General features: G+C 41.0%; 1 protein-coding gene across 1 annotated transcript; it reads left to right on the top strand.

The window, feature by feature from the left end:
* Positions 1-1,059: 1,059 nt before the first annotated feature.
* SDHAF3 (succinate dehydrogenase complex assembly factor 3) lies at positions 1,060-26,138 on the top strand. The gene is made up of 2 exons (XM_027450837.3): positions 1,060-1,293; positions 25,361-26,138. The coding sequence occupies exons 1-2, from the start codon at positions 1,123-1,125 to the stop codon at positions 25,562-25,564; spliced, it is 375 nt and encodes a 124-aa protein (XP_027306638.2). The 5' UTR covers positions 1,060-1,122; the 3' UTR covers positions 25,565-26,138.
* Positions 26,139-60,948: the final 34,810 nt, after the last annotated feature.

Raw genomic sequence — 60,948 nt, 5'->3', positions numbered from 1 at the left:
CAGTGAGGAAAACTGGATCTGTGAGAGCTTTCTGCTGCTTCAGCCACTTTTCAGTTAGTTACTGGAAACTTCAGTTTTCCTTCACTGAAGTGCCTGGGAGAATAAATAAACATCAAAAAATAGTAAGGAGTAATAGTTTGTAGTTCACTCTTTTCTGTATTGCTTGGACATAATGACCCGGGCTTTTGACAAGGCAGTATATTTTTATTACATTTCTCGGTATCCTGGGGAAAGCTTAATGCTCCCTGGGCCTATGGAAATGTTTCCTTTTTGTTTTGAAGAGTCAATTATTTGAGCGGCAGAAAGGAGCGTAACAGGACGGTGTGATTAGGCCGGACTGGTGTCACTGCTGTTGCTGCCTGATTTTCAACCCCTTTTTTTCTTTTGTCAAAATAGCTGTGACTGTTGAAGATTTTTCCACGTGGGTGGGTTGGATATGATGTTAAACAGCTGAAAAAACCTTATTGCGAGCTGCAGAGATGAAGCTTGCTCTGCATGTGGGAGGCAGCAGAAAGCGGGAGCTGGGAGATAACAGCGCGGCGGCATGAACCCTCAGCAGCCCCATGAAGGCAGGAGGGCTTCTTATCATAGCTCCCTTTGATACAAGCTTAATAGCACAGATAGATTGAAGCTGATGAAGTTTGGTTTTAGTGGACTGCTTTATTGCCTCTGAATTCTGCCCGGGTGTAAGACGCAGGTTTCTTCTGGTGGTAACAGAGCTCGAACATGAGGGAAGGGCTCAGAGCTGTGCCAGGCTGGGCATGAGGAGAAATGTCAGGGTGGGTGACCGTGAGGGTGGTCACACACCTGGACGGGCCTCCTGGAGAGGAGTGTGGTGGGTGCCCTGTGCCTGTGGGTGCCCAGTGCCTGTCAGCGCCATGGGGACGTTTGGGCGATGCCCTCGGCGACACGCTTCAGCTTGCGGTCAGCCCTGAAGGGACCGGGCGATCCTCGTGTGCCCCTTCCAGTGACTTCTGACACACCACATCCCCTCCACCCCTCCAGCCCCATTTATTCACCCGCCCTCCGCCCCCTTGCGACAGCGGCGCTTGCTCGGGCGGCCGGGCCCCGCCCGGTGGGAGGCCGGCAGCGGCTCCGCCTCACGGCCCGGCCGCCGCCGCCATGCCGGGAGGGCCGGGCGGCCCGCGGGGCCTCTACCGCCGGCTGCTGCGGCTGCACCGGGCGCTGCCGCCCGCCCTGCGGGAGCTGGGCGACCGCTACGTGAGGGAGGAGTTCAGGAGGCACAGGGCCGTGGGGCCGGCTGAGGCCCAGCGCTTCCTGCGGGAATGGGAGGCAAGTGCCTGAGGGGCGCCCCGTGGGCAGGGGGCGGCCCCGGGGGGCTGCGCTCCTCGTCCCGTGTGCTGTGCCCTCAGCTGTGTGCATATAAACGGATAGCCGGCTATATGTGTGGATTAACGTAGCAGCTGTGTGCATATAAACATATAACCAGCTATGTATGCACATACGTGTATAGCTGACGATATGTTTATAAGCATATGACCAGCTATATATGCATTATAAACGGCAGCCACGCAGCCGCACGTGTGATTTGCATATAATATGTTATTACAGATGTGTATGTGTAGCTCCATATGCAGCTAATGGTATAAATACAGTTAATATGTATGTGTAAATAGCTCCCACGTGAGCTTTCAGGTCATTTTTGAGCAATGTTCTTCGCTTTGCAGAGCAGTTCATAAGGAAGCAAGTCCTAAGTGAGCGCTGCCCCCCATGACCTGGATGGCAGTGATGGCAGGGCAGATAATGCACGAGTAATTGGGACAAGACAGGCAGATAATGCCCAAGTAATTGGGATGGGACAGGCTTCACGGGACAGGAGGGGGGCTCTCAAGGTGCTCCCCCCACGTTCCTCAGCTCTAGCAGGTGCTAGCGCACTAAGACCCCAATAGACCTCTCTTCTACTCCATCCTGGGAGCTGGTTGGAATGGGCATCGTGCAGGGCTTCAGACTGAGCAGCTGAAGAGTAACGGGGAGACACCTGGCCCAGCCATCTCTTCTGCTTTCAGCTACAGGGGTAGCTAAAATACAGGGGGCGAAGCAGCTCCGTTAGCCTTGCACTGGGGTGTCACGAGCAGGCAGGGAGAATGCTGCCTGGTTTTCTCTCCAGGGGAAATGAATAAATATATTTTAATTGCCTCTTGCCAACTGATAGATGCTGAAATCGGAAATTTTGTATCATTTTCTCAAATGGCTGACGCTATTATAATTCTCAGTTGCAGTTTATTTGATATTGCCAAAATGTTTCTGCATCATTGCCTCCAATTTTAATGAGCTAAAAAACCAAGTTGTACATTACTATTTTCAGTGCTAAAATCTTCTTTGAAATAGTTTTTTTTTTTTTTTAAAGGAAGACAATGTTTAAATTGAAAAAGCATTAGCCATTTCTGTGAATGTGTTTCTCAAAAGTATTTTAAAAGTAGGTTACAGGGAAAACTGGGAAAAAATAGATTACAAGGAACAGAAGTTGAATTTTGAAACCTGGCATGCAGTGCTATTAGTTATGATATGTTCAAAGAAAGGAAGCTAATTTAATAACTATTTTGAGTGTGTCAGCGTAAAGAACTTTACAAGTACGTCTCTCTTTTAGCAAGATGCTGGGAGATGCTAGCATGTAGTTAACGTGGCTCTTCTCATCTTTCCTTTAATCTTTTGTTTTGTTCTTGGATTTTTTTCTCCCTTAAATCATTATCTACTTCATGGGGGGAATCTGTAAATGAGACTTCCAGATTTTTGGCCTGTAGGAGTCTCTGCCTCTCACAACATGCTGTGGTTTGCAGTACCTTGAAGACTTGAACTAGGAAGCTGAGGAAGGTAGCCTGTAGAAGACTTGCTTTAGGTAAGAGAAAGATGCTCCACTTCATTTTGGAGTCCTCTTTCTGCCTTTCTTGGGCACCAGGACACTCTTTTTAAATTTTGATCAGAAATAGACTCAAGGCTCCAGAACAGTTCTTGCAAAACACAGCAGCGTACCTGTGAAGGCCTAGTTCTTGAAGGGTGTGTGTGTTGCTCACTCAGTGATGCTGAAGCTGTAACATGCTACTTCATATAGATGAACCATTTTTGTATTTCTTGTCTACATATCTATTTTTATTAAAAAAAAAGAAGAGTAAAGCACCACAAAAAAAAAAAACTTAAATCACTGCCACATTAATGCAAAATGTTTATATTTCATGTCCAGGGTTAACCATTTTTTTTGGGAAAAACAAAGTTACTGCTCAGATAACAGTATTTTGGCATATTGCATGCAAAGCTTTTTTTCTTTCTGATTAGCTTGTTCATTAAAGTACTCATGTACCTTAATGGATGCAGTTCAGTGCTATAAATATTCAACTTCAATGGGAAAAGTTCTTTCCTTACATCTCTTTTTTTGCGTGCATGCTATCTGGTACAAAGTGGCACGTTGTCTGATGTTACAGAAAAATAGTATTCAGGAATTTATGTAAGGATAGTGCATCCTAATGTATATTCTTCATAGGATAGACCAGAAGTTGTGGATAGGATGATTGCACTGACATTTCTTGACTTTGAATGAGGACTCCAATATGATGTGTAGTCTTAACAGGGGTACAGTCATTTTGAGTATATGTGCAGGGCACAGAAACACAAGTAGAATGTTAAAGAGAGATTTCTGAGATGAAGTTTAAACAGAAATGGAAAAAAAGAGGTGAAAAGACACCCAATTAATAATTGCCTTGGTGTGTGAATGATTCTAGAACAACTTGTCTATGCCCTAATGTTGCTGCAGTGTCAGTTTCCATTAAAGGAGATGAGAAAGGATCTCCTTGTTTCGAATGTAGAAAAAGTGAGGGATTTATTGTTCTGTCCCAGTTTGGGCAGGTCACAAATTACATTTTTTATGGGGAATCTAAACTGACCGGTTTGAAATTACAAAATGGGGAAACTGTTCTTTGAATATTCTTGGAATAGTTCTTAAATAAGACTGGTAGAAATAGTCTGCAGGTACATAAAAAGTTATAAAAATAATAGAACAATACAAAAATTGCATTTTTCCTGTCGTTGCTGTTAGATTAATGCTTTGCCTCTTGAAACCCGCTGAGAAGTAGGAAGGGGAGATGCAAAGAAAGCAAGCTTTGTTTTTCAGGAATCATGGTTGTTCAGGTAGATTGAAATTAAGTATATAAATTATTAATATACGTTCCTTTCTATTTTCTAAATATTTAATATTTTAATTAAAATAATTGGTACTCATTTACAGGAGGTGGCTGATATAATTAGATTGATAGTGATTATTACCTTGGAATGCTATTGAATTAATGTTGACAGATATGGTAAGTGAATTCATTCAAGTCGTCTAAATTGTGTGGTAGCTGATGAGAACGCGTACTTAAGAATAGGTAATATTAAGATAATATTGATTACTTCATTCCGGGTTACAAGTGATAATGGTGTAGAATATTCAGCTAAGTAATTCAGGTAATCATTTGTTTTACATCATTTAGGTTAATTCTTCTTTTGAGTTGGAAATAGGTCATTTCTTACTTACCTTGTTTAAAAAGTCTGACCCTGTAGGCTGGAAGGTCTGGACTTTCTTGAGATGAGCAGAATCATCCTGCAGAATTACATGACATTTTCTCACATCAGAGAGATTGAATAAATTGCCTTTGAAATGCTTTGGCCTCTCTTGACTCAGAAAGCCTTTTCATAAGCTTTCAAATTAACTGCGACTGATTTGGGAGCTGGCATCTGCTGTTGTACGCTTGGAAGGAAGGTGACCATTTTTCATTCCTGGTAACATGTCCAGGCATTGTATTGGCAAAATGAAGGTGGAACTGTATCTTTCCACCTGGGGAGCTGGTCGCTTAGCCTCTCAAGAATGGCTAATTTTTCTAGTCAGTATGATATCAGGTGTGATAAAAATAATTATCATTCATCAAATTTGTTTCCAACCTTGTCGCTTGCAGTGTTTGGTTTGCTTGGATGATTTGTGGCATGGACCCATAATGTCTCCCAGGACACAGCTGTCATGCTGCATCTCTTTCTGTTGGTGGTTGGGTATACTGAAAGTTTTGCATCTTAATTCTTTCAGCTGGTGTGATCCTCCCTCCCCATTTTTGATCTGTGTTAAGCCTCTGGCACTGAAAAATACGTTGAGAAGTTGAAAAGAGAATTTGAAGAGCAAATATCCGAAGCTGGGTGGGTGGACGAGGAAGCTGTGGCCAGTGCAGGAATCAGACAGGGATAGGAGTGGGACATGTGGGTTGCCTTTTCAGCAAATTTATAGGTTGCATAAGTCTGAAACTGCTGCTAACTTTCTGTATTCTGAGTTTCCGTGAAGTACATTATATAAGTGATCTTTTCTTTGCCTGACAAAGAAATACATTTTTTGGGGGAAGTGAAATATGACTTTAAGGTTTTTCCCATTTTATGACTTTAATAAAAACTGTGAAATAGGATTTAAGAGTAGTATTTCATTGTAACATTACCGGATACGTTGGAATTTGCTTTTAGTGACTTTTATGGCTATCTGGATGAAAACCTTCTTATTAAGAGTAAATTCCTACTGAGACTTACGTATTTAGCCCCCACTTAGGGTGTTCACTGGGTCTTAATTTGTAAGCGCAAAATTGGAGACAATTTCCTTGATTCTCTCTGATATTTCTCAAAAAGCAGGAAGGAACTTCTCACTTTTCTGAGAGCTGGGTAGTTATGGCTGATGTGGGATTTGGGTATGGCTGGACACAGGGAATCAGCCCTGCTCTGCCTTACTGCCAGGGGTGTCCTGCACTGGTGTCAGATGTGAAGCCTGCCTCTGTCTGATGGCCCTTGGGTGCAGCACCCATGATTTGGTGAGTGCCCTGAGCCAGCTTTCATGTGTAAAGCTCCCTTTGACCACAACCAAACCCAAAAATCCCTATAACAGAATTTCACGGTGAAGCATCCTTTTGATATCATGGCTTTAGTCTCATCCTTTCAGTGCTCCTTCCAGTACAGGTTTAGAAGCAGGAGTGGGGACCTGCTCCTCTTCCATGGAAGCTGCAGACAGCCTGGGAGCTGGACACAGCCAGAAGCAACATCTGAGCCACTGGGGTCTCATCAGACAGCCATGGCTGCCAGTCGCTTCAGGTTATACCCCTTGCGTACGCCAGTCACCTCAGGTTATAATAAATTAATTGTGAGGTAAATGCCACTGAAGTGATGGAACTTCATGGAAACACATGGTATGCAAGTAGTTCTATAAACTGCGGATGATTTTACCATTTATAAAGCATATAGCTTGCCTTTGATATTTAAAGAGTGTTATTTATTAAACCCAAACTGTACAGCAATTTTTATTAATTGTAACTTAGGCTGAAGAGTTGAAATTGCTGTCTAAGTAGATTGAATCGCTAACATGCATTTACAGTTCACTCCTTGAGAAATCAGCAAGGCACGTTTACGTTAATGCTTTCAGATTGAAGGTCATCAGAGGAAATTCTGTGTGTGCCTGCTCATGGACACTTTTAAAATGAACACAGCTTTGTGACAGTCAGCATGTGATTAGATTTCTAAATAAGAAACTAGCAATAATGTCAGACCCAGTAGAAACACAACCAGCAATGACATTTACAGAATTGCTGTTTTTAAAAAGTAATTCAGGTTTCCATCTAGTGGCTGTATAAAATTCTGTCCAAGCTATGCGAGGCACAGCATATGCATAGCCATGCTATGTAGCGTATCGTAGTACTTGTGTATGTGGTTAAAAATCAGGAAATAGCCTAAGGACAAAAATTACATGCATAATAGCACATAACTCTGAGGGTCTCCTTATTTTTAAAATAAAGTTGTCGTGGTCAGGAATCAGTGATTTTAGTGACGTGCACTCAGATCCCTGAGTAGTTTTTAATCTAACAGTTTATTTCATTGCTGTAAATTAACCTCATTCTGCTTTTTCAGTGTTCCTTGGCAGCCATTTCAAAAAGTTTAACTCAGTACAGGTCTACAGGAAAAAAAAAAGTCTTAAAAGTTGTCTGTAAGTTGTATGTGTACGAGTCTTGTTAGATTTCTTGTTTCCTCTATGACTTAAAAGGAGAGAAGAGGAGATGGGTATTCAGATTATTTTGTCCTCATTTTGCTCTTCTAGCAGGGTCTGTTTTTCTTACATAAGTGTTTTACAGTAGAATTAAAAAATCCTTATCAGTGTGGGCTTTCAGATGAAGATGATAACAGGACAATTGATCGACAAATGACTTTGTAGTGGGTCAAACAGACAAACTGGCTATAAATTGGAATTGCAAATTTATCAGGATTTCTGCTTGTTTGTATTTCACTGAGACCTTCCTTGCAGCATTTGTTTGGTACTTGTGTGAATATTGTCAGCTTGTAGTGTTTTGTAAGCATGGTAGGTGTTACTGTGTTTTCAATGCGTTTCCAATATCAACACTATAAACACTGCCAACTTTCCACAAGTGCTGTCAAGTACCATATTTTGTAATTACTGCAATAATATTATGAGTGCTGTAATTGCCTATACTGTATGGATGTGCTTTTCTGTTCCGTGTAGACACAAAATTGATATTTTTCTGTGAGTTAAAACGGAATCTGGAGCACATCTAAATAATTGTTGCAGAACTGTTTTTTTTTTTTTTACCTTTCAGCATCATACTGCACAAGTGATACACAAATTGGAGGATTTTTAAAGCCCCAGATTTGTATATAGCATGTCTGAATATACAGCTAATGTGTTTGAACCCATTAAAGGGTCAAGGCTCTTTTATACAGTTCACTAATAGTAGTGTGAGTTAATCAACTGTGTTTTTGCAAGAAGCTCAACCTCAAATTTCAACTTCATAATCTTGTATTTAGCACCGTTTTTATCTTTTATTTATTTGTTTATTTATTTTTTGCTGGCTTTCATGATGCTGAAAGCTTTGGCTGTTTTAACGCTGAAGCTGATTCTGTCTACAGTTATATATCTCCTAGTTGATATCCTAATGTTTATACTGCAACTCACTCCTTGGAATAAACTGAGCAGAAAAAATATCTTGAAATATTTTTATTTCCATACCTGTTAATTAAAAACTACGTTTTTTGAAGGCTGTGATTTGAAAATCTTACTTAAGTCTGACAAAATGTTGGACGTGCTGGTTTTTAAAGGTTAATTCCATAAGTAATGTTAATGGGATTTTTTTTTGTAATGAAATGATCATTATACTAGAAGTAAGTTGCAAGTAATCTTGCAAGTAGACTTAACTAAGTTTTGTATCTTAAGGCTTAGTGGTATGTGAGGAGCTTAATATGCTCTTGTTAATATGTTCCATTTTTTTGTTGTTATTCTTGCAAGGATGTTAGTGAACAACAGAGCAGAGTAACGTAAGAGACATCATGATGCCTTTTTTTTTTTTTTTTTTTCTCTTAACTAGGTAAAGCTGTAGAATACCTTCTAAGATTGATCTTGCACCCGTCTTCCAAGAATGACTAGCAACTGATCCATAAAATGTAGATGCTTATTCTCTTGCTACATGGGAATTCCTGAACAATATGAAATGGATACGCGAGTTTTATGCTTTTTTTTTTTTTTTTTTTCTTCCTGAATTATTCTGTTCTATAATTTAGAGGAAATGGGCAGATGATTAGGTCACTGCAGCGTTCTCTAATTTGTTTTCCCATTTTTCTGAGGCCTGGTAGGAGGGTGAGACTTGAGACATCTCCCCATCACCATTGTTTCTTTTGAGATGGCCTGACAGGAGGTATGGAACTGTGTTGGGGTATTAAAGTCTGCATGGAGTGAATCAGAGTAATTGGTTTATTTTCTGTAGACCACCAAATACCACTTAGCACATAAATGGTCTCTTGCCTTTTGCAGTTGCATAGCGGAATTGAATTTAAATATTAAATAAAAATATAATAAATATTTTAGTATTATATTTGCAGTTTTTCAGGGTTTGGCACTTTCAAGCTTCAGGCTGCAGTGCCCTTATAATGTAGTCAGCTGATTTTTGACTTTGTTGATACATCAGGAGTGAGTACCCTTCATAAGACTGCAGTTCTTGAGGTGTGCGCGTGATGGCAGCAAATACTCAAATTTATAAGGCGCGTTCCCATACCAGGAGCAAGTAGGGCTTTGAATCTTCTGATACAAAGTTGAATTTCCACAGATTCATTTCTTGTTAAAATGTGTTTTGAAATCTGTATTGTAATTCACTAAACTACTGCTGCAGATTTTGAGAAGGCTTTTTTATTTTAAAAATGTTCCGTGCTTTCCACCTGATGTAGCTATAATTGTCTCTTGTGGTGCTTTCTGGTTTTGACTTGCATTGGGGTAGTTTGCTTCCCCAGCAGCAAAAGCTGCTACCAACCTGAGTAGTTTGCAGTATTTAGTGACTCTCTGATCCCTTGTCACAGAAAAGGGGACCTATACCACCCTTTTATGCTTCAAAGTATTTGCCTGGCACGCTATCCTCTGGCTCCCTGTTGGTGCTGTAGTTTGCTTTTCTGGAGCCCGTGGTTGTTTTTTTTCTACTTGAGAAATGTCTTACCTCTCTGCAGTGATATCCCATGTAATGTGCTCCTACTCTCTGTTACTCTCCCTCTGGTCTCTCATTTTGGTAGGATTTTCACTCAGATTACTTTTCACAATTGGATTTGCAGTTGAGCCAAACCTGATACAGAAAACCAGCCTGACATAAGCACCCTGAGCTAGCCTGTATGCAAAAAAAAAATAAAAAAAAAAAATCCTCATCACCTTCTAGGAACTTAGTAGACTGCCAGCGTGTGACAGCGTAATACTTTTACAGGAGACATTGACGTGGTAAGAGTCCCTTTTTTCCTGGAGTTGGAAAGTTCTGGTAATTCTTTGAACTATTTTTTTACTCATCATTTTGTGACTGAATGGTCCACCATAATAGGTTTGCTTCTGTTGTTCCTCTTTAAGCCTTGACGGCACATTTATTACCTTAGATACTTACATTTTCCTGTACTCTTTAATAGATGTTTTTTTTTTGTACACTCTGTAGCATTTTGTTTATTTTATTCCCTTGCCAGTCAGTATTTCCAAATTCTCACCTCGTAATCTAGACCACTACTAGGTTCTCCAGCAGGTGTCCTCTGTAGGATAACCATCCTGTTCTTGGCCTGCGGATCTGGTGTCAGATGTCCTACTTCAGTGACATCAAAGCACACCTTTTCTTGCTCCCGGGGTGTCAGGAAGGAGATGGACTAACATTGTAGCTTCCTGAACTGGTTCCATCCGACTGATCTGGCAGCTGAGAAGAGTCATTAAAAATTCTCATCAGCCACAGTGGGCCACAGCATAGCGTGCCTGGAGGAGATGGAACCTCAGTATGTAGGCACAAATCTTTTTTAATTAGTCTAGTTTATTTAAAGGATCCACTGAGTGTTAAATTGATTATGTCTCTGGAAGTGTAGCCCATTATGGGTATGGTCTTCACCAAAAAAATCAACCAACCAACCAAAAAAACAACCTAACAACAAAAAAAAACCACCAAATTTTAGATTCTGTTGCAAAGTACATTGGTATTGCATGGTGTTTTTGAGAGTAGGATGTTTTATTCAAAAGGCAAATATAATAATATAATAATATAATAATATAATAATATATATATATATATATAAAATAGGAATATTTTATATATATATATATATATATATATATATATTCCTGCTTTCATTCCTGGGAATGGCTGAAACGTTTAAACTGAATATTGGACTTTTTTCTTGTCCATTCCAGAATGCATACAGGCACGTGTCAGTGAAACACCGTGATATTTTAGACCAAGGAGCTGTAGTCTGACACAGATAGAGGAACTGTGGCTTACAAGAAAAGTGTGGATCAGGTTTAGGCTGTGCTACAAGCACATTTGTATATTCTGGTTCATGTGGAAATGACTTATCTTGCTCTGTGTATGTACTTCATTTACAGGAGTTTAAGTTTGGTTTAACACTTAGAATTCAATATAAGGTGTACAGCAAAACACGATATCCAGTTGTTTTCTTGACCTCTTGAATTTTTAAATCCAGTTGATTGTTCTCAGTGAAGCATAGTGGCAAGGTTTCTAACACCCGTTGTGGTGAGTCATTGTAAGGATTTGAGAGCCGTGATGTGAAGAGTTCTAATTAAATTACAAATACGTATTATGTCCTTAGTGGTTTTACAAGGATGAGATCTTGTGTAGCTGTGTTTTTTTTTTTTTTTTCCACCGGTTCTGCTGCTAATTGACTAGTGAAAAGAAATTTCATGGGTAGTGTTAAGGGTGTCACTCTGGTTCATGGCAATTCCACCATCATTGCGTTATAACTGAAAGAAGTTATGTTGTTAAGAAGAAACATCCTGTCCTCAGTCAAGAAGGAAATGAAAGATACTTTGTGAATAATGTGAATGCTGATTTCTTTACTTTGTCCTTGGTGAATCTGATTTCTCTTGAGTGCCTGTCTGCCAGCAGATGCCACTCCAAAGCAGGAGACCAGTTTCCCAACATGGACCAGACAGAGGAAAGTAGTTGTGGTGGACCTTGTTTTTTCTTATCAAACTGTTGATGGCAGTTTGCCTGGTGCTGCCCTTGTTTTCCTTGATAAGAACAGCTTATGCTGTAAACAATTAAATATTTATCTTTTAGGAAGGAGCTGGTTAAAGTTTTGTTTCCTGCTGATGCATTAAATCCCGTGGCAGGGGAGATGGCAATACACAGAATAAGTTGCTTTTGGTCTTCAGTGTGGAGGTGTAGAGCACTGTTTTGGTTGAGTAGGTGGTGACCCAGGAGTCCTGGGAATCCAGAAGCATCTTTATGGAGGGGTTCTCTGTGGTACGAAGGTGCCTGTGCCAAGATTGCTGAAAACCTGTAGCAAGGCAGGTGACTTAGAAGCCCAAGTCTCAATGAATTTCAGCAGGACATGTCTGTATAAAACTTTAAGAGGCATATTGAAAAAAAAAAAACAGGCCAAGTTGTTAGTGTATCTGCCAAGAAAGTACTAGGAAGCAGTGCCCTAAAAATAAGGAATCCTAGGCGAGAGTACTTTTGCTCTTTCTGATTTTGGAAAGGGATTCTTCTTTGATAAGATGATGAAGGATTAAGTGAAAGGTCAGTATTGACAACTACAGGTCCTTCTACTGAGTGTATGTTGTCCGATTCTGGATGAACAGCTATGAAGATGTTTCATAAGAGATGGGGAGATCAGGAATAGTGTTTCTGAGGTACTCTGTGACCGATGTGTCCATCAAGCTGTAGAGGTTGGCTCTATATCAAAATTTAAGGTCTGAAATAGGATTTAACAAATTGATCGAGACAGGAATGGGACCACTGACTGTATTTAAAGTGATACTCTGCGATGCTTTGTGTGTGTGTAGTTTGAAAACCTATTCAAGGTTTTTTTATCAGCATTCATTTAATAATTACTTCACCAATAACCTGATTTCGTAAACGATAACATGGGCTTGGTTAGGGTTCTAAACCTTGCTCTTGAATTTGTTTAAGTTTTTCCAAATTTTCCATTCTGCATTTTGTTTAGTTCACGTTGTCTTCAGGACAAAGTTTTTTTTGTCTGACCTCATTTGGCATTAGAACCACCTTGCTTCTCCTTTTGAAGATACTTCCTGCAGCATGACCCAGTGTTGACTATTCCATGCTAGTGGGTGTTTTACACGCTGAATTTCCTAGATGTTAACTTATTCCTTCCTTTAAGGATTTCCCCCCTCTGTATTCGTGTGTTTGTGTGGTATATTTCAGGGGCTTGGCGCCTTATTTCTCTGAGTATTTCACAGTCATGGTCAGCAGCAAAGCATGTGGAAATCAGGCGATGATTTCAGTGGTATCTGATTGGTAAGTTCAGTCACAAAATATTGGCCAATTTTGTCTTCTCTTTCCCCGAGTTCACCATGGCAGAGCTGTCTGGCATTGAGGACACTGTGGGTCGCTCAGGCTGGAAGATGGCCGGGTCAGCGGTGATGCCAGGGTGGTGAGTGAAGTCCGAGGGACAAATGAAGTGCACCAGGTTGGTGGCTGCCAGGCAATTACTGCTGGTATGCAGCAGTACCTGGAGGAAGCTGATTTGTCTGAAGAGCTTTTAGGCTAGTAAGGAAAACAGTCTTGAAATTACTGTAGTTTTGTTACGTATGTTGGATAAAATAAGCACCTTTCCAGTGTGCTGTGGTTTCTGGCACTGCTGGCTGAAAGAGGGACAGAAGTTGGGATGGGATCTGTTAAGTGCTTCCTAGCCTTCTTGCTGTTTCATTTTAACTTTGCTAAATGGAATTGCTCCAAACTTCCAGTCTCAGTTAACGAATGTGTGCTTGACTCAATAATTTGCCTGTTTTGAAGACTGAGGGTACTTTTCGCAACAATGCCGCCTAGAGAGCAAACCTGAGGAATTTTGTTGTCATGTTGCCATTGGCACTTGGAAGATCCTGCTTCTGGTAAGGAATAAACAATTGGATAAGAGTTTGGGAAGGCCTTGGAAAGTAGCTTTAGTTTCCAATATAAAAAAAAAAAGTTTTAGTGAAATCTGTCATATTTATCCATTAACTGAAAAGAATATTCACATATTTAATGAGATTAATTGCACGTAATATTTAAGCACTTAACAGCAGGAAGTCATTTCTGCTTTTGCTTCATAGCATTCAAATCTTTGATAGAATTTTGAAATGTTTTAGTTTTGTGTGTGTGTGTGACACAACCTTGGTGTAATTTCATTCTGGTAAGATTACAATTTTACCTGTGTTTTCTTATCTGAAGAGTTTACTTTTGGAAATGCATGTTGTTGTGGTGCTTATAGTACTTGTTTTTTGACATACAAACCATACTATTATATCCATCCATGTGATTTTAGTTTGGTTTAGAGGACATGGAGAAGAGATTTGACTTAAAGCATAGTTTTCTGATGTTAGCTGGGAAAATTACTGAAGTTTCCGGAGTTTAGGCAAAATAAATTACAATGATAGCAATCAGAAAGCCGTAATTTAAATCAACATTCACAAAAAAGTAGTGCTGAAGTACAAGCATGAACTCGGTACTCTCAAGGTACGTGGTCACTGGCACACATCAGCATCCTTTGTGGGGCAGCTAATTGCTTGTTTGCAGTCCAAGAACAACGTCCCTAAGAGCTGAAATCGTGCTGTGTTAATTTTTGCTTAATCATTTGTTTAGTTTATGTGTAATGTGATGATGTAGATGTGTGTTGGCTGTGTGTTTCAATGATGTTTGGTATGCACTAGTATGTGACACTCCGTATTATGACACCAAAATCAGCCATACAAATTATGTGGGTTTTCAACATACAAACAATGAGGGTTACAGTGTTATTTTGAAGCACAGCTCTGATGAAAAATCTTTATGGCAGTTAGCAAGGACTTGGAAAACTGTTACACAGGATGCAAGTGCTGTCTTCATTGCTGTTAACTTCTTTTATTTTGTTTTCCATGTGTCGTTTGTGCACTTATTTGCACAAATTCAAACTTTCAGAGCACAGCAACAGGTATAGGTAGGATTAAATTAGGTGTACAAGTCTGTGTAGACTTTTTTTTTTGTTTGAAAATCAATTCCCTGATATCAGAGACCTGGTTCCAGTTAATGTCTTTCATGGCTTTACAGTTTGAGGATGCATTAGCTAAATTGGTATCTACCAGGGCTTCACTTGAACGCATTCAGTAGTCTAACAGAAAGCAAGCAACAGTGTGTAATGGGTTTAATTGCAGTATGGACGAGCACTTTGAACTTGTTGTATTTGGCTTTGTCTTTTCTTTTCACCTTCAGATGTTCCCAATCTGTTGGGTTAGGTGACTTCTCAAGCCCCTTGTGCTATTCAGCATATCCCATTTCCTGATTAAAGCTTTTGGTACAGCAAAGGATCAGTGCATGTTACCTAGTTATTTGCCAAAGATTTCCTTTCTCCTGAGTATTTTTTGTTTGTTTTCATTTGTGACTAGGTGCTTGTAGGCAGTGTTTGTGAAGGAAGATAAGATCCTAAAGCTATTTCAAATACATGTGATAATTTTGACAGCACTAGTGGCAGAACTTTCCTAGGGAAATTCAACACCCACCTGAGGAAATAAAACATTGTGGTGCTGGGTTCTGCGAAGAAAGGTGTTTTGCAAAGCTATTATTTTTAAAATCACTCCTATAGCAAGTATAACAAGCAGTTCAGTGAAGATGAGGAGATCTGTTTGGTGTTTTTTCTCATAAACGAATACAGTAGAATACAAATGATCCCACTGCTTTTCTGCCAAAGGAAAAAAAAGAAAAGGAAAATATGTACAAGGATATGCCTACAAACCTATATATTAGCTTTATAGGGATTTTACATTTCTATAGCTGAAATCATATTTAACTAAATAAAATGTTTGGGTTTTATAACCATGTCTCAAATTGGTCTCTCAAAACAGCATTGACAGTGTGTCTGTTCATTCACTCCGGCTGAAATTCAGAAGTTAGCCAGTCTTTGTCCTCACCCCAAAACAAGTTGTTGAAGTGCAATCTATTAAACCAAAAACAAAACAAAACAAAAGGCCTTAAAAGATGTGTTGTCGTTGGTTCTTCCACCCACTACTATCTCTCTTAAGCTTTATTTTAGGAGAGCTTGGCACTTTTTTTTTGGTAGGGCATTAGGCAAATCCTCCTGACCGAGCCTGTGTTGTTGTAGTGATGCGAAATGTTCTGATATGTACGTTCCTGAAGTTCATTTAGAGGTAAGCAGTGTGCAAAAGAAACATGAGAGCAATCGGTCTCCTAGGGTCTCTTTTTCATACCAGTGTTCTGTTTTGTTTTCGGTGTCACCCTGCTTTAGGACATCAAAAGTACATGTTAAGCCATGTTATGGAAAAAAAACGTAAGTTACCATCAGTGTGGTTCAAGGGTAAGCATCTCTGGTAGGTGATGTGTTATCCAAGATTACCTTGCTGGTGTCTGTAGGTAACTTGTTTGAGTTTTTTGTTAGGTCTAGGTCTTGGTCTAGCGCTGTAGGAATCCTGAAATTACAATGTGCTGAAATTACAAAGCAAACACATTTAGTTGTCCAAAATCCACCCTACAGAGTGGAGAGTGAGAACTACCTGCTTGTGAGCTTGAGATACGCATCAGACCTTCTTCTCCACTTTTTTCTTGATTAGTAAATAGAAATCATTGATGTATAAACAGATCAAAAATAATTCAAGTTTTTAATGTTAAAACAGCATTGAATTGCTTTAAGCAACTTTGGAGTAATTTTAAAGCCTTGCTAATATGGGTTAAGGTAATTCTTTAATATTGAGAAGTCTTGAAACACAAACTGGGACCTCTCACTATTTTAAATACTCTCTACCTGGTAGAAATCTCGAGGCAAGCTATTTATTCATATTATCACTGTATGACAACTAGAGATTTTTTTGTAGACTTACTATGTAGTCAGTTTGAAAACTCTTCTCTTCCAGGTCATCATACATAACAGAAAAAGGACATGTTTCCTAATACAGTACAAATAAAACAATGCAGCAGTTTGTCATTGACACTAATGATAAAAGTATCTTGGTATCAGTGTGGAGAGAAATTTGAAGGGATGCAGATGTGCCACACCGAAATGAGTAAATGCTAACACTTAACTCAGAGCAGGGGTAGTTTATCTCAGGAGTCTTTGACCCACAAATAGAACTAATACACCTCACTTCCCATTCTTGCTTTCTTATGTACAGGCAGCCCTTTCCTGCTCCAAACGTTAATACTTCTTCACCTGAAGCTGGAGAGCGTCGCGCTCAGCTGGGAAAGCACCAGAGAGCAGGACTAAGCCAGTGTGACCAATCTCTGCAGGGTGTATTTGCTTTCCTGAAATGTTGCCCTGATGTTTTCTTGACTTTAGTGTTTTCACATTCTTTTTATGGTCCTTTCCTTTAAATGATAGAAGCAAATTGCTTTGTTTTCCACTCGGACGGGATTTTGGCTAGGTAGGGGACAGCCTTTGGTTGCACAGAGGAAAGGAGGAATACCAAGTGCGTGAGAATTTTTAGGAATAAGCAGGCAGCCTGAATTTTTGTTGTGAAGGATTAAGGTTTAGTATGTGAGTGTTAATTTCAAAGTAAATACAACTCTGAATGATTTGACTTCCTTGATTTCCATACCTTTCTTACTCCCCACCCTGTTTTCCCTCTCATCTGATAATTCAAAGCAAGCTCCCTTTAATAGTAGAAAAGCCTTTTACAGTGGCAGAAACAAGAAAGAAGCAATAAGAGAAGATTTAGATGAGTTGAAGTATTTGTTGTATGAGAAATTACTGGAGAATGTGTTCAGGCTTGAATTTGATATATGTATTTGATTTTCAGAACAGTACAGAAATATTTTATGGAAGAAAAGTGCAGAATATTTTATGGAGTTTTTCAGAAGCACTTTTAAATCAGCTCTCCCTACAGTACTTTATTGAATTTTGAAACTTGTTCAACAGATCAGGAGTTAGACTGTAATCCTTGTGGGTCCCTTCCAACTTGGAATATTATTCTATGATTCCACGATAAGTGAATTTTCCTTTTTCCTTTTGTATGTAATCCTTCTGTCTTTTACTCTTCTGTGACAGCTCAGCCCGTACTTGCTGTAAAGTGAGAGATGCTATAAAAATCCTCCTAATCAGAGCCATTGGGTCGAGGGATAAATAGATAGTGGATTGCAGATGATTACAGAGGTTTTTTTCATTTTCCAGATTTGGGGCTCTGATGTAGTCGGTAGAGGTGCGTACTCATTTATAGCTACTCTTGAACACAGCCATAGCACACTTGCTTTCTTCAGTTAACTTCTCTGGCTACTTCTGAAGCAGTTCAGAGGTTGTATTGAAATCTGCAGACTGCGAGTTAAAAACCCTGGTAGGTTGCATAGATTTGCAGGCTTTAGAATTTCTTGACCTCAAGAAACCAGACAAAAAAAAAACAAAAACAAACAAACAAACAAAAAATCATCACTATCTTAGAATTATGTTTAGAAAGGCAACTTTTAATTTCTTTGGTCTTTTTGTCTGCAGCTTTATATCAGGAGACTTTCTGGCTGCATTATATCAACCTGTTTTAAGAAAAGCAAAACAGAGTAAATAATCTTTTATTGCAACTTTGAGAGCAGTATAGTTTAAAAAAAAAAAAACAAAGAAAAGAAAAAGTGCTGTGATTTGTTCTATTGTGTGGAAAGCGTAGAAGGTTTTGTAAACAGTTTTATTAATTTCATTAAATGGTGTTAAGTTTATGTATATACAAAATGTATTTCTGGTCTAAAATGTGGACGTCATTTAGCATCTTTTGTTGCTCAGCAGCAAGAACTTTAAAAGAATATGCCTCAGGTCTAGCAGAGACTAGTGAGTTAATCTTTTTGCCTTTTATTAAATATATGCTAATGGCATTTATCAGCCTTTTTTTACCAGAAGAATGAGTTTACAAATAAAACTATGTTGTAGTTGTCTTAAAGAATGTAACTTATATCAGTATGCATTTAATTTAATGTAAGTGCTGTATTAGTGCTATTTGAAAACAAGAAGGACTGAACTTTAACCAAATCATTGTGATTAACTACACGGAGTTATTTCCATAGAGTAGGATTTTAAAAATGACTAGACTGGATGTCCAACTTGTCGAAGTAGCACCCTTATAAGAACTCACCTGCATTTCCTAGTGGCAATGTATTTCTTATTCCTGAAAGCTTGTGTACGCAGGCTTTCTTTTATTGAAGGCTCTGTGAAGAGCACTCCTTGAAATGTGAGTGTACATTTCTGGTGAAGAAGCAGGTAGATAAACTTGAAGGACTCTGCTTTAAGTGCCACTGCAGGGTGGTGGTTCCAGCCAGGCTGGGCTTGTGTCTGTCCGTAGTTATCAGAGGGACCACGGCAGGGCTGGCCAAGGAAATGAGCCTCTGGGACAGACTTTGACTCAGGATTATCTGTTGCCAAATTTGCTTTGCTAAATTAGGAGAGAGACCGGTGTATTGCGTGGGAACAAGGAACATAAAAAATGTTCTGTTGAAACTGGGGATGCTCCTGTCTGTCCTGAGGAATGGATCTGACTTTTATGCTAATGACCTTCTGGTTTGCTTATTAAATAGCACCCATGTTTTTTTTACATAATTCGTTCAATCACATTATTTTTCTGCAGGTCCATTACAGTGAAAAATTCAGTGCACTTTCAGCAGGAAGGTTATTTGTGGTGTCATTGAAATCAGTAAAGATTTCCTATTTGCGGATTAAAATTTTGTTTATATCTGAGTTTTTCATCGTTAGTTTATTGAAAACTTTGGCTCTAATGAGTGTGCAAGACTATGAGCAATGGAAAAAATAAGAATGCTGAGTATCTTTTGTATGTGTCTGTATGACTGAAGTGCTTCACTGGGTATAAACGGAGTAGAAGAACATGCATGGTGAGTCTTTCAAGTGTCATCAGTTGGGATATGTAATCTTCTACGTGTTCTTGGTTAGTATCTAGCAGTCTAGAAGCTAATGTGGTTGTCTTGGAAACAGGCTTTATTTTCCTTTTGCAAATATCTAGATGTGAAATCATTGTCTTCCTTGAAAATCTGGAAGTTATACTTCTCAAAGAAATAAAAAAAAAAAATAAAATCAGGTGCTTGTCTCCTGTTTAAAGAATTGGTACAGAAGTCTGTAGGTGATGTTTGTATTGTGTGCTTTAATTGTAGTGTGATTATGTTGCTAAAACAGCCTTACTTTTTAAAAACCTAAGATGTCTCTACTCACTTGTTAAGCTGATGTTTGTCTTGGAATTACCTGCTGTAAACCACTCTGCCAGGATTTTCTAGGTCAATATTAAAATAGTAATATTACAGTATAACGGATGTATTGAGCAAGTTATGTTCCTAAAGTACGTGCTGAGACTATCATTTCAGGTCTTTTCCTTTGCCCTGCTTTAAATTAGCTGCATGTGATAAATCCTTGACTTTTCTGTGAGTTTGTAGCATGAGATCTGCCAGACAAAACATCAGGAGTAGAAAAAAGTGCACAGGACAGCTCTGTTTAATGAGCCTGAGAGCTGCCACGCGCAGCATTAAAAAATAAATCAAAATATAAACTGAGTCAGGGAATAACCATCTTTCAAATAGTTGAGGATTTATTAGGATTTGTTTAAAAATATGAAACCATGTTCTTGAAAGAAGTTTGACATTTCTGGCCTGTTGCTTATTTGTCCAGTCACAACAGCCTTAGGGCTTGTCATATGTAGCACTGTAATTTCATCGTAATTCTTACAGATAAGGTCTAGACTGAATAATTTGTTGTGTTTTGTCCTTCAGTTCAATGGCATTTTAACATATTTCTCTTCAAGTATTTTTCTCTCCTGTACCAATTTAAAAGCTTCTCAAACACTGGTTTATGCTTCAGAGAAGAGTTTTATTTCGGAAGCGAAATTTTTTTTTGGCTTAGTAGGAGCTTACAGTTTGAATTCTGCAGCCTGTCCAAGGAAAGAAGACCACTGAAGGAGCTTGGTGAGCTGTTGGAACCCATTCATGCGACCATCTCTTTTGGCTTACCTCCCATCTCTTGTTTCTGCTCCACTTCTTGTGCTGTATCTACATTGCAGCTTGAGCTCTTCTCAGAACTTAATTGGTCAATTCATTTTTTCTAAAGAGATGTTTTTTCCTGTCCAGTATGTGCTGAATTTTCCTCTCTCCTTCACTAGAATGAGCTCGAGCTTTCTATTTAAGGCCTGCGATGAAGCTTATTAATGTAAGTGGAATAGATCTCAAAGGCTGTGGTTGTGACCGGATGATGCAAAAAGCTTTTAGTGACCCAGATTTTGGCCCTGAGGCACAGTACTTACATCGGTATTGTACATCCAGAAAGAAATGATTAATCACAGCTTGTTTTCCCACAAGTGACAGTAGAGTAACTCTGATGAACTGTAACGGTGTTGCATTCCTTTTTTCTTTTGCCTGAATAGAATTGGTATACATGTACGTTTACCTTGATGGTCAAGCCACGGGCTTTCCGCTTTTACCTCAAATTATGATCTCCTAAGTCTTACATGTGAAAAGGATGTTAAAATTACATATTATTTAAGCTATAAGCAAAGCTGAGTTGGTCCTTGAACTTGTTTCACATTCCTCTCAACAAATGTCATTTCTTCCAGTTTAACATTAGTAAACTCTGTTGAAAAAAGAGTCTATTTATACCTTCCCGATCAAATATCAATTCTCCATGCTGATTACTAGGTATTGCATAGTTATGTTATCTGGATCCATTTTAGCTGAACATTTTTAATGTACTCCTTCCAAACTGCAAACAAGCAATCAGAAAAAACCCCACCCAACCCCAAGACAGTTCAGTATAGTTGCAGTGTGTGCATCGTTGTGTTGCTGTGTTCACCAGCCTTAACTTTTGGTTGATAATCACATATTCTAGCATCCTTCCCGAGTCTCCAGGGAAAACTTGGTGTTCTTAAAGTTCTTATGGCTTTTTTTTTTCCAGCTCAACTTTTAGGACACTTTTTTTCTGGCTGTTTCCAGTCGTTACAACTGTAACTTTGTACTGGAGAAAACTGTTTTATCCCTGTGCATCAGAAATGGTGACATGGTTTTTCATCCTCAGAAACTAAAATACCACGGAATTCAAAGTTCTGTAAAGATAAAAAGGAACTGCAATTTTTGTCATGTGCTTCATGGTGTTGCTGAATTCGAGCAGCAGAGGTCTATGTATGAATGCAGGGAGGGTAAGCATATTATTTAGGACCTGTGTGAAGACAGCACTTGAGGAACATCCACTTGCTTACCTGCTGCAGCCTGTGCTAGCCTCGGTGCTGTGTCAGGTCTGCAGCTCCGTCTGCTTCAGCCCAGCCCCACTGATGAAGGGCTGTGCTGGGGTTTTGGGACGTGGGAAACTCTTCCTGATTTGGAAATTGGAGAATCAGCTTGTTTCTAGTGCTTCATTTAAATGTGATTTTAGAGGCTTTACTTTAGCCTCTGAATGTAAGCACTGTCTGTGGCAATAGGACTGAAACATCTGGCCTCAAACCTTTTGGATGTTGCTGTTCTCCACGTTACGTGTGAAATCCCACAGCATCGCCCAGCAGGAGCAGTGTTAAGCCCATGCTGAACACTGGTGAACAGCTCCCTTTGCTAGGGGTTGCCTCTGGCCTGGTGTTACGAAGATAGTGGCTGCTCAGGTGGTTTAAATGCCTGACATTTCCAGAAGAAAGGGTTTCCCACCTTCAGTGAAGGCTTCCAGCCGGAGCTGGGCATCTGCCCACGACCATGCTGTGCCACAGGGGACCTGGGCTGCGCTGGGTACCCGCCTGCCTTCGCTCTGTGCCCTTCTCACAGCAATTACTGCTTTGAATCTCCACATAAAAAAACTCTGAATGCTGCAGGGAATATGTCACTTTCTGGTATCATTCAAATACAACTGAGTATTTTAAAAAGCAGGAGGAGGGCTTACTCACCACCTTTTCTAGTAGATTCTCACTTTGTATGAAGTCATCACGGCGTGTCCTTTACACAAAGACAGGTGATGTGAAGTTGTCTAATATATTGCTGTTAGAGGACGTGTAACTTAAAATAGCTGTTTATTCAGATCGACTAACTTATTTGAATGAGTAATTGTATTTGAATGAGTAACTGTATACAGTTTCTAAAAGTTTAATGGGATATTTTAAGTGGTTTTAAAGGGTGAAGTGTAGGTTGTTCCGGTTTTATGTGTACATGAGCGTATGAAAATCCATTGAAATAAGGCATTAAGCTGAGCTAATGTGTGGTAAATTTTTTCTGGGATTGCTATTACATTTCTAACTATATTTACAGCTTCAAGTAAAGTCATAGGAAAATGCTTTGGAATTTCATGAGGTATGTTCTCCATTTAAAATTCACTTCTGCGAAGGCTTTCTTTTACTGTTAATTTATTACTTTAACAGAATACAAAACAAAAACATTATTTTTTTAAAGTAAAAACACAGTAAATCACCTGCAGCAATCTGTGCATATAATCATGCATTCAGCATCTCTCTGTTAAGATAAGAACAGCTCGTTCCTTGCTGTGCTGTTCGTTCACATCCTCATTTCTTCATGCCACAGTCCTGTCAGCATGTGTTTGGTTTTGCTCCTAGCAGCAGAACGAGCATTTGAAATGCTGTGATTTTGAGTTAACTCACGGTGACCGATGAGGGTGGCCTGCCAGGCCATGCTTGTTTTTCGATGTCACCTTGGGAAATCAGTTTAAAATAAGCTGATACCATTTTTCAGTGCCTGGCTGAGATGTTAAACAAACAGGGCACAGAGCAGCTGCTTCCTACCTGGCCCCAGTAATGTTGTTGTTTGATCAGTGCTGTCATTAATTCGGCTGCAAGTGAAGATGGTTGTCTGGATGAAACAAAAACATCAGCTTTATACTTTAACTGCTTATCACGTAGAAGGGAGATTAAAAATCTTTAGACCTTTTTAAGAGAAAATCTGGCAGCCAAATGAACCATACCGGTAGTTACTGTGAATAGGCATATCCATCCTGAATGTTTCTATCTTAATGAAAGCCTTTCAGAGATTTTGGGAGTGGTTTAAGATGTAACATACTACATGCTATGCCTACCTTTGAGGAGGATGCTGAAGAAGATAGGAAAGACGATTGCCATTCTTCCCAATGCAAACAAACTCTTAACCCATTTAATTAATTAATTTACAATTAAATCACAAATTTCTATCAACATTTCCTATCAACATATCAGATCTACCAGCAGGTACTCGGCAAGATGGCAGTCTGCACCTGGCAGTCAGGAATGGGGCTGTTTTTGTGTGTGGATGTCACTTTTATTTTTGTATCTAATTCTTTCTAAACTTTGGAAACAGAAAGGCTTACACCGTTTCTGCAATGTGTGGTATTTTAAAACTTCTGATGTTGCCCGTCCCATGCCCTTTTGATGCATTTGTGCTTTCTGTGAAAGTTTATGAGTCAGAACACCGCTTATTCACTTCAGGAAATTAATTTATTTTCAGAAAGAAAGGTTATTGATTACAGCAAATACTTGCTTTCTGAGTTTGTGTAGCAAACACAAGCTTATATATTTAACAGTGGCATAGGATTTTAAAGCAGACTACAGGTTGGGCATCTGCCTTGCTTTGTTGCCTGCAAGGAGAGCTTCCATGTCCTCACGTGAGTCATGGCAGTGCAGGGACCTGGCTGCCTGCACCCTGTGCTGCTCATAACCTGCTCTCAGCCTGGGGCATTTGCTGTGAGGAGAGGGACTCCGAGTGTCTGTGACACGGATGGCCACATACCGTGGGATAAATAGTTGTCTTTTGAGTGAAACCAGCAGGAGAGGTTGACTTGACTTGGGCTTGATTCTGGTCTTCTTTGTTTCTGGTGGCAGTCATATACAAGGGATAAGTCATATACAAGGCAAAAACATGGGTTTTGCTTTGTCTTGATTTTTTTTTTTTCATATAAATGCCTGATAGGGTACAGCAGGTTCAGACAAGGTATCGTGACTACCAGAGCTTCTTACACAAACAAACAGACAACCAACCAACCTAAAAAAAAAATCCTAAGGTGCAGAAGTAGTCCCTGACTGTCACTCTGCCATCCATGCAAGGGAGAACAGCTCTGGTGCTGTGCTTGTACTAAGTGTGGCTCTGCTGTGTCTGCAGGCTGTTTTTTTTTGTTTTTTTTTTTTTTTCAGCTTATTTCTGAACTTCATCTGAATTAAAGTTCATGTGCAGTTAGAGAAACGGTGCATCTTATATACAGAAGTTGAATCTTAAATTACAGAACTATGTACCAGCAAATTTTGTAGTACCTTTCCACAGATCACTGATACCAGAAAAAACTATGAATTTCTCAGAGCACAATAATGTGTAAACATTGAAGCATCCCGAGATTTGTTTGTTCCTCAGCTGGATTCACAGACGGAGAAAATGAACTATGCTGTGTATTTGTTCTGCTTCCAGCCTTCCTGTAAAGGCGGAAAGATATTTTCATGGGGGCATCATTGCCTTTTGGTAACATGAGGTGAGAACCATTTTCTGTAATGAGCAAACAAAACCCCAGCATTTTTCAGGGTCCAGTTTTGAATTTTTGTTTTTTACACTTTAAATCGAAGTGAAACCGTAACTACTGTGGCTTTCTGGCATGTACAGAAATTTTGTTCAGCTAGAGAATGAGCGGGGAAGAAGAGCCAGGGGTGACAGGTCCAGACGGGAGCCACTTTGGAGTGCTGCAAAGCAGAGCCCATCATCAGGGGCAGTACTTTTATTATATATATTTTAAACTATCTACTTAAAATTGATCATAGATGTTAGAGATTTCTTAACTTTTCTTTCCAACAGAAAGTGTACTTTTTTTGTCATTTGGTGTAAATAGACTATTATAGGAGGTTATGTAAGAGTATGGTATTATGGTAAAACGGTATTTAAAAAGTTGACATCCTGCACTTGTCATTTTTGTGACCTTTGTGTTCTTTCTTTGTTAGAACTATGCAGCACTGATACGGCAACAAATTAATGAGGACAAACAAAATTCAAGAGAAAAGACTGTATTTGGCATCCAGCTCACAGAAGAAAAACTTAATGACTTCCGCGATGAGCAGATTGGGCAGCTGAAGGAACTGATGGATGAGGCTACCAAACCTCATAAAGAAATAACAGTTTCTAAAGACTCAGAACACAAAAGCTAAAAAGGTTTTAAAGATTCTTTTAATTCATATGGAAGCATTTTGCAACTTCCCTTTCCAGCTGGGCTAGAATGTGATTTTTGTGGAATGATGGATGCTGCTGTTGCTATAACTTAGCTGAAGCTGATGTCTCTGGCTTTTTGTGCAAGAATGACTGCTAAAATGGAATCATAACATTCCATTTTATGTTAATTGCAGGTTTTTTTTTTTTTTTTTCATTTTTTCTCCTAATGGAAGGTGGAGACTTAAAGAATTTGGTAACATTAAATTGAAATTTTAAAAAATAGAAAGTTTTATTTTTAATTTAAGCACCCATAGAACAAAACTTCTTTCCATTTGTACATCATCCTCTGCCATGATGGAAAAAATGCAACTAACATTTGTTTTCTGATGTGAATTCAGTAGACAACGAACAAAAGTGTGATGCTAAAGAGTGTTTATTTCAACAGAAAGAAATGAGCAGCATTAGAAACACATAGAGCTGTTGAAATTGAAAGTTGGTTTTCTTCTTGAGCTGTATTGTGAAATTTGCTTTAAAATAAAAGGTATGATTCATTATTAAATTGACTTGTAAGGAGTTGCTGGTTTATGAAGGAAATTATTTTTGAAAGCTATTATTCATATCTAAACTCTTTTTTTAAACACATTCATTAGTTGGTTGGTTTGTAGTTAGAGTTCAAATAATCTTTATAAGCTCTGCATCCAATATTATTATATTATATTATCATATATAATATATTATATTGACCAAATTTATGAAGTCCTCAATCACTAAAATCACCTGGTTCATAATAATGTATAACAGACATCATTTTTTTGGGGTAACGGGTAAGTCTTCATCAGGACAATGCATATCTATTGTAATACTCATATTATTGTAACTAAAAAAAATAACAAAAATCCTACTTTATCTGCTAAGAAGAAACAACCCCCTGTTCAAAAGACAGTTTTCATTTCATATTCCAAACCTAGTTTTATATTATTAGTTTTCTTCTATTTCTGGACCTTTCACTGTCTCCTTACCCGTGGAGAGTTCGAGACAACATAATTTCTTGCTTCATTGGGGATAACAGCTTTGACAAGTAAGCACATTTCCATCTGTCTCAAGTTGTAACAACATGCTGTTTGCCAAAGCTACACTCCTGGATCCCAACAGGGGGCAAATACGGTTAGCAGCCTGCTTCGGTTTCCTGTACCTCTCTTCCCAGTTCTGAAGCCTTTGCTGGGATTTTAGCTTGCAGGTGGCTCGTATCTATTAAAAGATCAATTGCACGACTCTTGTATAAGGTACGCTTACAGACTACATCTTCCTGTGGCAGCCTCAGCCTCTGCTGTTTTTGCTGTAGGAACATTCCCTAGCATAACGGACAGGCTGTAGAGTTCCTACTCCAAACAGAGATTAAAGAGGTGAGATGACACCCAGGCTGTAGGGCTGAGGCTCACAAGTCTCAGGTGTTGGTGTTTCAGGCAGATTCTTGGGGAGAAGTGCAGCTCCCTTCTGGCCTGCTGAGATCTTGCCCAGTAGCAAAGTGGGAAGATGATGGGATGTGTGTGCAGGAAGCTTGAAAATTGTCTCTGATACTGCCATTTACACATAACTGAAGCTTTTTTTTTTTTTTTTTTTAATATATCAAAGGCTGTAAGACTCTAATCCATCTCCAGAATTTAGGGCAGAAAGATATATTCTGTTGCACTTATCTTCAGGTTTACAGTAACTAGTAGTTTTCCACAGTAGATCTACTGAATTTTACTATCAGAAATAGTGTTCATGTGTTTGGCAACATAGTTTAGTTCTGTTCCTCGATTGCTAGTCCATGACCCTACTTTCATGTAAGTATCCAGACTTTCAGATTTCTTTGGAATACTGCAATAGGGAGGACCACGATTAACATTTAATGAAACCAGTTAGAAAATACAGAAATAGAAACTACAACTTTTGTATCTGCTAGGTACCTTTGTACCTAGATAATGCACGTTTCTAGAGGCTAAATTAATTTATAATGAAAATTGTTCTTTCGTATGAGAAATTTAAGCTTGTAATGAGATCTAAAGCGAGTTGATAAGGTAAACATCTGCAAGCTCACAGCCCCTTTTCTAATAAATCTGACAAGTTTTTTGTTTCATTCCCAATAGAAGCCAATATTTTGTACAGCATTTGTGTTTTTCTTGTTTCAAACGACTCTTAGAAAAGCCAGAATTTCATGAGGGAACAAAATGTTTTTTAAGATTGCTGGCTTTAAGACAGCCAATGCTAAGAGTAAGGCATGCTATGATCGAAGCAGCACTCAGACAAACACCAGGCATGGGTGGCCTGCCAAGCAACACCAAAGATTAGTGAAATTATTTGATTTGTGTGTATGTATTAATGGTTGTTAGTTGAGGCAGGCAATGGACATCTCATGATGTCCATAGAGAGTGACAAAGATGTTTTTTTTGTTTTTTTTTTTTTTTTAAGGCATAGGATATTTTTTGTGGGGAATTTAATTTTTTATTTGTGTAAATTATAAATTTGGGGAATTCTACACAATGGAAGGCAGCCGTCAAAATTACCCCCAAACTACTAGCAGCTTGTGGTTTTGAGTGGCAAAATACTTGCTTAGGAAAAAGCTATCAATCACCTTCTGAAAAATATAATTAAGTGTATTGAAAAAAGATGATGAAGAATAGTTACAGCCACATTAGAAATTAGTACAAAGTTTTAAGCTGTGCTGCATGTGTAGTGGGATGGATTGCTTTTATGCAGCTGAAGATTGAAAAGCTGCTAGCACTCTTTTAAAAGGCCATTCAACTTATCCCTTAAGGAAGATCCTTTGAATTTTGGTGATCTTAAAGTCATTGGCTCTCTTGAGCTAAAAGAGTGACAAAATTCATTGGTTAAGTTGGCTAAACCTTGTCTGTAGTAAGACGTGATGGCCTGGCAACTGGTAGGAGCTGGCAGGAGATGAAACTGAAGGGAAGGTTGTGAGAGCTGAGAAAGACACATGGGCTGAGGTCATGCCAACAGGCAAACAGTCTTGAGAAATAAGTCTTATTGAAAATTACCACACTTTTTATGTGCAAAATACAGCTATATATCTCAAAAAGAACAACAAAATAATGTCATTCCTCCAATGTTTTATTATTTCAGTGATGCAGGCTTATCCATTTATTAACTGGCTGCCCAGCAAGAATTGTTAAAACACGACTTTTCTTTCCTGAAAATAAATAAATAACATTGAAGAGAGAATTTATGAAGGAGTTACAGTTCTCAGCTACTTGGAGTTACTTTAATCTTCTTGAATTAGTAGTGGGCTTTCCATTTCTTCATCTTGGATATGTATTTATGAGAGGCTGTTTCTCCACGGATGATTTAGTGGCCAAGTTTTCACTGTCTTCTAAGTAACGATGTTGAACAGTGAGTGAAGGAGTAATAATTAGATCTTACCCTGCCTGTTGTAATCTAGTCTGTTTTTTACTCTATTAGCCAAGGTAATAGTGGAGGATCTCTCAAGCATGATGCTGCCTGTAACACGTCTTAGGGACTACAGTTTTAATGCCCATAGACATCCCAAGAACATAATTTTTAGCATATATTTGATGAATGGCTTGCTAGCTACTTCTTTCAGAGAAGCAACTATGAGATCTGCTCTTGACAGGAATGTGATTTAATACAGCTGGATCAGCTAGAGCAGATTGATCTCATCCCTGTGGCTTTTGAATATATCAGAGGGTGCAGGCTCCAGTTTGTGCCCAATTCAGTCACCTGCCCTAGCAATAGCTGTGTTTCTGGCTGGTTCTCCACAGATTCCTGAAAGCCCTCATACGTACCTTTCATTTAAAGGAATTCACACAGCAGACGTTGCCTTTCCCTTAAATACTTTCTACCCATTTCAGAAACTGAAAGTGGTTTGAGCCTCAAAACCTGATCCACCTCCTCCACATTCACGTCGCTGTGCTGGACCCAGCCCTGGCAGTGTTTGGTACCAAGCAGCCCCACGACGAGGAGTTCTGGTGCTGGAAATCCAGGAGTTTTGAACCACATCGGGAAGTTCTCAGTAAAGCCTGGCACAAATCAAATGATTTGACTTCTTCCAGTACACTGTGTATCCTTAGAGCGTTATACATTTCTCATGCCACCCCTGCATTTTTCAATGGGTGATGCGATTCACCGAATGTGTGCTTATAAAAGAAAGCAGTTTTCATTTCTCTGCTGGGTAAGGGGCTTTACACTTCTGGAATCGTCTTTCCATTTACATTCGCCCAACGATGGAATCTGGGTAACAGAAATACTTTCAAAGGTGCAGCCTCCCGAGGGAAAGTAACCCTTTTCATCATTAAAGTGCCAGAAAAGCTGCTGGTTTACACTGCTTCCAAACAATCCATTAGGATGAGTAATTTCAAATCGAGCCTTTTTTGACCAGGTGGTTTGTGTTTACTGCCACCAGAAGCTGACAATATTTTTACATGGCTGGTGTTAGAAGTGACAATAATGGCATTTGAAAAAGATCTTCCCATGTTCACGGATTACATACCTGCTGCAAAATCATGGCTTTGGTAGGAATTTATTCAGCATTTCAGTGGGTACAGCTCTGCCCTGGGAACAGCCTCAACAGTGCTGAGTTCTTCCAACTTTTCCAGTGATTTGTGCCTATTGATTAAAGCTCCTGAAGGTCACAGAATTGAAATTCATTTGGATGCAACCATTATACAAAAATAACACAAAGTATTTGTTCATCAAAATCAAGGTCATCAAAATCAAGGTGTAAGTCAACTTCTGAATGACCAAGAATTGAAATGAGATTTTGCTGCTTGTAGCAGTGTTACAAGTAAATGCCAGGTGTTTCAACAAGCCCCGTTAGGTGATAGATGATCCAGCCAAGCCCGTCCTTGTGCCTGGGGAGTTCACTCCGTTATCTGCTCCCTACCAATTTCAAAGCCAGTACTTGAGACTGTAAAACAAGAATCCCTTATTTAATAAGCTGACCTTGAGTTACTCAGTGTCTGCCAACGTGTTATAAATGCTGAGGAACATAGAAACAAGTGTGCGTTATTACTGTAAAGCCCTTAATAAGTAGTTTGTTGAAACACTGCCATTTGCAACACCATTTCCAGCAAAGCTGAGCCTTCTGTTTTATGCCAATTACACTTGTGGAGGGTTGAAGTGAAAGCTAAATTGGTAAATCCTCTTTTAAGAGAGCTAACATATTTAACTTTTTTAGTTTTCCGGAAGGTTACTATTTCTGTTTTGACTGGTAAAACATCCAGGACAGAATCTAAATGGTGGTACGCATTTATCATGGTAGATCAACAGCAAAAGTGGTAAAATATATACAGCCAAGTACGCTGTTGGGGTTGTAGAAAGGTAGGGTATCGCTTTGCTGTGGAGGAATAATGCACAGAACCTATAGCACAGAAAGTCCAACAAGGCAATGAAAGCTCCCTTTGCTCCAATGAACCATTGTACAGGAGACCCACATCAGAAATGGATGGTGAGGTGGAGGAACTGGTGAGTAACCCAAGTGGGTGACAGCCTGGGGCAGGACCTTCCACCAGGCTCTGCCAACCAGACTGAGATTTAACTTGCCCACGGCTCTGTCAGCACCTTAAAGTCTGTGGTATGTGTCCCTGTTCTGGGTTGAGAGGGCTGCTAAAAGAGCCTGAATTCTCTCTTGGTACTGCAGAAAAGCATAAGGAGCTGTAGACTGATCCCATTTATCACAGTCCACGTTTCCTTTTCAGAGAGGGGTTCTTTCCCAGGACATTCTTTCTACTGTTTGAGTGCAGATTAATGGGATCATGCTGTCTGTCATCAGTGCTGTTACCTTTGATTATGCTCCAGTAAGTTAAACATTTCAAAGCAGAAAAAAAAAAATGCTGTTTTTCAAAGATCTATTTAAAGCTGATTTGAGAATTTGTATTTCTTTCTACTGATTTTTCTAATGCAAGTGCATGCTACCAAGTGGTAGGAAAATGGATCTGACCTAAACATCTTTAAATGAGAATTTCTTAGCCTCCTAGGACAAATCTTGCAATCCTTTATCACTGAAAAACTTCATCAAGTTAAGATGATATTGTAAAGTACTCCCAAGGTGCTGCCGGATTTGTCCTTAAGGTACAGTAAAAAGGAAAACTCATTTGGGGATTTTGTTTAGAAACAAGGAAAGTCAACTCTTCTGTTGCATTCTTTCTTTTGAGTTAAACTATGCCATGCCTGTCAACTCAGCTATTCCAAGTTTGCATACTGGAAGATCAGCTTGAAAAATAAATTGACTTCATTTTCACATGCTTTGAAGTACAATAAAGTTTGTTTGGATGCATCTGTATTTCAGCCTGTTTTTGTTGTCCGCGTTGCACTGTTGATTGCTGGTGGGACTCTGCTCAGATTGTGTGAGACAGGAGATTAACACCTTTTATACAAATGGCTAGATGCCCTCATGACACACGACTAGCTCACACCCCGGGCAGGAACACAGTGTATGCAACTGCTGATCCTCAGCACCTTTTAAGGAAAAAAGATTTAGGAAGAACTGGTTTACAAACAGAAAGGTCTTCCAAGCACCTGTAGGTACTTTCCTGTAGAGAGGTGGGGCAGCCAGTGTAATGAAGACAATCCTTGCATGCTTGGATTGCAACAAGTCCTACGAGGAGCAGCTGAAGGAGCTGGGCTTGTTCAACCTGGAGAAGAGGAGGCTCAGGGGCGACCTTATCGCTCTCTACAGATACCTTAAAGGAGGCTGTAGTGAGGTGGGGGTTGGCCTGTTCTCCCACGTGCCTGGTGACAGGACGAGGGGGAACGGGCTAAAGTTGTGCCAGGGGAGTTTTAGGTTAGATGTTAGGAAGAGCTTCTTTACTGAAAGGGTTGTGAGGCATTGGAACAGGCTGCCCAGGGAGGTGGTGGAGTCACCATCCCTGGAAGTCTTCAAAAGACGTTTAGATGTAGAGCTTAGGGATATGGTTTAGTGGGGACTGTTCGTGTTAGGTTAGAGGTTGGACTCGATGATCTTGAGGTCTCTTCCAACCTAGAAATTCTGTGATTCTGTGATTCTTTCTCATCTCCATCACTTTGGGCAGCCCTTCCCATTGTTGCTGCAGAGGCTGGAGGTTGTGTAGTGTTGGCCACTGTTCTGGCCACCCCTCAGATCATGCACAGGTCATGATCAGATGCCTACAGATAGCTGTGTGATGCTTTATAACATTAAGACTTACACGTATTTTCTCTAGAATCCATTTTTAAAACAACTTGGCTATGAATTCTGGGACTTTACCTTCTAAATGGCTGTGGAAGAGTCTTCCCATGCTCGCCCACTACCTGAGGCAAAACCTACTGCAGAAACTACATGGCTGTGTAGTAAGGCACAAGTATATATCTGTTCCTTTTGGGTACATGATCAGTATGATACAATGGCAGTGCATGAAGTCTGTACCCTTCTGTATTGCAGATCAAAGTGTGAAGTGTGCCTGATCACGTTGCTACGCTAAGTAGATCATTGCAGTATTTGCTTAGGCACAGTTTCAAAAGCAGCTTGGAAACTTTAAAAAAAAAAAAAAAAAAAGACACATCTTAAGCACAACAGATTGCCCCTTCAGAAAATATTACATCTACACCACCGAGTGAGACCCTGCCAGACTAAAGCTATGTTGATGTCACGGGATCCAAAGCCTGGAGCAGAGGCACAAGACGTCGCTGACACAGTGATCAAAGAGGTTTCAGAGCAGCATGGAGAATCACCCCTTTTGGTTGACAAGTGTTGAAGTCCTTCTGCTGGAGGAACACACGGGAGGGCTGTGTGGCCCCATCCCTGACCTTTCAGATCCATGGCTGTCACCGTGACCCCATCACAGGACATACCTGAATCACCGTGCTGTCCCACCAGTCTGTGTGAGCCCAGAAGAAGCAATCCGCCAAATGAGGATGCTCCAGGATAAACAAATCATATGGAATTACTGTTTGGGTTTTCTCTAATTTTCATCTGCTCACACTGGCTCTGCAAAGTGTCGTAGGCTGTCCTGGACAGTGCTGTCCTCCTGGCTATTTGTAAACGTGTACTATAGCCACCATGCATCGAGGGCAGTCAGGCTGACCACGTCCTGCCTTTTGCGCTGACTGGCACTGATTTAAAGGACTCTCGGAGTGAAAAATAAACAGAATTGAGTGACAGGAATCACACTATAGGAATTTACTAATTTGAACCCTAGTCTCAAACTGCGATAGTGATTTTATAAGATATCGGTATAAAAGCTCACTTCTGAGCTCATTGTGTAGCTTAGTAAAATCTATGCAGTAAGGCAAAACAAACAAGGAATATTGACCTGGAATGCCAGGGGGTATTTGGAGTTGGAGGAAATCCTATAAAAGCTGACCACATGTTATTGACATCCTGTGATGTTCTCTCAAAGCCAATTTCCAGCAAGTCTTTCCTTCTGTTTCTTTTTTAGCTCTCATTGCCCTACTCTCCTATCAACTGGCAGTAAATTAAATTAGCCTTCCCCAAGCTGAGTCTGTTTTGCCCGTGTTGGTAACCAGTGAGTGATAGCCCTGTCTGTATGTTAACCCACGGGCGTTTTTCATCCTGTTTCTCCCCCTGTCCTGCTGAGGAGGGGGAGTGAGCAAGCGGCTGGGTGGGCATCAGCCAGGGTCACCAACCACACCTGGGCTACTAAGATAACCATAAAAAAGTTCCTGTAAGAACCTGAGGTGCTAGAAATCAGTGCCTGGGCTATACCGCAGAAAAAAAAAAAAAAGAAAAAGACTTAGACAGTGAATAATGTCACTGCTTGTTCCTAAAGAGAGCGTGCGAAACAAGATGCGTGCACAGTTCTGTGGCTGTGTCACAGGGACGCTGCGTGTGATTTGTAATCTCTTCGGGGTCTAACCACTGCCACATAGCCCCTTCTACTAAAGCAAACAGATCACCCTGTAATTGGCTATGATGTAATCACTTGTAAGAGCAAAACTTTGTTTCCTGATGAAAGGGAACCGGGGAGAGCTATAAAGATGAAATACCAGTGCTACCAGTGGGATTCAGCTGCTGTTCTGCAGTAGCTTGATATGATTAACAGGATGCTATACAGCGTATTTCTGCAGCATGGATGCTTTGGGAATGCAAGGCATGATGCTTAGCCATGATTAAAAGCTAAACCACATGCTCTGGCTTCCTTCTAAAGCAGATTTCATTGGGATGTCACACCCCTGTAGCACCTCCATGGCCCAAAGGGTGCATCCCCATATGGGAGAGGGGCCCCTTCCCATGTTGTGGGGAAGGGAACTCCTGGCACAGCACAGAAAGCCACTGGCAGAAATCACAGTGTTACCTGCTGGGGCTGAAGCTGCTCAGCCTGGACAGGCTTTGTCCTCAGACGGCTGAGGTTTGGACTGCAAAGGGTTTGCCTCTTCTCCACCTCCGTGATATACCCACAGTCAGCATTTATCTTCCCCTCGGGAAACCCTTTTGAAAGTACTCAGTGAAGGTGATCAGCTTGATGTGGTCAGGTCAGGTGTCACAGCATAACAGAGCCGCTCAGGATGGAAGGGACCTGGGGAGGTCTCCCCTCCAACCTCCTGCTCTGTACCCGGTCAGTCTTAAAAACCTCCCCAGATGGAGCCCCCACAACTTCTTCCACCCACATAATGAACATTTCTCGCTTTATACAGAACTGGAACCTCTCTGGTTAAATTTCTGTCTGTCATTTCTTGTCTTGCCACCACACACCACTGCAGAGAGCCTGCAAACCTTCTGCTCCATGGCACAGGGAGCCAGTGCCACACTGTCCTCTTTGGGACATTTGGGGAAGGCTGATCCCTCTCCCCTTCCCATATAGTGAGGGCTGAACCAGCACAGATTTAGAGTTTTCAAATTGATACAGTTTTACTACCATACCTGAAAATTCAGGAAACTCAGTGCCCAGCACACCACGTAAAAGATCACCTCCATCCAAATGAGCAGGGACCTCCAAGGGTTGTGTGTGTGTGTGTGTTTTTTTTTTTCCTGATATTTTTAACATAATGTAGAGGGCAACAGAACGGAGATTTTTTCTCACCTCTTTGTCCTGGGCTGCAAGTGAACCTTCTGGACTCTGCTGGTCCCAGGCTATGTTGAGACAAGCCTGCTGGCTCCTGCTGACTGGTGCTTTTCAGGGTGCACCTCCAGCTGTGTGACATCCCCAATCTGCCTCTTTCGGACAGCACAGAGGAATAGGATCAAGCCTGAGGAAGGGAGCTGGTCACTAGAGATGTAGTCTTTGTATAAAATCCCTTTGCCAGTGGGTGGGACTGACAACACCTCCTTTTTGGCTGCAGAGCAAAGATATTGTGATACTTCTGGTGTGCAACATACTTTGAAGCATTTAAAAGTGGCCATACGAACAATTTATAGTGCTTGGCATCTTCCTATGAAATATTTATAGAGGCAATATATTCCAGTGAAATATACTGCTGGCCCATGCAGCTTGGATGATAAAAAAGTCCATTGTAATCTGCAGAAAAGGAACTCATCAGCACCATGGAAATAAGATTTGTAACCAGCACCATCACTATCTGGAATCCAGGAAATAGGAAATCATTTTTCCTACAATAAATCCCTGGTGCAGTGAAGGCAATGGCAAAGTTCATCTGTGCATGTGGAGCTGGGCTGGTGTTGGTCGTGCCAGCGAGGAAAATGGGTCAGTGCTGCAGGGCCAGCCAAAGCAAGGGCAGTGGCTGATGGAGAAAAAAAGCAAAGCCATAGTCAAATAACTTCACAACCTTCCCTGGTGGGAGATAGAAATCACAAAATCCGTAAAATCCAGAGGCAGGAACAATATTTCATTTGTTTAAAGGAGCCTTTTCCATTCCCTGGTCACACAGATAAATGCTGGTGCAGAAGAATACACAAATGAATGAGTTCTCATCAAAAACAGAATCGAGCCATGAAGCTGTGTTCATTATAGTAGTGATTTTCTCTTTTCTCTGCAGAACAGGACTCCAAGGGATGCAAGATAGAAAGTCTCCGAATGAAAGTCCTCCTTGCCTATGGAGGTTTTATTTTTGTTCTTCCTCTGTGAGTTATTTTCCTTCCTTGAAAGTCAGTGCGCAGCCAGGAGCCCCTGGCACGCTCCCTCTTAGGGAAAGGCACAGGCTGCAGGCTCCAGGCTCTTGCCATAGGTAGGTTTCCTTAGTCTGGAGGTTTTTCAAAACATTTTAATGTAAACTGAAAATAAATCAAGCAGGTACATGTCAGAAGTCTCAAACAGTCAAGTTCACCCCGTTTCTGATGTAAATACCCAAGTTAGAAACCATTCATCATCTGGAGGGGACAGGTGGGCCCAGCTTCCTCCAGTGCCCTAAGTGTGGATCTGAGGCCAAGGGGCGGCCATCCCTTCGCCACCTTGCCAGGTCCTTCTGCTGCTGTAGGACACACACCTGTGGACCAACAGGGTTAAATTGCTACCAGGAGTCTTCAGAGGAGCCGATGAGACATGTAGGGAAGCTGAATGGCTGAAGGTCCTGACCAGACAAGATCTGGGGCAGCAGACACCTACTTCTGGTGAGCACCCTCATCTGTCTGCTGAGAGGTGAGGTGCCTCTGTCTCCTCGTTAGCCACCACCTTGTCCCCATTAACGTCTTTAGGAGGAGCTCTGAATCCTTTCCAAAGCCATTGCTGCTTTCCTTGAGCAACTCCTTTATCATACTAATTGTATAAGATTATAATCACTGGTAATTTTAACTAATTACTGAGGCAGTTGTTCCTTCTTTAATACTAAATTGATTCAGAGAGGGAGTTTCAATTGGAAGCCAAACCTATTACTCATGCTAAGCCCTCTGATGTGTTTACACTTTGCGTACTGAGGATTAACAGCAAGCTGGGAAACCTCCAGGGGCTTGCTCTTTTTAACCTTTGGGCACTTGCATTTTCTCTTGTCCCTGGGCCAAAATAAGAGATGTCACAGTGGCTTTCCTCCAGGAAAGGGATTTTGCTCAGCAAAGGGCTCCAGCACACCCAGAAAAGGACAACTTCTTATTTTTTTGTCGTATCAATCCCCTGCCCTCACCAGTCTGTGACAGCCAGCTCGCAGGTGGGGGGTTCTCGGGAGTCAGCACCTGGCATCATCAGTTTGTTCATCTCAAAGCAACACAAATGCAGAAAAATGTGTGGGGTTTTAGAAAAAGAAAGTCAGTTTTCCATTGTTCAGAATGCCCCTACATTTTAATTAGAAAAAGGAGAATGACTGCAAATCCTAAATACCTTGGCCATCTAGACTCATGCCACAGTGCATGCAACAGCAAGGTGTTTGCTGAGGGTGAGACATCCCATCCCATCCCATCCCATCCCATCCCATCCCATCCCATCCCATCCCATCCCATCCCATCCCATCCCATCCCATCCCATCCCATCCCATCCCATCCCATTTCCCTCATCTGCATTTTTGACAGGAGCCTGGACAAAAAAATTTAGTCTGGATTTCCAGCTTTGGGCAGATTAAATTGGTCTCTTGCCCTGTTGCAGGACTTCCTTCCTTATGCAGGTCGAGGGCAGCAGGCTGGAGGATGGAATACTTTGAGCATCTGGATTATCAAGGAATAAGGCTGTCATTTTCCTGCTGAGTGCAGAAAAGTCACCTCGTGGGTTGCCATTCTCCTGCTTTGTGGTATAACCTTAGCCTTGTTGAAACCAAACCTGTTTGGTGCCCTCACTGGTTGTCTGCATCTCAACCTTGTGTGGTTTGTGATGCTGGAAAACATCACCCTTTCCTCCTCCCAACTCACATCACAGTTTTCTCAATTGTTAATAACACAAAAGCATAAATGATGTTTCCTGCAAGCAGGCTGTTTACAAATAGGTGTGCAATAATTCCAGGATCATCCTTATTTCAGTGTAGCTTTATATGAATTTGTCTTCACATCTTTTGGACAGCTAATTCTTCTCTGAAACTGATATGGAAGCATGCAGTGATTCATCTCTGAAATAATAATCACTATACTGGCTGCACACAGTTTAATCTTCCAGCAAATAAAGAAGTGATTGAAACTTGCTATTATCAAACCAGATCAAGTTTGTTCAGAAGAAAAAAATCTGTTATTTTAGTACAAATTGGTATAATGAGCTGTCTCTGTGCTATTATCTCTGAGCATTAACTGGCTCTACTATGCAGGATAATACTCAGAATAATTATTACTTATCCACATGTACATACATTGAGTAATAAAATAATTAGACCTTTTAAAACAGAAGATAGAAAAGATTCCACTTACTGTAATTCTGACTTTCTGATTATAAGGTTGAAATAAATAATAGGTGATATTTTATCAGTGTGCCAAACCAGTAAGTGCTGTATTTGTAGATGTCAGTACAGACTGCACATAGGGTATACATTTTCTCAAACTCATGAATGAGCAGAGGTTTCAATAAGGATGTGGAGGATCTGAGCTCTTGAAATTCAGAGGTGGGCATGGGCTGCTGAGGGCAGCGGGCTCTGTCCACGGGCACGCTCCCAACCCCAAGGAGCTCCTCGTGGCCAGGAACCACGCTGGGCATGGGGCAGGTGTGGGACACTGCTGCAAAAGCTGACACCCTGGGGATCATTGGAGTCTCCTATCACATGGGTCCAAGCAAGGAGAGATTGACAGGGATTGCTTCAGGGGGTAATATTAAAGTGTTGCAATGGGGAGGTAACAGTACTGAGAGCTTCACCTGCATGGCGACTGCTCTTTATTTCTAAGAGCTGCATTTCTATATATCATCATTATATATAATTTCTCTATATTATCCTCTTTCCTTCACCCACACTCCCCAGTGAGCACCCTGACCGGAACCATACGTTTGTTCTTGGCCCATGATTCATTTTGCTTCATCTGCAGTCTCGAGAGAGCAGCGTTTGGACATGCACATACCCTGTGCACTGATCCTGAGGTATGGCAGTGGGTGTTATCCATTTCTTGAAGATAATTGTTTTAAGGGGGGTTGCTTGTTTGCCTGTTTCTTTCAGGACACCAGGAATAACCGAACCACATCAGATAACGAAGATAAGCCAATTCATCTCATGCTCCCTTGCAAATCCCAGACACTGGGTTAATCACTCAGATGATTAAGAGCTCGAAGCAGACTGGTGGAAGGTTTTAATTCTGTTTGTTGAGAGCTGTAAACATAATTGATTTACATTTCTCTCCAATAAGTTAATTTGAGAGAGTGTTCCCATTGTAAATAATATCAGATTCAAGGCTATATGCCTTACAAATCTCAGTGACTCCACTGGAGAAAATACAGTTCACTCCTTGCTGCAAAAGGATGAAAAGGATAAAGACTAATGACTGATAAATGTGGACTTCCTGGAAACAGAAAATTACCAAATCTGACAACTGCTATACATTAGCACTGTAACACAAGAAGCAACATGTTCCCTATTATCCTTGATAAGTTAATGGATCAGTGATGAAATTCAAATAAATAATAAAAAAAAAACTTTGAAAACAGTCACTCGGGACTGGGGACCAGGACTGCAGATCAGGGACCATATATTCTCCCACTCTCCCTGCCACTCATAACTATCCTGCCTCTTGACACACCTCTGGATTACACTCCTAAGGATTTCTTTAACATTAGAGAAAACCTCAAGTGCATTCTGAAGATATACCGAGGAGAACATGCTCGTCTGAACATCCCAAGGATTGTTGAAGCTTTGGAAGGCTGCCATAACTCTCCTGGAGGAGAAGAAAGGGAGAATGAACAAGTAGGAAAACACGTCTTCCCCTGACCCTACCTCAGAAACTATTTACAATGACACCTTTCACACTTTCTTCAGGTAGCTGGTCTATGGAGGGGTCAGGAGGAGATGGCCAACAATAATTTCTTTCAAGTTATCTCCTTGGAACTGTAACTTCTAGCAGTTTAAAGGCTTTTGATTTGTGTATTGTGAGAACAGCATTTCTTTTATGAAAAGCACATTCTCACAATTAACACTTTGCAAAAGTAATGATAACGCCACCAGTATCTACCCAAATCTGTTTCTTCTTACCACAAAGCAAGGTCTGAATTCACAGTAAGGCACCTTTTCCATACAGCCTGTTGTTCAATCTTACAAGGGGATGGGGAGCAGGATGTGGCCCTCACTATCCAAGAAGAAATGTTTGGCGACCTGCTACGGCACTTGGATGTGCACAAGTCAATGGGGTTGGGTGGGATCCACCCGAGGGTACTGAGAGAACTGGCAGAGGAGCTGGCCAAGCCCCTATCCATCATTTATCAGCAGTCCTGGCTATCAGGGGAGGTCCCAGCTGACTGGCGGCTAGCAAACGTGACGCCCATCTACAAGAAGGGCCGGAGGGCAGACCCGTGGAACTATGGGCCTGTCAGTTTGACCTCAGTACCAGGGAAGCTCATGGAGCAGATTGTCTTGAGAGTCATCACGTGGCACTTGCAGGGCAAGCAGGCGATCAGGCCCAGTCAGCATGGGTTTATGGAAGGTGGATGAGGGAAAGGCTGTGGATGTGGTCTACCTTGACTTCAGCAAGGCTTTTGACACCATCTCCCACAGCATTCTCCTCAAGAAACTGGCTGCTCTTGGCTTGGACTGGCGCACGCTTCATTGGATTAAAAACTGGCTGGATAGCTGGGCCCAAAGAGTTGTGGTGAATGGAGTCAAATCCAGTTGGAGGCCGGTCACTAGTGGCATTCCCCAGGGCTCGGTGCTGGGGCCGGTCCTCTTTAATATCTTCATCGATGATCTGGACGAGGGCATTGAGTGCACCCTCAGTAAGTTCACAGATGACACCAAGTTAGGTGCGTGTGTCAATCTGCTCAAGGGTAGGAAGGCTCTGCAGGAGGATCTGGATAGGCTGCACCGATGGGCTGAGGTCAACTGCATGAAGTTTAACAAGGCCAAGTGCCGGGTCCTGCACCTGGGGCGCAATAACCCCAAGCAGAGCTACAGGCTGGGAGAAGAATGGTTGGAAAGCTGCCAGGCAGAGAAGGACCTGGGAGTATTGGTGGATAGTCGGCTGAATATGAGCCATCAGTGTGCTCAGGTGGCCAAGAAGGCCAATGGCATCCTGGCTTGTATCAGAAACAGTGTGACCAGCAGGGCTAGGGAGGTGATCGTCTCCCTGTACTCGGCTCTGGTGAGGCCGCACCTCGAGTACTGTGTTCAGTTTTGGGCCCCTCGCTACAAGAAGGACATCGAGGTGCTCAAGTGAGTCCAGAGAAGGGCGATGAAGCTGGTGAGGGGTCTGGAGAACAAGTCCTACAAGGAGCAGCTGAGGGAGCTGGGTTTGTTCAGCCTGGAGAAAAGGAGGCTCAGGGGTGGCCTTATCACACTCTACAGGTACCTTAAAGGAAGCTGTATCGAGGTGGGGATTGGTCTATTTTCCCACGTGCCTGGTGACAGGACAAGGGGGAATGGGCTAAAGTTGTGCCAGGGGTGTTTTAGGTTGGGTGTTAGGAAGAACTTCTTTACCGAAAGGGTTGTTAGACATTGGAACAGGCTGCCCAGGGAAGTGGTGGAGTCACCATCCCTGGAGGTCTTTAAAAGACGTTTAGATGTAGAGCTTAGGGATATGGTTTAGTGGGGACTGTTAGTGTTAGGTCAGAGGTTGGACTCGATGATCTTGAGGTCTCTTTCAACCTAGAAATTCAATGATTCTGTGATTCTGTGAAATGGTTATGGTTACTCTAAAATAAATTGTGTGAAATAAAGCTGAAAGATAACTGTGCACAGGGGACCTTGCTCATAGCAAAGGCTGATATAGATATTTGCCTGCCCTGAAGCAGGTGGAAAGTCTTGATTTGTTTTGGTGAACTGCAATGCACAGGGTCCATGTTCAACTATGGTGACTCTGTCATTGATAAAAGGCTCACTAAATTAAAGTTTTATGGGAACAGATATTTCAGGAAATACGTCACTGACATAAAAGTGAAAAAAAACATATGCCAGGGAGTAAATTACTTGTAGCAGTTGCAGGCATATACATGTAATGGTCTCTGGAAAACTGATTTGTGGAGTCGGGTACTGGATATTGGAATGGAGCTGCTCAAGGACATCCTGTCTGTTACCTACAGTACTACATGCTGATTGTTTAAACAATATTTAGAAATCCTTTTTTTTTTTTTTTTCCTTACTATGACAAGAACAGAGGCCAAAAATATTAAAGCTTTTGCAACATAGCTATTCATGCCCACTGCCCAAACGTGTCTTTAGACAGGCAGCACTAACTGCATTTATTTTCTTATTGAAAGTCAGTAAATGAAGCCAAGCTGCCATTAGTTTTTAAGGTCATTATCTCTGAGCATTTCTGTTTTGAAGAACCTGGTATTAATTCTATTTTCCAGCACAATGACAATGGCTATGTCCTCCAAAAATGTATATATGTATCAAATTTGTTTTAAGGTAATTGCATTTTTCTCTAATCATGAGCTGAAGTAAGTAACCTGCAGGATGCAAGAAATGCTGTATATTTAATAAAGTCTGAAGGAATAAATAATAGGCCTTTTATGAGAGGTTACTCTTGAGTAAAGAACAGATATTAAAATGATTTCTTTATTTAATTTCTAAACAAATGGTAGCTATTGAAATTGGAACACATCCTTTTAACCTAATGCATTTCTATACTTTACAAACAGGACAGTGTTATGTTTTCTACTGCCAGAGAGTGCTATATAATTGATGTAAAAACAATATGAAAGAGGCTTTAATAAAAAAAAAGAATGATTTGATATAACCTGGGTCTTATTAATACAGTCTTTCTGGTATTTTGTGACTGTTATACCTGCACCCAACCTCTTCAACTCAGATTTTCATGGGAAATGGTGATTTATGTGATTATGAGAAACAATACTGCTTTAGTCTTTAAGAGACATCTACCTTTAGTATGGCTCCAGGCAAGATTTACAGACATGAACAGGATACTGCTATGTATTAGGATCCTTAATTGCACATCCTTAAGCTGATATCAATAAGCACTGGATATTAATCACTGGAAATTGCAATTTTCTGACAATAAGATCTCATTCAGATAGACCCACTGAATTAAGTGGGATTAAAACCTGTGCTTCATGTTAAAAATGCGTTTACATCTGAATAGGTATGGATTGCAGCCTAACCATGTAACTATTTTATAGCCTTTCTTTCACCAGCCTGGACAAGCTTCCACTGCACTGGTATGCATGAAGTCAGTTGTTCTGAACCAGCAATTTTCCAGATCATTAGACACTGACCAGGCATCAATTTGAGTCTTTAAGAAGATTTATTTTTAAAGATCTTTCAAAGCAGCAAATTCAACTGCCTTTAAAAATAATGTAAGAAGCAGTTAAATTATATTGGAAAGCCTAATTTACAGTCTGTGGGAATTACTTACATTGCAAACTTAGAGGTGTGAACAAGTTTTTAAGCAGATCATTTAAGCAGATTTACAGGCATTTTTCACTTTTGTCCCCTATACTGTGACAAGAAGCTTTTCTTCTAGCGAGGCACAAGAAGCTTGATGAAAACAGGACTGCCTTTAGGGAGAAAGCCCTTATAGACCAGGACTCACAGGAAGGATGTCTGTAATTATTACTTTGCAAGGTATAGACCAGCAGAGAGAAAAAATCAAATAGTAACACTAATGGCATGACAGCAGGTGTTGAAGTCTACCTTTGTATGAATGAGATTAGTGAGAACAGCAACCTAAAACTCCGAGGGGAAACATCTAGCACTGAGAAAACCAGCACGCAGGCAGTGCACGATGAAATAAATTATGCTCAGCTTACAAGTACGGGGGTATGAAGTACTCTTCTGTTTCTCACTTCAAAATGAACTTGTTTTCAAAAAAGAACAAAAAGATTATTAAAAAAAAAAAAAAAAAAGATGTTTTTTAAATGAAGCCTTCTGCTCTCTTTTCCTCTGCAAATCATCCTACTGGTGCCTGGGGGGCTGACTGGGGTACACCTCTATTCAGCAGCATAGGGCATCTGTGATCTCTGATATAAACAGATAAGGGGATCTTCCATGCTGCATGACAAGTTTTGCTGTAATCAACACTGTTAAAACCGCACTGTTAAACCCCGCCTTCATCACACAGTCCAAATTACTTACTCTACAATATTTCAGAAATTGTTAGAATTTTAATTGACCGGTCAAGATACCTTTGTCAGGTTCTTGTCCTGTTATGGACTTCCTGTATGAGCTTGGCCAAGTTGCATTTCCTCTCTGTGTCTAACTGTTAAATTAGGACACTACTTGATACTGGGAGATAAGCTTAGGAAAATGTGGGAGATATTTTAGTGCTTTGGTAGTAGACACCAGGAATGCACCTAACATAGTCAAAAAAATATAGTTCATTTGCGATTGCGCATCAATGGAATAACACTGTCACTTTCTACTTTAAAGTATGTGAATGTACTGTATGAATTGTTAAGGCCTTGCTATAAAATAAGATCATAGAATCATAGAATCATAGAATATCCTGAGTTGGAAGGGACCCTTAAGGATCATCAAGTCCAACTCTTGACACCGCACAGGTCTACCCAAGTTCAGACCATGTGACTAAGTGCACAGTCCAATCTCTTCTTAAATTCAGTCAGGCTCGGTGCAGTGACCACTTCCCTGGGGAGCCTGTTCCAGTGTGCAACCACTCTCTCTGTGAAGAACCCCTTCCTGATGTCCAGCCTAAACTTCCCCTGCCTCAGCTTAACTCTGTTCCCGCGGGTCCTGTCGCTGGTGTTAATGGAGAAAAGGTCTCCTGCCTCTCGACACCCCCTTACGAGGAAGTTGTAGACTGCGATGAGGTCTCCCCTCAGCCTCCTCTTCTCCAGGCTGAACAGGCCCAGTGCCCTCAGCCGTTCCTCGTACGTCTTCCCCTCCAGGCCTTTCACCATCTTCGTAGCCCTCCTCTGGACACTCTCCAACAGTTTCATGTCCTTTTTATACTGTGGTGCCCAGAACTGCACACAGTACTCGAGGTGAGGCCGCACCAGCGCAGAGTAGAGCGGGACAATCACCTCCCTCGACCTACTAGCGATGCCGTGCTTGATGCACCCCAGGACACGGTTGGCCCTCCTGGCTGCCAGGGCACACTGCCGGCTCATATTCAACTTGTTGTCTACCACGACCCCCAGATCCCTCTCTTCTAGGCTGCTCTCCAGCGTCTCATCGCCCAGTCTGTACGTGCAGCCAGGGTTTCCCCGTCCCAGGTGCAGGACCCGGCACTTGCTCTTATTGAACTTCATGCGGTTGGCGATCGCCCAGCTCTCCAACCTATCCAGATCCCTCTGCAAGGCCTTTCCACCCTCATTCGAGTCCACAACTCCTCCAAGTTTGGTGTCATCAGCAAACTTGCTCAAAATGCCTTCTATTCCTACATCCAGATCATTTATAAAAATATTGAAAAGTACCGGCCCTAAAATGGAGCCTTGAGGGACCCCACTGGTGACCGCCCGCCAGCCTGACGCAGCCCCATTCACCATAACCCTTTGGGCCCTGCCCGTTAGCCAATTGCTCACCCATCGTATGATGTTTTTATTTAGCTGTATGCTGGACATTTTGTCCAGTAGGATCCTATGGGAAACCGTGTCAAAAGCCTTGCTGAAGTCCAAAAAAATCACATCAGCTGGTTTCCCTTGGTCCACCATACGGGTGATCTTATCATAAAAGGAAATCAGGTTAGTTAGGCAGGACCTACCCTTCACAAACCCATGCTGGCTGGGACCAATGACTGCTTTGTCCCCCAGGTGCGCCTCAATACGTTCAAGAACCATCTTCTCCATGATTTTACCAGGCACTGATGTGAGACTGACAGGCCTGTAATTGCTAGGGTCTTCTTTCTGACCCTTCTTGAAAATCGGCACAACATTTGCCAGCTTCCAGTCTACCGGAACCTCTCCAGACTCCCAGGATCGTTGAAAAATAATTGAGAGAGGTTCCGCGATGACGTCCGCCAGCTCCTTCAGCACCCGGGGATGAATCCCATCCGGACCCATGGACTTGTAGGGATCCAGGTGGAGTAGCAGATCCCGCACACGTTCAGGGTCGGTTGGGAGTTTGTCATCCCCACCGTCCCGGTCCTCCAGCTCGGGGCACCCTGGGTCCCGAAGCCCATCATCGGCATTGAAGACAGAGGCAAAGAAGGCGTTAAGCGTCTCTGCTTTGCCTATGTCATCGTCTGTGAGAAGACCTTCCCTGTCAAGGAGCGGCCCTATGTATTCTTTAGTTCTCCTTTTTCCATTCACATATCTAAAAAAACCCTTTTTATTTTCTCTCACAGACACAGCCAGCTTCAACTCTAGGTGTGCTTTAGCCAGACGAATTTTCTTCCTACAGACACGAGCAGCATCCCTGTATTCTTTCCATGTCACCTGGCCCTCCTTCCAGTAGCGAAACACTCTCTGTTTCCGCCTAATCTCCATAAGAATGTTCCTGGTCAGCCACGACGGCCTCCTGCCCCGCCTGCCTGACTTGCGATATTTAGGAATTGCCTGATCTTGTGCTTCTAGGAGGCATCGCTTAAAGAGTGACCAGCACTGGTGGACATCAAGGCCTTCAAGAGCAGCTTCCCAGGGGACCTTGCTGACTAGTTCCCCGAGCAGCCTGAAGTCCGCCTTCCCCATATCTAGGGATGAGGTTTTGGTGGCACTTTTCCTTCTGTCACCGTAAATTTTGAACTCAACCACTTCATGGTCGCTATGACCGAGGCGGCCACCAATCACCACATCTCCCACCAGACCCTCTCTGTTTTCTAGCAACAGGTCTAGGAGGGCACCTTTCCTAGTTGGCTCCGTTAGCACCTGCACCAAGAAGTTATCATCTAGGTGCTTCATGAACCTCCTGGACTTGCTCGTGTCAGCCGTGTGGCACTCCCAGTTAACGTCTGGCAAGTTGAAGTCCCCCATAAGGACAAGGGGAGTTAATCTCGAGGCCTCTCTTAGTTCTGTAAAGAATAATTTATCGGCGCTATCGTCCTGGCCAGGCGGTCTGTAATAGACTCCCACAACAACATCCCCTTTATTCGTTCGTCCCTTGATCCTTACCCAGAGGCTCTCAACTTTGCCATCACCGACCTGAAGTTCCACACAGTCCAGCCCCTGCTTCACATACATCGCCACCCCACCACCTCGCCTACCCTGCCTGTCCCTCCTGAAGAGCCTGTAACCGTCTATCGCAACACCCCAGTCACAGGACTCATCCCACCAGGTTTCGCTTATGCCGATGATGTCGTAGTTGCGGGACTGGGCCAGGACTTCTAGCTCATCCATTTTATTCCTCATACTGCGTGCGTTTGTGTAGAAGCATTTCAGGTGCGTCTCCTTACACTCAGCACCTTGTGGATCGAACCGAAGGACCTCACTGGCACACAGCCCCTCTGATTCTAGCGTACCATCCCTTAGGTCTTCACCGGCGTGCCTGGTTTTAGCCCCTTCCCCCTTCGATAACAGATTTAGCCCCTTCCCCCTTCGATTTAGCCCCCTGGTTTTAGCCCCTTCCCCCTTCGATGTAACAGATGTTTCTGTTACAGCAAATTGTTTGGCTTTTAGTATTTTCCCTTAGTATTCATTATGCACTATAGTTTGTATTTGTAAGTAGTTGTGATTACAGCTAATAAGCATCATTGTATTGTGTGTGGGCAAATTAATTTGTTCTCTTTGTGCTGTACACAAGTAAAGTTTCAGTTAAATCACCTATGAGACATTTTAATCATGAGGCATGTGGATGACATCCCCAAGTGATGTAATTACATCAGGGAGGGATGTGATGAAGTCTTCTTCAGCATTGCTGCCTACCTAACGGTATGAGACAGACACTCTTCTACATTCTTCTATATTTTTTTTTTTAAGTGGTGGCAATGGTTTCCATGAGTTTTGTTTATTTACTTTTTTTTCTTCTTGACTGAAACCTGAGAGTCTAGCCTTCCCTGTCAAGCACAGTGTCCTGGTGGGTTAAGGCAGCCTCTGACAACTATCTTCACGTGACAGAAGTGTCTCCATACAATAGGGTAAGAGCTTTCTGACTGAGGAAGAAAATGAAATTTTGGTTCTTTGAGAGCCAAAAATAAAAATAATTTTTTCTCCTGCCTTCTCCTGGCAAGAAACTTTAGAGTGCAAATAAGCCAAGACATGGACAAAAATTGTGTTTTTTTTTTTTGAGCAGGTAAGCCTTACCCACACTGTCTCAAGATTTTTGGTCATTTGGAAAACATTAGAAATCCAGAAAGAACAGCTTGTCTTGAAGGATTATATTGTTTCTGGCTTAATTTGAACTTGAAAATTCAGGGATGGAAATATTTTGCAAGAAAAAAAATGAATCCAACCCTTTCACACATCAGAACAAGCTTGGGTTGAATTGAAGTTAGATTATGTTGTCATTTCCATATCTGAAAAATTTTGTTCCTCTTGAAAAGTAATATTACAACTCGCCAGCTTTTATAAGGGTAGCTGTGGCAACTGAGTGTGGGATAGAAAGCCCATGAATAAGGAAGACAACTCCCTTTGGTGATGGAATGGAGAATAATAACAAAGATCTGGGATCTTAACCTCACTGCTGAACAACACAGAGAAGATAACTATTGAAAAGACAGTAAGTTGTGTGCTGTAAGAGGTTATAAGATTATGTGTGCAGAGCCAATAGACCTAGTAGCATCCAAATGTGAGCATTCTGTGGAAAGTCAGAAATAAGACCTCTTCCCAGCTGTCTGCCAGAGCTGGATGTCATAGCAGTGTCCTCAGTGTGGGCTGGAGTTTGGTTCCCATGGGTCCTGAAAAGCACCCAGTGCAACATCAGGACTGATATACAATGTGACAAGGTCACATCTATGCTTTTAAACCTTGCAGAAATCACCCAAATTTAAAAGAACAAAACAAAAAACTTGATGAAAGGCTTCTCTTTTCAGAAAGTTTAGGAGAACTGCAACAAATTATATAAATCAAGAGAAAAAAAATCCCACTGTTTCAGAGTATAATGAGTTGTTCAGTACTATGCCATGCATTTTGACGAGAACAAATGTAAACACTCAAATTTGATACTAAATAAAAAAGTTTATCCTCAGCCACAGAATGAGTTATTATTTACCTTCATGTCTTTCTCAAGTTTCTAGTGTTTCTTAATGGCAATGAATTGAGACTTCTGTGCCTTCAAAGGTTTGTAGATGAAGCCTTTAGATGGAAAAGAAAACCTGACTGAGGATATCTCCTTTGAAATGTGTTTACATTTTATTATTTTTCTCCCCCATTAGTTAAAGGAATGTAGATTGTTCTTTATATTTAACACAAATCTCTTGATATCTTCTCATTCTTCACAATTTAAGCAAAGAATAAAGGGTTCTGAGTTCTCTGTTCTGCCCTGGAAATGTATTTCTCTTAATTTCCTTTATAAGTCATAGAGTTTTGCATCTCCTACACCATAAATTAATGCCTTCCATAAAATATATTCAGTTGCAAAATACTAAACACTTGCCTTTTGTACAACTTTTGTTGTCTCACGTCTGGTTTTCTTACTTGCCTTGATGAACATGAGAAATGTAACCATCTGCCATGATCTATTTTATTCTGTAAGGGAGTGGGGGAGGAAAGCAGAGAAAATAAAGTGAGAGAAAAACAAAAATCATCACTGACCTACATATATATATATATTTTTGGTGAGTATTATTTTGAAAGCAGGATATATTTGAGACACACTAGATTGGTTCTCATAACTAATAAACATGTGACTGTGATACAAATGGGGCCAGTCACTTTGTTGATATAAGCAGTTCTCATGGTCAGATACCACATCTCTGCCAGTTTGTCCTCTGCTGAAGTGCTGCACAGTATCTCTGAACACAGAAAAAGTCCAAGCAGTTAGAGCAAAGGTGCATAAACTTCACAGAGCCCTTCATTAGAGGCAAGTGTGGCATCACCTGGCTATCCCAAAGAGAATGGAAGACCTGAGCCTGTCCTTGCCTTTTGCATGGTCCCACTGGGAGACCCTGTGCCCAAGGGATGCCTCCTGGGAGGACGCAGGACAGCTGAGCCCACAGCTCCCACGTGGCATAAACCAGTAGCCTAGAGTAAGACTAGATCCCTACAGGATGGGGGGACAAAGCCATGGACTGGAGGGACAAAGCCAGCAGCTGATCTTCAGCACATGGAAAAAGACCGTAAGTTAATGAAAATGTCCATGTTCCCTTGATATGCTGCCACTCAGGATTTTAATCAATACCTCAATTACTTCTTAGCACAGAAATTAACAAAGGCACACCTCTTACAATCTAACTCCACGGTATAGTCTTGAAATCCTCTAACAAGGTGCTAGTGCTCTCTGAACAAAGCAGATTTTTTCATTGTTTACTCTTGTATTTGTTCAGCTATCCACTCCAAACAGCTCTAGACCCTCATCACTTGCAAAGTCCTGTTGCAAATGCTGCTTTCCAATGCCCCTTGTAATTTTATTTTCCAGATGGTTGCAGGACTCCCTGTGATACCCAAACCCTGTCTTGTGACGGTGGACAGAGCTGCAAGTACTTTACATTTGGAAATGATGGGACATCTTTTCCATTTACCAGATGATGAGGCACCCACACTAAGAAGGAAATGGTTTGAAATACACAACTGCAGTAGCAAAGCATACACTACAGGCTGCTGCTTTGCAGTGGAGAATCATGCAGGTTATGAAAAGGAGACAATTTTAGCCGTATGGACCTAACAATGGCAACAATTTCATACATTCCCAACACTGAAGTTTATTATGCCTGGGTTTAACAATGAGGGAGAAAGGAAAGTGAAAGAGCTAGAGTGGGAATCATTAACAGATTCACAAGCTGTTTAATGTGATACCACTAAAACTGTCTGAGGTGTTCATTACCCAGTCAGGTTTGATATTTCTTCCAGTGTTCTGATGAGCACAGCTTGGATCAGCAAAGTGCATTGGCTGAAACGGTTATGTCAGGTCCATCCTGGACTTCAGTGGGACCAGGGTTCAGCTCAGTTTTCACCATTTTTTTTCCTTAACTTTAAACTTTTAATGTTTTCCCTTATTTTGTAAAGCAGATCATACTCAGCTCAAGCACCTTACTTCCATTAAGAAAGCACTGAAGTTGCTCTTTAATATGAATGCATGAGACTGTATTAATCTTCCACAAAGGTGGAAACTCCCCTGTTATGTGGCTTCCAGGAATTTCATTTATGTGCCTTAAAGAAGCTCCAAGGGAATGAAAGCTGCAGAAAACGGGAAAGTTTCTGAAGACAGCAAAGATACTCACAGCTTTTTTGTCATCCTCTGTGTCTTGGCATAGTTATTGAAATATGAATTTGAGAAATACATAAGGCTTGGACACATCCCACCAAGCTACAGGGCATGGTTATGTCTCCCCTTATAATTCAGTTTTGCAAGGATTTTGGAAGGAATGATGTCATTGTGGTACCATTTTTTTTAGGGAACAAAACCATAGAAATATTCAGATTTATTTTTTTTCTGTTCCCTCTCTTTCTGACCAGAATTGTTACTTTCAGTGCCAAAGTGTGGTCCCCAGGTTATCATGCCTCCATGCAAGTGAGCTAAAGCAGTGAAAATCTCAGCTCAGAGAAACACAGAGAGAAGGAAAGCCCTGTGGTGGATTTGGTTTCCTTACTTGTCTCATGTGACTGGATAGTTGGGGCCCAGAGAAAGGGCACTGGATGCTGGTCAGGAGGTATCTCATTCATGACTCAGGGTGGTACAAGCTCACCCAGTGCTGGTGGATGGATGTCGCTTATGGAGGCTATGGTTTGTAGGTTTAAACACTGGGCTACAGGCAGTCACAAAGTTCTTGTGGAGTTTTACCCACTTACCTGATCGGTGAATCTCATCTCAGAGCGATGGGGTCATCATGGATGGGCACCTTCCATGAGCTGGTGAGGCCCACAGCATGCCTGTAAGACCTCGCTACTTTCTCACTTTCTTAAAGCAATTCTACAAATGTTTCCCAAGCCAGCCACAGATCTGTAAGCTTCCCTACTAACACAGAATAAGTTACAATGTCTTGACTTTTAGCTCCTGCTCCTCCTTATTGCAAAGATCCCTCAAACTTTCCACCTGATCAGTCACCAATCAGGTATCCAGTACCTGTTACATGCTTGAAGAACCCCAAGCTTTCACAACTTTCTGGTGGGTTAAATTCTCTAAATTGCTGCAGACGAAATGGAGGGAGGGTCATTTTTTGATAACAGTCATCTGCTGCTAAGGCCTGCCTCTAAGAGGAGCCAAGCATCTTAACAAACAGTCCTCAATGCAGACCTGCAATTTCAATTACCTCTCTTTTGTGGGAGTTTCACAGTGCGGTGAAATCTCATCTTCACAGTTCGCTGCCGTCTCCTAACAGCTTGTAAAAAAGCTTGGCCTGAAAAACGTCAGTCGCAATGAAACCAGTGCTGAATGCTGGTTGCTGCTATTCACTTCCCCGTCAACGGGAGCTGCATGACCTTCTTCTGGAAAGTGGCGGCAGGTCCCGACTGACCTGATCCACGAGAATGTGCCAAAGTTATTGCTGCTTCTCATATGCCTCACTGTGATTATAGTGATGCTTTGAGGGAGCAATGCTTTGATGGCTTTTACTTTTGACACCAGCAAGTTTTAGGAAGAGTTTTTTGTCCACGTGGTACTTGGAAAGAAGCAATGTTACAGACAAGACAGATGGGATCAGAAGAGTTTAGGTGTTAGCATGGATCTGCGTGGGCACCTGAATTATTTTTTGTTCACCAGTTCAGGTGTAGGAATTACCCAAATGGGTCATAACACTGAACTTTCTGATTCAGGACAGTAGTAGTAAGAAGGTGGGTCCCTACAAACCCCTCTGATTTCCTTCTCAGAAAATGTGTGGCTACCATACAGCTCTGGTACTCTGTGCCTTCCTGCTGGATTTGGGTATAGGATCATGTACCCAACCTTTAATCACATATGTCAGTTTTTTTAAATAAATATAGAAAGTTAGGAATTTTCAGGGACACGTAGTTTTAAGGGTATTCAGAAACAAACAAACAAAAACCCAGCTATATCTGTCATCTTGGAAATTCTTTGTTCTTGTCTTCCATCTTTGAAACCATGTAGAGTTGTCTCTATACAGGACTGCAAGAGACTGAAACCATGCGACCTACTGGAAAACTCTGCAGTTCATTTTGTCATTGTAAGTCCCTAGAGAAAAAGGAAATAATCAAGGAAATCCATGGGACAAAGCATTTTGTGAATATAACAAGAAAAAATGAACAGTGTTAAATACATAATGATTATTTTTGGCACTAGAAACTAAAATTTGGCTTTTAGAGTGGGAACAATGACAAGAGTTGAGAAATAAATTGATTTCATTAGCAATGCCTCTTACTAACTAAACAGCCTGTCTGGATTTGAGGGTGCCAAGCACGCTGAATAAACTGTAAACCACAGAGAGTTCTGTAATATATGTTATCATGAAAAATAGAAGCAGAGAATGTAAAAATTCAAGGCCTTATTTATTTATTTATTTATTTATTTATTTATTTATTGGGGCTGAAAATTCATGTTATATCAATGTAAATGTGCATGAGAAGGCTGAGGATTAGATTAGATTCATTAAATTGCCAGGTCTGAGCTGGGCAGTCTGGCTTTCAGCTCCCAGTCTCCATTCAGACTGCTGCCCGGAGTCATGACACTCTGGTTGCACAGCTCATCACAGAAATTCCTGAGCAGCACCAGGGAGCAAAACTGGCCCAGACTGCAGATCCAACAAGTCTAGAACAGATCCTGAATAACTGTGCTAAAGGGAAAAACTGGAGCATACCTATTCATATTAAAAACTATTATGTCACATCTGTGCACTCTTTCACCACTACCTTCCTATCAACTGAATATCTATTGCTGGTTTTGTTCACTTTTGCCAACATGAAAGAACATGTATCAGGAACGTGCATACCCAGTATGTTGTTTTGATCCAAATGAAGGCATCACGGAGGATTTTTTCCAAAGGTTTTGTCTGTGTCATATTCTCTGATGATTTGTGTTCTTCACTGCCTCTGGTTTCTCTCAGCAGCAAACATTTTTCACATTTAAGTGGCTCCTGTCTTGCAGCATGATTATTTGCATTTCAGAAGAATCTAATTGACATCCCTGAAGTAAAAGATACAAGACTTAATGGAATCTACTTAATAATGTAAGTTAACAAAAATTCCCACTCATCTCCCAACTTCCCCATTATGTACGCAGCTCAGTAAAAGGACATCAACATTAAATTAGAGAACAGTGATTGGCTCAGTGCTTGGTGGCAGGAACAGAGGATGTATCCACAGAGAATAATATCTTTAAATAAATTCTTGAATAAACCATTTGGTGTTTTGGGGAAAAAAAAAAATAAAGTAGAAGAAAAAGGAAAAGAAAAGAGGAGAAACAAGGAAACAAGATGGCACAGTCAGGTTGCAATGATCTGATCTGAAGATCTGATTTCAAGTCTCACCTGAATGCCCTGGGGGGGCACATTCTGGGTTTTGTCTCTCTGTCCAGTTCAGTGTTGTTCATGATAAAAACCCTCACAAAGATTTAGTGAAAGACTGTCTTTGTTCACAAGAACTTGGTCCAGCAAGGACCACACAGGGCATGGTGTCAACACGTTATTGTAGGTCAAGAGAGGGACAACACCTTGTGTCAGAAATGTCACTGTGACAGTAGAATGTCTGTCTTTTTGGGAGATGGAAACTGAGGGCATGCAGAAGGCTTGCAAGCCTGTTATCTGTGATTCCATGGGCAGTGCTCATGCTTTATTCCCTTCGATTCCCTTTGAGAACTTAGTCAACAAGTTTTCTAGTAACAGCAAGGAATATGTAACAAAAAAAGCTCAGTGAAGCAGGTGCATAATCACTTGGATGTGCCAGCACCCTGGGTTTATAGTAAAAAGAAACCAAAATATCCTCAAAGCTCCATACATTTTCCCTCTTCCAGGGACTTTTTCTTCCAGGAAATTTTATTTTGGTGATATATTCTTACCATCAATTGTAATGTGGAAGCAGTCAATCTAAAGATCCAACACAAACGGCCACAAGCTGTGGTGAAAGAAAACTATATTTCAACACATCGAGTGATATTTTGAGATGGTCTCTTGGGGAGTACATTACTAATGAGGTGAACCCACAGTGTTTACAAATAAAAATTTGTTTTCTGGAGCTCATCTGTTTCTGGTGAGGCTGCTGTTCTGCTCTGAAGTATCACCAGAATGAAAAACTACCATCCTTCATATTTCTAAACTTCCTATGCAAGGTACTTAATTTTCTTGACTTGCATAACCACACTCAGTTTTCTAGTGCTTTGCATTTTAAGTAATTTAACAGGATAAATTTTATTTTAGTTTATAGAAAAAAAAATGTTCCTAGCATGTTTAGATCTGTAATTTTAGGCTACCAAACACCAAGACCAAGGAGAAGATATTTTTTCACAGAGGAATCTTGACATTTCTTCCTATACTATATATTCTAGTGTCTTCTGAGCTGAATAGCTTCCAAGGGAATAAGAAAGAGTTTAAAGTACCAAATTTAAAGGCACACAGGGCTTTTATATGCCACACTGTGTATAGGAGTATGTTTTTATTTTTGTAAAATATGCCTTGGGTTTAGTGAATGAAGAATAATCCTGTAATAAATAAAGCTATGAGAGCTTTACTTTAGAAGTCACCTTCAGTGGTGTTTATATTTCCTTGAAAGATGGTGAAAAATTTCACTAAGTGGCAGAAATAATGGTAAATTGTATTCATGACATATTTATTAAATCTGGTTTACTTTCAAAAGGAAACATTCAGAGTCAAGCCCACCTGACTAGAGCATGAAACTTAGCCTAGCTATTAAATGTTACTGAGGAGGAGCCAAATTCCTTGGTTTCACACCATATTTTAAATGTGCCATCATCTCAAAACTCATTAGACCCCAATCCAGAGGTTAAGTATTCAATTGACAAACACACATTTGTATTCAGAAACTGCAGCAGCAAGAAAAAATGTTAAAAGCCTCATTTTTTCCACTTCGAAGGTGGAAAAATGATGCTATCATACAGCCAGATTGGGCACTACAGCCCTCCTTGAACACTGCTGATTTGGGATCTCAAGGAGATCATCGTGGACCCTGATCCCACTAGTTACACTGCAAATGGGAGGCATCATGTTGTGCAGTCAGGTCTCTTGTGGTTGAGAATCCCATCTAATGTCTGTGGTGTATGTGTGCCTGGGTAGGGCTCAGTTTGTAATACAGAGGCACCTGTACCAACTTTTTGACTCTGAGTTTGACTTCTGCCCAGCTAGAGAGACTGCACTATTTTCAGCCTAAAAGTTGTAAAAACCCTGAACTTCTTAACGCAAATTGGAATCTTCTGATTAAAGAAAAGAGAGTGACCCAAAGCCTGTCGTTTCTACATATTTTACAGTGTACTAAAAGGTAAGTGTCCCTTGTCATCAAAGGAGAAGAGAGGCATTTTTATCCCTGTGAGATGATCCAGTCACCTGTCACATATAGGAACAAATAATCCATGCTGTAAAGTGTAAAGGGACAGATCTATCTGGAAGAAACAAGGATTAATGTGAGCTTTTAGCTCACCCCATAGCCTTGCATCAAAGGTGTGTGATAAGCAACTCGAAGCCTCTGCCTTCAGAGTTTGAGAATATCCCACATTATTATCAGGAAAGTATTTTTAGTACATTTCCTGTAGGACATGCAGGGAAAGCCAATTAACCCTACTGGTTGATTACCAGAGTGCCAGCTCATGTGTTTAATTCAGGCTAGTCTTAAAGAAGGTGTCTCTCCAGAGGTGCCACTGAAAAGCTTCCTCTGCATTAAAGTTAAATGCAGTAGAAACCTCACCCTGAGTGCACAGGCAGGCCAAAACAAGAGCTCAAAGCCAGCTGGGGCCAAACTTTCCTCTTCAGAGACAGTCTCAGACCAACCACCCTGGCAGGGCAAGCTCCTGCAGGCTGGGGAACCTCTGCCCACGACACCCACAGCGATGTCTGGGGCCAGGGCAGTTCTGGTGCCACTGAGCTACCTTGCTCCTGGTTGGGGCAGTGGGGCAGGCATGGGCTACACATCCCTGTCCTCATCCTCCCAAGGGACCCCTGTGGCCCTGTGGCCCTGGACCCCAGGGAGCCCCTAGCCTGCATGACAGCCCAACACCTGAACCCTACACCTAAACCTTATTCCACATTGCCCATCTCCTTTTCTGCACTTTTTATTGCCTTATTTAAAAAATAAATAAATAAAAAAAAAAAACACCTTGTAGAACTATGATTCATAACTTAGTATTAATAAATTCATGTGAGTAAATATTTGGTTCTCTTCAGCTCTGTGGAGAACAATTAGATGATGAACAGATTGTGACTAAGTACAATTAATAGTGCCAGAGTGTACCTTCACAGGGGAATAAATACAACAATTAGTGTCTTATTTTATCGGTTCTGTAGGATTGTTTCTAGCTATAATGGCATTCACCGAGCAGGCTAAGACTGCATACAAAACACCAGCTCCTCTGAAATTTTACAACTTCAAAAGAAAAATAACTACTTTGAAATCAAAACTTTTTTCTTGACTGGTGTAACTTCAGAGATGACCTATACTTTTTAGAAAGCTAGGGAATTGCTGATTAAGGAAATTTTTGAGCCCCAATGTGCTCAAGCCACTGGGCTGTGCTGGGAACCAGGAGGTGCTTGAGAGAGTGCAGCACTGTCCTGCCACAGCTGTGTGGCCTTCACACCAGCAGCTGGCTCTCATCTGCCTATGCATTATGTCTAATTTTAAATTACAAGGTCACACGGTATCCTTCATATGAGATGACTTCTCTCAGCTGAAGCTTTTTAACTGTGTCTAAACCTGAGCAGCTCTCTTAGGGGATAGGAGGAGAGCTGACCTGGCCATGTACAATATCCAGCCAAATTCCACAAGAATAATTGCCTGAATTATTAGGATGGGCAAATGAGCTCTGAGAAATGGTTATATCATTTTCATTATAATTTCTTCCCTCGTCCTGCCTGCATTGTAGCTTTTTAGGTGGACATAGTCTGTGTTTGGCTAAGATGTTAATGACTGAAGCCAGACTCTTACACTGGAGGTATAACTTCAAAAGCAGGTTTCTACCTACATCGATAGGAATAGAGCTTATGTTGGTCAATAATACCATATTAGCTCTTGATACCAGTAAACTGCCTTTTGTTTTTGGAAATCAAGGCTCTCCTGGCTCTTTACTGAGACAGGAAAGTTAGAATCATTTCAGGGCTCTCCACAGCAACCTGACGCTGTCAGATGCACATGCTGCATTACTCAAATGGATCCACACTTTAAGTGCTCTTGCACTTTCCTGTGCATTGTTAGAACACTCAAGAAGTATTTCAAAGGTGCTATTGTTTTTCTAAAATATATCTTGTTGTTAGCAGGAGAGCTGAGGTGTTCTATGCAAATGCTGCCTTTGAGATTTTGCTTTGACACTTAATAGGTTTGTTTTGAACAAGGGGTAACCAGTACTTTGCTAACCTAACTGCAGTTCGCGCGTGGATAAACCCAGTGTCTCAGGGGGCAGGGGTGTTTTCAGCTGGAGACCATTGATACAAGTAGCCCCCAGCTGCAAAAGCAACGTCCCTGCCACTTATCCTGGCAAAAACCAGGCAGAACTGCATGGACCCGACCCCTTCCACTGGCCACCATCACAGTCTTGGTGATGATCCTTCTCTTCTTAGACACTGAATGTTGAAGGAGCACAGCATCAGGAAAACACCAGCTGCAATGTGAGCAAATAAGAGAAAAAGCAATTTAAACAAACCACAAAAAAAGAAGGCTCCAGAACTACCACCAGAAGCAGAATGAGTTTATATGTATATTTTCTATACAGTATAATGGTTCATGCTGCAGGACACAGTGATGACTAAAGCTAGTTTTGGGCCCTGCAAAAAAAAACCACCCTTGAATTGTATGAAAGTATATTGTAACAAAGGTGGTATTAGAGACTGAAAGCTGTTGTTCAGCCAGAAAGGACCTTTTGTAATTTAAATTAATCTGAATATGCTTGAAAAAAGTGTATATTAAAAAAAAAAAAGAAAAAAAAAAAAGCTTGGATTCTTTTCTTAAAGACACACAGAACTTCAGCTGATTTAGTTTAAAAAATGCAGAGTTTTTTCTGAGGCTATTTTCATGGAGGCAATCTTTTACAGCCCTCTTTCCTCCTCCAAATAAGCTTCCACAAATCTGCAGAATGGTTATTTTCAGCCCTGTTTTCTGAAGTCATTACATATATTCTTTTCCTTATGAAGATTTACAGAAGTTTCAAAGCAGTGCATTTCTTGAACCTAAATTGATATAAGGTTTTATATTTCAGAAGAAATCCTAATAAATGGTGAAGATCTTTTATTTCCCACAATAAAAGAATTTTCTGCTGTTTTTCTGAGGCAGTATGCACACTACCAATGCTCTAGTCTTAAACCTCTTTGTCTATATCAATTTGCAAAAGAACTTTGCATTCTGCTTCAGCTCTCATTGACCAGAAAAAAAAGTAAAAAAAAAAAAAGTCTGCTTCAATTGTTTTTCCTTTCATTGATTCCAGCATGTTGATTAGATTTATAATGACTACAATGACTCTATAGACTAAGAGTGGACTTAATCTTAGCAGAAAACTCAGACCAATACAGAAACTTATCACAAGCTGGTGTCTGTACCACTTTCCTGTCAACGTCCTTCCCCAAAGTAAAACAGCTGTATTCCTTCCATCTGCCTTCAGCAAAGCAAGTCATCAATAGCCTGTAAGCAGATGCTTTATTAAACTTTACCCACAGAATGGAAGGAGCCCCAAAAGTATTCTTTCCTCCTTGGCACCTCAACGCTTGCTGTGGTGGTTTCAGGTGTGTCTTGCATTTAGACATCTTTATCGGCTCAGGTAATGATAGAGCTAACTCACTTTAGTACAGACATAAAAAATGAAAATAAAAGAAAGGTAGATGAGATCAAGACTGTTTTCTGAGCCGCCCTACACCAAACATCCTGAATGCTTTGCCTATTCGTGGTAGCAATTCCCATTACCACCTGGTGAACTGGTCTTTCTCTTACCAGAAATGACTTTGTGCTGTTGACCCAATGTACCTATGCATGAAATCATGAATTGCAGAGGTATTCTGCCCTGCCAGGGATTATAGAAGTAAACACTATAAAATTATAAGCTTCTGCTGAGCTGCTATTCTCTATTGTCAAACAGCCTTGGACAGCCAAGATTCATTTCGTTCCCCCAGGAACTACTATTATGCCAGTATAAATTCATTTGACTTCAGTGAAGTTGCTCTTCACTTACACGGACAAGAGATCAGACTGGGCCAATTGTCTTTAGCAATGGTTTTCTTTGTTGCTGGATAGATAGCATATCCAAAGTTTTATTTAATAAAACCAGCGTGCCTAACATAAACCAGACGGACTAAGGTTTGTTGACAAAATGGATAGAGTATTTTCAAGGACACTGATTCATGGTCTTCCAATGAAAAATAACA

This window comes from Anas platyrhynchos, chromosome 2, assembly GCF_047663525.1.
Source record: "Anas platyrhynchos isolate ZD024472 breed Pekin duck chromosome 2, IASCAAS_PekinDuck_T2T, whole genome shotgun sequence".
Taxonomy (NCBI): domain Eukaryota; kingdom Metazoa; phylum Chordata; class Aves; order Anseriformes; family Anatidae; genus Anas; species Anas platyrhynchos.
The sequence above is the reverse complement of the archived record's forward strand: the minus strand, read 5'-3'. Positions and strand labels throughout refer to the sequence as shown.

Excerpts from the sequence above, each read along its gene's own strand:
- SDHAF3 (XM_027450837.3), top strand. The coding sequence starts at position 1,123 with ATGCCGGGAGGGCCGGGCGGCCCGCGGGGCCTCTACCGCCGGCTGCTG. Across the intron at positions 1,294-25,360 it reads GCTTCCTGCGGGAATGGGAG|AACTATGCAGCACTGATACG; the intron begins GCAAGTGCCTGA and ends TTTCTTTGTTAG.